The sequence below is a fragment of the Papaver somniferum genome, chromosome 7 (genome assembly GCF_003573695.1).
Source record: "Papaver somniferum cultivar HN1 chromosome 7, ASM357369v1, whole genome shotgun sequence".
Taxonomy (NCBI): Eukaryota; Viridiplantae; Streptophyta; class Magnoliopsida; order Ranunculales; family Papaveraceae; genus Papaver; species Papaver somniferum.
This window is the reverse complement of record NC_039364.1, coordinates 218,800,199-218,871,091: the sequence shown is the minus strand read 5'-3', so window position 1 is coordinate 218,871,091 and position 70,893 is coordinate 218,800,199. Positions and strand designations below refer to the sequence as shown.

The 70,893-nt window shown below is 40.0% G+C and overlaps 7 protein-coding genes and 1 long non-coding RNA gene across 10 annotated transcripts; 3 read left to right on the top strand and 5 right to left on the bottom strand.

The window, feature by feature from the left end:
- Positions 1-17,158: 17,158 nt before the first annotated feature.
- LOC113293369 (probable ADP-ribosylation factor GTPase-activating protein AGD15) lies at positions 17,159-20,231 on the bottom strand. 2 transcript variants are annotated; one of them, XM_026542025.1, is made up of 10 exons: positions 20,052-20,231; positions 19,707-19,765; positions 19,529-19,619; positions 19,264-19,318; positions 18,923-19,013; positions 18,679-18,823; positions 18,425-18,578; positions 18,070-18,218; positions 17,761-17,921; positions 17,159-17,589 (listed from the first exon to the last, which is right to left on the bottom strand). In XM_026542025.1, the coding sequence occupies exons 1-9, from the start codon at positions 20,100-20,102 to the stop codon at positions 17,772-17,774; spliced, it is 945 nt and encodes a 314-aa protein (XP_026397810.1). In that variant the 5' UTR covers positions 20,103-20,231; the 3' UTR covers positions 17,159-17,589; positions 17,761-17,771. The 2 variants fall into 2 exon arrangements, with proteins under 2 accessions (XP_026397810.1, XP_026397811.1); XM_026542026.1 differs by having other exon boundaries at positions 17,761-17,918.
- Positions 20,232-21,190: 959 nt separating this feature from the next.
- Positions 21,191-24,468, bottom strand: LOC113299594 (UDP-N-acetylglucosamine transferase subunit ALG13 homolog). Its single transcript, XM_026548649.1, has 4 exons — positions 24,168-24,468; positions 23,281-23,477; positions 22,257-22,356; positions 21,191-21,634 (listed from the first exon to the last, which is right to left on the bottom strand). The coding sequence occupies exons 2-4, from the start codon at positions 23,470-23,472 to the stop codon at positions 21,378-21,380; spliced, it is 549 nt and encodes a 182-aa protein (XP_026404434.1). The 5' UTR covers positions 23,473-23,477; positions 24,168-24,468; the 3' UTR covers positions 21,191-21,377.
- Positions 24,469-24,616: 148 nt separating this feature from the next.
- LOC113299593 (WD repeat-containing protein 36-like) lies at positions 24,617-32,687 on the top strand. The gene is made up of 18 exons (XM_026548648.1): positions 24,617-24,897; positions 24,983-25,010; positions 25,124-25,224; positions 25,446-25,649; positions 25,759-26,002; positions 26,193-26,368; positions 27,009-27,091; positions 27,729-27,801; positions 28,131-28,196; positions 28,514-28,556; positions 29,012-29,151; positions 29,391-29,603; positions 30,035-30,119; positions 30,204-30,498; positions 30,643-30,901; positions 31,141-31,363; positions 31,627-31,841; positions 32,355-32,687. Exons 1-18 carry the CDS (start codon positions 24,772-24,774, stop codon positions 32,502-32,504), a joined length of 2,724 nt encoding a protein of 907 aa, XP_026404433.1. The 5' UTR covers positions 24,617-24,771; the 3' UTR covers positions 32,505-32,687.
- Positions 32,688-34,266: 1,579 nt separating this feature from the next.
- LOC113299592 (pentatricopeptide repeat-containing protein At2g13600-like) lies at positions 34,267-38,707 on the bottom strand. Of its 2 annotated transcripts, XM_026548646.1 has the most exons (3): positions 35,997-38,707; positions 35,155-35,254; positions 34,267-34,927 (listed from the first exon to the last, which is right to left on the bottom strand). In XM_026548646.1, exon 1 carries the CDS (start codon positions 38,635-38,637, stop codon positions 36,253-36,255), a length of 2,385 nt encoding a protein of 794 aa, XP_026404431.1. In that variant the 5' UTR covers positions 38,638-38,707; the 3' UTR covers positions 34,267-34,927; positions 35,155-35,254; positions 35,997-36,252. The 2 variants fall into 2 exon arrangements, with proteins under 2 accessions (XP_026404431.1, XP_026404432.1); XM_026548647.1 differs by lacking the exon at positions 35,155-35,254.
- A 183-nt stretch (positions 38,708-38,890) lies between these two features.
- Positions 38,891-39,310, top strand: LOC113295962. Its single transcript, XM_026544288.1, has one exon. It carries the CDS (start codon positions 38,891-38,893, stop codon positions 39,308-39,310), a length of 420 nt encoding a protein of 139 aa, XP_026400073.1.
- Positions 39,311-56,706: 17,396 nt separating this feature from the next.
- Positions 56,707-57,872, bottom strand: LOC113295961 (double-stranded RNA-binding protein 4-like). The gene is made up of 3 exons (XM_026544287.1): positions 57,755-57,872; positions 57,053-57,294; positions 56,707-56,946 (listed from the first exon to the last, which is right to left on the bottom strand). The coding sequence occupies exons 1-3, from the start codon at positions 57,870-57,872 to the stop codon at positions 56,707-56,709; spliced, it is 600 nt and encodes a 199-aa protein (XP_026400072.1).
- Positions 57,873-60,777: 2,905 nt separating this feature from the next.
- LOC113295960 lies at positions 60,778-61,665 on the top strand. Its single transcript, XM_026544286.1, has one exon. It carries the CDS (start codon positions 60,778-60,780, stop codon positions 61,663-61,665), a length of 888 nt encoding a protein of 295 aa, XP_026400071.1.
- A 7,668-nt stretch (positions 61,666-69,333) lies between these two features.
- LOC113293880 lies at positions 69,334-69,718 on the bottom strand. Its single transcript, XR_003332642.1, has 2 exons — positions 69,678-69,718; positions 69,334-69,564 (listed from the first exon to the last, which is right to left on the bottom strand). It is a non-coding gene; the product is annotated as an uncharacterized LOC113293880 (long non-coding RNA).
- Between the last annotated feature and the right edge of the window lie 1,175 nt (positions 69,719-70,893).

Here is a 70,893-nt window from a genome sequence, read left to right as displayed (position 1 = left end):
AAAAAAAATATGCTCGCAATATCATATGTGCAAGTCCAAGGTATTTCCTTATGCCTGGACAAGACTTGAAATCCAGTGATGCATGCAATGATGCATTGGCATTAACTTCCATGGATTTACACCCTTCACAGAACAAGGGCGTAAGTTGGAAAGGTGTTGGAGGCTGCGTCATGGCGCATCTGTGAGTTATGGCATGCGCCCTGACGCTCTAGTGTTGATTTTCGGTCCCTCACAATTGTAGTTTAAAACTTTAATCATCACCACCAAATCAGTCTTTGACACAAATTTGGGTAAGGTCTATGGCCTAGGGTCGAAAGAGGTTTTTTTTTTCTTCCAATCATGTACAAGAAAACCCGATTCTATTGTCTTTTCTGTAAGACTTTAGCCCACGACCCTGATGAACGACCCTGATGACTACAAGAGAAGGAAAAATGTTGAGAATAATACGGTCGGTAAAGGTGAAAGAAGAGTTAAAATCTTACAATGTCAACTGCTTCGGTCGCAGTTGTTGACATAATAACCGTAAAGAGATAAAATTTGTAACTAGATGTGCTCCAATAATGCTCAATCATCTGGGTATTAATTAGATAACGTAACACCACCTTAAATTACTCATAATATTGTTTAAATACCACCAGTAGAACGAGGAAGCAAGATGATGATGCCTAAAACTACACTACTAAGAAAATAGGGATAATACTCAGACACAAGGCACGGTGCATGTGGAATCCCATGTGAGTCGGACCACCTTACAAGGCTAAATACTCTTGGGTGATTGATAGCGAAGTAGTATCGTGAGAGAATGGTGAAAAGCACTAGTGTAATTTTGTAGTGGTAAGTAAAGTGTTCGTTTCTCGGACTTGTTGAAATTCGATTTTAGACTTAATATAATATGTACAAGGAAAATTGTCACAGTATCGAGAGGTACTGAGATTCAGAATTCCACCAAATTCCATTCATGTGACTCAATTAATAACTCCAATCAATTATAGCTCAAATATTAAAAATATGGACTCTTATTCTTTGCCAAAAATAGATTTTTAAAACTTTAGATGTAAATCACAAGCATGGTGTATCAAAAGCTCTTACGTCTAAGCATACACCATCAAACGAAATCACAACTAATTAGTGAAAATCATGAATCAATTAAAATAAGTGCAAAAAGTCATAAAGAATTATTAAAATTACCACATTCGTGAAATAGGGTTTCCTCCGTCATCCCAGTGTTGGGGTTTATCTCCTCATATTAATCATGATCTCAAAATACATGTATAAAGCTCAAAAGTTGATTAAAAGGGAGTAAAACAATTGAACGGAAAAATCGCAACAGAAATAACTGTTGCAAAGGCGTTGTTCACTGTTACAAGAAGAACGATATATATGAAGTGCTGTTGAGACTGCAGCTGCGACCCCCAAAACTTTGTCGAAAACACTGTTGAAGAACGACTGTCTTCGGACGTCCGTTCTTCGTGTTCTTCAGCAGCAGCAGCAGCAGAAACAGAGTTTGATCGAACTCTGATTTCTTCTTCTCTGGCCCTCCTCAGGTTCCCAAACTCTCGACACCTCTTATATGAACTCCCAGTAACTTATATATAGCCAACAGAGCGATTTAATCTCCCCAAAACTTCTCGAAATCTCTTCTTTTCTTTTCTTGGCAGTTACGGCAATAATCTCTTCCCAAAATTGTTTCACGCGTTTCTGAGCTTTCCAACTTATCTCAAACTCTTCCTTATATGATATGTATCTTTGGAAATAGTTTTAGGTCTTTAGTCTCTCTACAACTTCTAAAAATAATCTCAATAGGGTCCGTGTAAAAACACTTTCCCTGTTTAGATCCAACTCGGTTTCTAGCCCAATTCGATCCAAACAAACGACTATACCAGGCTTGTTTAGTTGAATCACGTCCAGCCCAATCAATTCTGGCGATTGAATCTCACTAAAACACCTTCGAAATCCAACCCAAAGTTTGGTTCTTTGCTGGATATTTTTCCCGCCAAAATTTCATTCGAATTTGAGAAGAAAGTGACCTCCCCTATCCTGTGCTGGTCTCCCTTTAGCAGATGCCTGGAAATGGGTCACCCCTTAGTAATTAGGTTACCCCTTATCCAAAGTGAGAGTCCGTATAGTAATTTTCTCCCACGAGCGCAAAAACCACTTTTTTAGCCAATTTCGCCGCAAAAGCTTATTTCTCCAAAAATACCTACAGGGACATAAAAAGCCATAATAAATTTAAAAACGAGCACTAATAATATATACAATTGAGATTATATGAGACACAAAAATGTTCCTATCAAATACCCCCAAACTTATTATTTGCTAGTCCTCGAGCAAATCAAATAGAAAATAAAATCCTAACTCACTGTCGCAGGCATCGTCGATTGCATTTAGCGTATGCAATAAGCCTTTAAACCCCTAGGTGTCCCTAGTGGTCGAGTTATAGTCTCGGGAGGGCTTACAAGAGATATACCCAAAAAACATTTACTCCAGACCCTAGCTATCTACGCAGAACCTTGGAAGGCACTAAAGAATCTCCTTGGTTGGCATACTTATTGACTACAGGAAGAAGTACCCTGATGCGAAATTCCAATTGTTGTACAGGAGTTTGCACTCAAGCATACTAAAATTTATATAAAGTGACAGAGCTCTACTCAGATAGTCGCACTATGGACATCAATATCCGGAGTCAAAACTAATCACATGGATAGATCAAGAAGATGGATATAGAGAAAAACATAGATGGTTTTGATGTTTACTAAGTGAACGGCGTTTCCCATATCTGTTTGAGGCCTCCGCCAAAATGAACCTATCCTAATGGATTGAGGTACTAGTCTGACTAATATCAACACACTAGCATATACAAAGGAACCAGTGGTCGATAACCTAACTCTAGGTCAACACAACTGGCATATACAAGGGCACCAGTGGTCGACTTTATTGAATTTATTCCTTTTGGTCAAATGGTCTGGTCTAAATTTTTTTTTTCATGGCATCTCAATCACTCTAATTCATCCTAGCATTGGTAACAACTTGAATCGTGATCCCCACCTAATCACTTAGAGTAACATAGTTTAAAAACAAAATAAAATAAAAATAGAAGTGAAAAGGACTCAACGAGATATGGTGAAACTATCATGTTATTTCTAACACCTGAGCTCTGTGCTTTTATGAATAGACTCTTTAGATGTTTCCATCTAATCAGATTGGTTCCTCAACTCCTACGATCAAAATGCTTCCATCCACTTAGATTAGTTAGTGCAATCCTCAATAGGCATAAATTTCTAAGCTCTGGAGTTTATTCATTCATATTGCAACTAAAAAGTTTCTCCCATACCCCCAAACTTAAATCTAACATTGTCCTCAATGTTCTAAAGATAAAATTAAAAGCATGAACAAGGACAAATTGTTACCATTTGAAGCAAAAGAGATAAGGAAAGATATTACCGTGTCGCATGAATATTGGGTTACCTCCCAAGAAGTGCTAAGTTTAACGTCTTCAGCCAGACTAATAGATGATTAGTCACCTCATGGAATCATAAACTAATAGCCGAAATTTATGTGGGTCATCAAAACCAAATAGAGCTATCACAAATAAAAGGAATCTGCAACCTGTCAAGAAAATAAGCAAATAAAGCACATCCTTGTCTAGTTTCCTGTTTAAGACAACTACATCTAGCCGTGGTTCAGGTTCAGGTTCTATAACTGGGTCCAAATAAAATATTTTCATGGGTTGGAATTCCTCAAACCTAAGATCCGGTTCAGGTATTAGAGTATGGAAAAACTCAAGTACAAACTTAGAAGCACATAATAATAACCTGAATAATTGAGGATCCTTAAAATCAATCAGTTTTGACTCACACAATCGACCACGATGAAACTGGTGGTCAATCTTAAGAAAATGTATCAACCCTAATATCTTAAAGTAATTAGGTTTAGTCTCAAAACTAAATAATTGACACATCTGAAATTTATACGTCCCCACAATTGGTTGAAAAATATTTGGTGGGAAAACAAAGTCGATCTTGGTATCATAGCCTGGTCTAACCTCATCAACCAGAGGATGGGTTTCTAACAACTGAACTTCCTTATGGACATCACTAGGTTCATAAAAACGTGTATGAAGATAATCTTGCAAAATGGTTGAGGCACATATGTCAAGTCCTAAGTGAGGGACCTTTGTAAGAGTTAAAGCACATGGAAAATGATAATCACCCCCAAACTTAGATTTTTGGGTATCTCTAGATAGACTAGCTACAATTTCCTCAATTTTTAGATCGTTGGAATCCTGAAAATAGTCAATTGCTTCTTCTAGGTTATACTCAAGTGACGCATCCTCACTCATATTTAATAGTTGTACCAGTTCATTTTCTTCATCTAAGACCATTGTTTCTAAATCGCTAAACTCTAAAACGGTATTCTCAGAATAAACTCGTTCCTCTAAACCATTATCGACTTCGTAATCAAAAGGAAATACTACATCATCTAAAGAAGTGGTATCTCTAATCAAATCCTCGTCCTTTTGAATAGGTGAATAATCATTAAAATTATCGGGATTTGAACCAGAAATAACACTATCATCATAAAGTTCATTTGGAGTAACAAATTCCTGATCACTATGCCTACATATTTCAAATTCTTCATCAACACTATCTACATCATAATCATCATAATAACATGAAAATGGTTGAACCTCATCTAAACAAGTAGTGTTACCAATTTTATCCTCGTCATCTTGATTATGCAAATAACTATCCTCATTTTCAAGGGTATTATTGGAATCACTGTATTGGAAATTAAGATTATTTCGAGCAATTCTTTCGTTCGTCTCAGCTATCAACTTGAAGGATTCCTCTATAGAAGGTTTTATTTCGTCATAAACTAAGTTATTCATCTCAGCTAACTTACGTGTCGACTCCTTCTAATTTCCTGAGGGACTCTTCTAAAGGAGAAATATAAGAACTTTGCTCGTATGACCGGTGCGTGTGTGGATAGTAATTGGGCTCATCAAGGTATGAGCCATAACCTTGAAAAGGATGATGTTCCCAACCACTATTCACATTATGGTCAAAGTAGTAACGTCCATTTTGAAACTCAGTCGGATATTCGTTGTATTGGCTCTTGTAATACCAGTTAGACATTCTATTGCAGGGGTGTGAGTTGTCACACAAAATAAAACCCACTGACAGGGGATTCGTGGGTGGATAAAGTCTTACCTCCCGTACCAGACGGGCGATGAACCGTTGAAGTCGACTCAGGCCACCGACTCCGATGTCAGTGTACGAACCCGAGGGCCGAGACAGTATCGTAACTGTCGTCCTTCCCTGCAAACAGTTTATATTTAATCTTAACCCTTCCGTAGGGTTTTTAAAAAATAATGTCCAGTCCAAAAATAAAGTCCAAAAAGTGTCCAAAAATAAAAAGATAAATTACAAAAACTAAAACCCTATTTACAGTTTCTAAAAATAAAACAAAATAACTATATACAAAATATTCTTCTTCACTCCTTTCGGATTCCTCTTCTTTCCTTCTTTGGCGATGCTTTCCTTTTATAGTACTTTTTTCTTACCTTGTAGCTTCACTCCAATCTGAAAAGAATCGAAAAATACCAAAGGAGTAAAAGAGAACAAAAATTCTAAAAGAAATAAAATAAATCTAAAACCTAAAACCTAATACAAATCCGCGTCGGCGACGCCAAAAATTGATGTAATTTTGTAGTGGTAAGTAAAGTGTTCGTTTCTCGGACTTGTTGAAATTCGATTTTAGACTTAATATAATATGTACAAGGAAAGCTGTCACAATATCGAGAGGTACTGAGATTCTGAATTCCACCAAATTCCATTCATGTGACTCAATTAATAACTCCAATCAATTATAGCTCAAATATTAAAAATATGGACTCTTATTCTTTGCCAAAAATAGATTTTTAAAACTTTAGATGTAAATCACAAGCATGGTGTATCAAAAGCTCTTACGTCTAAGCGTACACCATCAAACGAAATCACAACTAATTAGTGAAAATCATGAATCAATTAAAATAAGTGCAAAAAGTCATAAAGAATTATTAAAATTACCACATGCGTGAAATAGGGTTTCCTCCGTCATCCCAGTGTTGGGGTTTAGCTCCTCATATTAATCATGATCTCAAAATACATGTATAAAGCTCAAAAGTTGATTAAAAGGGAGTAAAACAATTGAACAGAAAAATCGCAACAGAAATAACTGTTGCAAAGGCGTTGTTCACTGTTACAAGAAGAACGATATATATGAAGTGTTGTTGAGACTGCAGCTGCGGCCCCCAAAATTTTGTCGTAAACACTGTTGAAGAACGACTGTCTTCGGACGTCCGTTATTCGTGTTCTTCAGCAGCAGCAGCAGCAGAAACACAGTTTGATCGAACTCTGGTTTCTTCTTCTCTGACCCTCCTCAGGTTCCCAAACTCTCGACACCCCTTCTATGAACTCCCAGCAACTTATATATAGCCAACAGAGCGATTTAATCTCCCCAAAACTTCTCGAAATCTCTTCTTTTCTTTTCTTGGCAGTTACGGCCATAATCTCTTCCCAAAATTGTTTCACGCGTTTCTGAGCTTTCCAACTTATCTCAAACTCTTCCTTACATAGATATGTATATTTGGAAAAAGTTTTAGGTCTTTAGTCTCTCTAGAACTTCTAAAAATAATCTCAATAGGGTCCGTGTAAAAACACTTTCCCTGTTTAGCTCCAACTCGGTTTCTAGCCCAATTCGATCCAAACAAACGACTATACCAGGCTTGTTTAGTTGAATCACGTGGCGATTGAATCTCACTAAAACACCTTCGAAATCCAACCCAAAGTTTGGTTCTTTGCTGGATATTTTTCCCGCCAAAATTTCATTCGAATTTGAGAAGAAAGTGACCTCCCCCTATCCTGTGTTGGTCTCCCTTTAGCAGATGCCTAGAAATGGGTCACCCCTTAGTGATTAGGTTGCCCCTTATCCAAAGTGAGAGTCCGTATAGTAATTTTCTCCCACGAGCGCAAAAACCACTTTTTTAGCCAATTTCGCCGCAAAAGCTTATTTCTCCAAAAATACCTACAGGGACATAAAAAGCCATAATAAATATAAAATCGAGCACTAATAATATATACAATTGAGATTATATAAGACACAAAATGTGCCTATCAAGAACCCATATCAGGGAGGGAAATAGAACATGAAACCGTAAGCTCCCAAGCAGTGTGAGGATCCTGAGATCTAACTGCATGTTCCTTGTGTAAATTTTGAGCAACAATAGGTAAGTAGAATTCCTGTAGTTGGCCTTTAAATGTTGTGGGTATACATTCAACATTGGATGATAAAAATGACACAAGAAATATGGAAAATAAATATGAAAATATTGTTTGTACTGATATTCTGAAAAGTGTTTTTTGGTGACTTATCCAAAGAGATAAGATGAGGTTTATATGTAAAAATCCATAAGCAAACAAATTTCCATTGATATGTTAGCCATGACTGCCACCGTTTATGCTAACATGAATACAAATAAACAATATAATGATCATTGATGCTAATATATTTAGGATGCTAGCATGAATACAGATAAACAATATAATGATTATCCAAGCGTTTCCGACGCCAGCGAGATTGGAGAATATGGTGGTATAGGATCCTCGAAAAAGAACATCTCTTATTTTGTATGGTTCCAAGAAGGAAAATGCTCAGCCAGAACATGAATCTTATTTGAAAGCTCCAAGACCAAGTTTTAGTGGAATTAACGTTAACAGAAAATGTATTTAAATAGGTTGTTGGGTGCTTCTGATGGATTACTATGACCGGTCAGGCTAGTGAAGCTCCAAGATGACGCGATACAGCATAGTCGGCCTAGTTAATGTTCAGCCAGGATGGCGCTACATTGCATAGACCATGGAGCGCTAAGATAGCAGGACCCTGCAGGGCCAGTAAAGCGCCAAGATGGCGTTATGCTGTAAATTCAGTGGCCAAGTGATGAAGCTTATTGGCCGACACAATAAAACTTAATTGAGAAAGACAAGACAGTCCAAGTTGACAAATACAACATGAGATGTTGGCATTGATGCATATCCTTGGAATTGAGCTGGCTTGTACTCAAGGATGATGCAAGAGTGAAGAATAGGCCAAGAGTTGGCCTATGCATTAGTCCAAGGCTGGCCAAAGCTTGGTCAGTGCAAACAATCTAGTGATGCACGAGTCTGCATCATTATTGTCGAGCAATTGGCTAAGTAAAGCAAGAATGACGCATATGAGCATATGGCACATATTAGCATCAGTTGGAAAGCATGTTGGAATGAATTTGGCTTAACTAAAGCGTCCTAACAAGTTCAGATCAAGGCCACATCAGTGGTACGCAAAAGTGGCGTAAAAGTGGTGCATTATGGCTCAAGTGTTGGTTATTGGCTTTGCGAGCATGTCAATGAATTGAGACAAGTTGGAACGGTTATAAAGTGTGTTTATAACCATATTAGAGTGTCCACAACCGTTTGGGACAGGTGTGGCATAAAGTGGCACAAATTAGAAGAGGCTCGTCAGTTATGCACACTTTAGGCGGTTATGAAACTATCCCTTGGACACTTGGCTGTCCAAGGCTTGTGCAAACGGTGGCACACAAGTTTTGGCCTGATCCTAATAGTATAAGTAATCTAGGAATCAATAATGTTGGTGTTGTTCGTTTACAGAGAAGAACCACTGTTTATAAAGAGAGTTAGGCATTCACCAAGAGGGTGAATGCCCTGTTTTGGTCCATGTGATGGACTGTGTAATGTAATCTTCCTTAATGCAATAAAATGAATTTGTTGCGTTATATGTTTGTGTGCTCGTGTTGTTGATTTGTGTGAGTATGTCAATTGGTTTGATGCATGGAAAACCTCTTATACTTATGGGGCATAAAGAGTTAGAGAGAAATGAAGATGGAGACTTTCGTTGCATATTGCCTTAAGAGCGAAGGCAGATGCATACTTTGATGCAAGTGTGTAAGGCTGAGTACTTGTGAGTGAAGTTGATTCACTGAACCACAGAGTATTACTGGTCATGTTCCAGGAAAAATTTTAGGCCGTTAAATAGACATGTGACACTTACTCTAATTAGCTACAATGTATAATATAATAATATCAAGATCGGCTAATTAGCTAATCTAATACCTATAACCAATGCTATAACTTGTTAATGGCGCCTTAATAAAAATGTATATTTAGAAGAAGCATTCCAGGATTTCATGATAAGACAAATGCATTGCCCAATTAGAAAATAAAATGAATCGCTAGTGCTTGTTTGTTTCTTTGAATTATACACTGTTCTGTTTCACAAAAACAATAATATATATTAGTTGTTGTTCTTAAATATTGTTGGTTAGGTAATCAGAGGTTGCTAGGAAACTGAACATATCTTTTTTTAGCTATAGCAGGCGTTGATAATAGGAACCCCTAATAATTTAAAAGTTCATTCATTTTATTTTATACTACTAATTAAAAAAACCAAAAATAAACTTGTAAAGATATTAAAAAGTGAAGACAAGTTATAAATATCGGCCTATAGATATTTCATCTCACAGTATTTAGTGGGTGATTTAAAGAACGAACAAAACAAATTTTAAAATACTAGGATGTGAACTTGATCCATTTATGTCAAACAAATCTTATTTCGAATTTTCCCCGAAACATATAGCGTATATATTTTTGGTTGAAAGCAACAATGAAATTTCCATCCCCTGCCGACGAGGTACCGTGATTATCTTAACAATGGCGATAATTTGTTTTAGTAATAGTTAGTAAAAGTCACTCAAAAAATTGACTGTTGGGGAGATAAACTTTGCTTAATAATTATTTTGATAGGAGACTTTGCTTAATTTGCATTAACAGTAGTAATCCATCATGGCCAAAGTTGAGTTTTACCAAAACATTGGTCAGCTCAAAAATGAATAGTTGTTGCATGCTGATGACAAGTTACCTGTTTTCACTTGGCAATAATTTACAACCATCAGATTCATTAGGAAAGCAAACATTTTACGTAAAAAACAACCTGCAAGACCAGTAGAATTTGTTGATATTCTCCTTTCCTGGATTCTTGCTTTCTTAGGCAAGAAAACATATACCAACTCCGGCTCATTCTCTAGTTATGAGTGGAACATAAAAAAACTAAGCATTGGAATGGAAGATAAAAAGAAGAGTAAAAGGGCCAAACAACGACAAGAAATCCAATTAGAGGGTTAGGTTCAGCTTCTGTATATAATACCCAATATCTAATCAAATAGTTTGTTGAATTTTCTAATAACTAACAACCAACCCTAATTATAACTTATGGGATAGAGATGGGATATAATGAGGCCAAGCTCCAAACTAATTTAATCCCCATCTCCATGTGATATGTTGGACGTGAAGCAAGAAATTTGGAGTTTGATATTCCATATATTGCATACCTACTTACCCATCTCAGTTTGATAATCAAGCATGATTCAGTCCGATTATATACTCTCTCTATCGGGATTTTGTTTTACAAGTTCTAATACGAACGAAAAATTAATAGCACGCAAGATAGTAAAATCAGTCGAAACTATTTGATATAAACTAACCAGACAAATGCCATGTTAGATTGACACTTTTTAAAAGAATGTGCACAAAATTAAACTCCCCGACTTTTTTTGTTTTTTAGCCGATACTCTCAGGAAGTATTTACTAAAGTTCAATAAGCAACTAGAAATAACACTTTTAAGCAAGAATTCTAAGCCAAGTGACTAGATTTAGATTAAGATGTTTGGCTAAGGCCTACAAGAAAGCGAAGAAGTCGTATAACCAACATAACGATAAACGATCAAACCGGACAGTCATAGACACCAAAACCAGTGGGTCTAACGTACTAAAGTGCACGGGTCGGTTGTGGTCCAATGTAGCTTTAGTATATTAACCCTAACCCACACTTATGGCTCCATAATCTATTTTCAAATTGGGATTGAATGGCTGTTGAGAAGTCTTTATCTCATGAAACTGAAATATAGCAGCTACGTCCATTGCCTTCTTAGTTAGAGGCAGATGGGTCAAACCAAACCGACTAAATCAAAATATTAAAGCCATTTCATTTGATTCTTCAAACTTCTTTCAACCACAAATAAAATAGATAGTAGTATTAGTTATCCATAAACAAAACAGTTTAAAGAGAAAAAAAAAAATGCATATAGATGAAAGAAATACAGCTAATGTTGGCTATAGTGGGTTCCTTCTCTTGTCTTTATAAAAAGTTGTTTAATTTTGAAAAATGTCCCCATTTTTCTCTTCTTATTAGTATTTCTTTAATCAGATAGTCAAAAGAAAAGATATTAAGATAAGCCCCAGAGGACAAAAGGAGATAATGAGATGGGAGATAAAGGGAGGATGGATGGAAAGATTATACAAAATTATTATTACTAAGAAGATTAGTGATTTTAAATCTCCTTGTTATATGGAGAATCAGGTTGCTTTGTTGAAGGATGTTTGTACTTAGCTCCTTTCTTAATTATTAAGTTTTCATTCTTGTGATTTTAATATGCTATGCCATCAATCATATGAATAAATATGTTTGCAGATGAACATATGCTTGATGGCACTGTAGAAAGCAAGAATATTAGGCTGCTAATACTGATGCGTTTTTGTGATGCATATAGAGTATTGCATATTGCATTTAGGCTGTGTAGGCAACGGTTTAAACGTTATGGCGATAATGGTCAAATGCTAACAACCAACGAACATCCATAAGAGGAATGTAGAGTCTTATAAAAGGACATATTATCAAAATATTACACTTAAATTTATTGTCATTTAGATTTTGCGGAGAAAATGACGCAAATCATGTATGACCTAGTGACCTCGTCTATCTAACAATGTCCATGAATTCTCCCTCCATAAATAATTCTGCTTCTGGTCACCGAACAGGCCATGAGTGGTAGCTTGGAATAGTTTTGGTTGGAAAGTTGACTTGGATGTGACCCACTTAACCACTTGACTTGATAATGTTTATTTACATAACATAATTAGCATTGAACCTCAAGTATAATGGTGATCAGCTTGATCAATACATGAAGATTGAGTCCTGATTAATACTGTAAAGTGTACACAAACAGCACACATTAATTGATTGGATTGGGGCATGATATAACCGTATTACCATCCTTTACAAACAGCATCTGACACTAACCTAACTAACTGTACCACTAGTCTCAACTGGTACACCTTATTGGAAAACGACGTGATGTACCTATTAAATTCGGGCCCAAAAACAGTACTTACAGTAATAACAAATGGTTAAAACGAAAATGCATTTCTTTCGGAGAAATACTTGTAATTATCTAGACAAGAAGATCATAGGAATATCAATCTCAAAAACATATATACGTATTTCTTAGTTGTCTTGTAGTTGAGATCTTGTCTACTGTTTTTATTATTTTGTTTAAGATTCCCTAATTTTAAGATTAGAACATGCGGGAGATGTTGATACTGTTCTAAGATGAGCACTTAGATTTTCAAGTATGCTGCCTTGAACAGTACAAATATTAAGATTTTTCTTTTTTAATTTTGATTTACGTGATGAGCCAATAAAAACAAGAAAACTATTGTTGAGACATCACATTCTAATATAGGGGTTTCACCTAATAGGACAAATACGGGTCATCCATAAGTAATTTTAAAAACCCATTATCTAAACAATTTTACAATGACTAAACAACCCCCTTACGTGGTTAGTACTAATAATCTAATTAACTAATAATTAGATTGATAATATTTTTTATATAATCTAAAGACTTAAAAGGCCTAGACAAATAAAACTCTCACGTTGAATGGTGAGGAAACCCACACTTTCTATTGGCCAAAATATGTCTTTTTTGAGTTTTGTGAAACGAGTATTCTGGTGAGGACACTTGGCAACGTATGATTGGTTTAGGAAAAATAGGAAAAGAAAAAGAAAAGAAAAAGGGAAAACAAATTCGGTTTGGAATCCAAGCCATGAAAATTTGGAATTCCTACATAATGTAACAACTCAGTCGGGCTAAAATTTGGAAGTAAAAAACGTATCCATGTTAGGAAACTAAATCTAACTGAAGAGGAAAACCTAATAATGTATATAAAGACTAATAAAACACCATCAAGTACTACAACATATCAAAACTACGATCAGAGCGCAGGTGTTTTACAAACTCCGGCAGTTTATATAGGGGCAATGACAATAATGACAATAGCCGTAATAGTTGTATGGTTTCTTCAAATGTCAGGGACAATCGCAAAACATATATTGCCAGTTGGCAACCTAGACAGAATGTTGATTACACCTGTGCAAAATTCTCCAATGGCTTATTCAGCCAGGGATATACTAATCAAATATCCACAAACTCTTTTTCCTTTTCTGTACGGCACTCTTTTTTCTCAGACTTCTAGAATTCTTAAAAAGAAAAGGCACGATACCTGGAAATAGGGTGTGCGACGGACGGACGGTTGCGGATTAGGAATCACCCGCAATCAAACCGTCAAAGTTGCGGATTTGGAAAATTGAACCGTGACCGGCCCAATCACCCGCGAATTTCACATCCGCGAATCAGCGGGTAATGTAGACTGGATGCGGTTTAACCGCGGATTTAGTCACAAGGAAAATAAAATAAAAATAAAAGTAAACAAACAAAATCGATAAGAGAATTTTTGGACATGCTATGCTAGGCATTACATCAAACAACTTGGGTGCATAATAATGAAAAACAAAATAACTAGTTTGGAGTAGAATCAGTATTTAGGGACTAATAAGCCGAAAGGAGAATTCCATAATGTAGTTATGAACACCATTCAAAAAAATCAGATGGACTGAAACTAACCTGAAATTCAGCGAAGGGGAACTTCAGTTCGTTTCATTTCAAAGCAAACTCCATTAGGTTAAATAGTAGAATACATGGCACCAGCTGGAGGCTCATAAGCTTTGTTTTGCGGGCTTTATTTAACTGGACTTTATCTTCTTTTTTTTATAAGCTACGGTGCGGGTGAATCCGCGGATTTACAAAACCAACCGCAATCAAACCGCTAAACCTTGCGGATTTGAAAACTCACCCGTGTCCGGCCCAAAGACCCTTGAGGATTAGTTTTCATCCGCAATTTTGCGGACGGTTGCTGATGAAATCCGCGGTTCCGGATTTTATGCACACCCCTACTTGGAGATTAGACAACCGACTATAATTTAAAAAGGAGATCTTGAATTAAGGCGTGTTTGTAAGCCGAGGCTGCGAGCCCATACATGTTTTACTTCTATCCAGGGCTCAAGCCCATAATTTGTGTTGGTACATCTACGAAAATCCACGATGAAATTTTAAACTTTTAAATCTAGATTTGTGCTCGTGTTACGTATCGGGTATATTTTTTCTTTTAACTTGGTGTATGCAGGGCTTTATCCCGTCCCGTGGCGATGTATTTTTGATTTGACTCAAAAGGAAAGCCTAACTTACCGTGTTTGGAATTTTATAGAAGTCGAAAATAAATTTGGAAATCGAGTACCTATCATATTAGGACTCTCTTTTCCAAATTAATATATAAAGGGAAAAAACTCCACACATATTCTCTGCGAAAATATAAAAAAAAATATTAATAAAGTATGCATATATTCTCCACATATTTAATTTATTTGTCTCGCCACATCAAATTAAAAATACATCGTCACGGGCGGGGCGAAGCCTCACGCACACCAAATCAAAAATGTACCGTCACGGGGCCGGGCGCAGCCCCGCGCACAACAAATCAAAAATACATCGCCATGGGCGGGACGAAGCCGCACACACCAAATCAAAAATGCATCGCCGCGGGGAGAGACGAAGACCCGCGCATACCAAATTTTAAAAAAAAATGCCCGGTGACAAATAAAGCTCTCACGTTGAACGGTGAGGAAACCCTCACTTCCTATTGGCCGAAATAATTTTTTTTTTGAGTTTTGTGAAACAGACGTTTTGGTGTGGTCACTTGGCAATGTACGATCGGTTTAAAAAGAATAGGAAAAAGATTAAAAAAAAGGAAACGAAATTCAATTTGGAATTTATGACGTGACATATTTAGGAGATGACACCTGACAACTTTTGATTGGTTTCAAAATTATAAACTCAAAATGAAAACCTAACTTTCCGTGTTAGGAATTTTTTGGAAGTCCAAATCAAATTTGGAAATCGAATACTTACCATATTATCCTTTTTTCTAAATTAATATATAAAGGGTGAAAAATCCACATATTTCACATATATTTTTTGTGAAAATAATAAAAAAAGTAATTAAATATGCACATATTCTCCACATATTTAATGTATTTGTCCGTCACACCAAATAAAAAATGCATCGCCATGGAACGGGACGAAGCCCCGCGCACACCAAGTCAAAAATGCACTGTCACGGGGCGGAAAAAAGCCCCGCGCGCACAAAATCAAAAATGCATCGTCATGGGGAAGGACGAAACCCCACACACACCAAATCAAAATACATCGCCACGGGACGAAACGAGGCATCGCGCATACCAAATTAAAAAAAAAATGTGCACGGGCACAAATCTAGTTAGTGATAAAAAATCATATCAAGTGATTTTGGTGGGAAGAAAAAGTTGAAAAAATGAGAAACTTTGGAGATTTTTTTCTAACTAAAACTCTAGATTTTAAATCACCCAAGCAATGTTCTTTTTATTTCTCAAAATTGATGAAAGTAAGTAAAAAAAATTGAAATTTTTAGTTTTTCAGAGCGGTTTACGGTTGGGTTTTTCCTTCGTAGCTAACCGTAAGACAAATTTACGGTTAGGTGATGATGAACTCTTAGTCGTAACTAGGTAAAATTAGGAAAATCTAATTTTAAACCAGTTACGGCTGGGTATTTTTGGTCGAAACCCAACTGTAAATCAGTTACGACTGGTTTTTTTTTGTCGAACCCAATTATAAAACAGTTACGGTTGGGTTTTTTGTGATCGAACCTAACTGTAAATCAGTTACTGCTAGGGTTTTTTTTTGGTCGAACCCAACTGTAAACACAATTACGATTGTTTTTTTTTTTTTTTTTTTTTGAGGAAAACCCAACCGTAACTGGTTCTGAAACCTAACTTTTCTACTGTTTCAATCAATCTAACCATTTCAGATGCAGTTGGTTTGTTGACTACCATCACTTCTATCAATATGCTTCTTCCACATCTTTAATAGAGAATTCAATCGACGATTATAAGTTTTTCGAACCGTCGATTGATCGAAGATGGTGAAATGATTTTGATTGAAAAAAAGGAAGGAATGATTTATGGTTGATGAAGGAGAGGAAGTTATGAAGAAGAAGAAGAAGAGGAGGAGGAGCAGATCTTTGAATGAAAAGTTGAAGGTTATTTTAGACATTTGGTATTGAATTAAGAATACCTAGAACCAATTTTTGGGTCACTAAAAATCCAAATGAAGCCCCTTTTCATTGATTTTGTACTAGCAACAAGCTTTGCTTTTTTGCAAAAATAATTACAAGTTTTGATTCATCCCTCTTCTCACTTGGCCACATGAAGGTTGTTATCACGAGTTTAGGTCTTATCAATTCCAATTGCATCTCCCAAATACGGTGATGGTCACTTGAGATCTTTCTGTCCTTTTCATTTTTTCCCTATAACCCGGCTTTTTAGGGCTAAATGTTAAAGCCTTCGTGTTCGTGATAGTCGTCGTATCAAAATCATTGGGTCCATATATATTGGGTTCGTGAGAATTTCTAGTATCGTTGGAACCATCATATCATAGGTTCTATGTCTCTGTATAGGCAACCTATAAATACGTTGAGTGTGAGTGTGGGGACGTCTATCTGGAATCATAAAGTTGCTGGCAGCAAAATTGCGGGCCTAAGGAGTGTGGCCTTCAGTGGGTGATGCGCATTAACTTCCATCGCACACGCTCACCGTGGGTGATCCAGAAAGGATTACAGTCTGGCTAATGTTGATAGAGTGGGATGTGAAGGGCATTTTGTCTCGAAAGCGTGTTGTAACAGTATCGTGATATGGAACTGGTGAAAGGTATATAACCTATTGGACACCCATGTTGATTTTCAAGGGACTGTTTCATAATTGTGGACGATTGCGATTTGAAATTAACCACGAAAAACGAGTTTAGTATCCGTTGCTGAAGGCACTGAGTTTAGTCAAGCATGGGAGTTTAAAGAGTTACAAGTACGTAGGGTAATTCTTATTGTAGTAAACTTGCTTCACCATCAGTGTCAGAGGATTAACATGGACATTAGCATTATTGATTTAAGAAGTTCTATAACTTTAGGCACAAACATTTTAGTAACTCAAATTTCAACTGAGGGACATTCACGAAAACCTTAAACTAGACGACATAAGAGTTGCAACACAGCTGATAATTATGTTACTGCGATGATTAGATTTCCATTTTGCTTCTTGTTCAATAAGCATAAAATTTCAGGCCGCCCCCTGACAGGAAAAAATAATTGCATCTTGGTGATAGTGGGTCTGATAATGCAAGTGATATAGGTCGCTCGAGTATAGATGCAGTAGACACAGGATGTTGTCTTTCTCTCCAAGTGTTGTTGTCTAGTTGTTATAAACACTGCCAGATTGATGGAAATAATATACGCGGATCTACAAGTACAGAACAGAGATAAGCCATCAAAAGAAACAACATTTAGACTTCTCTACGAATTGATTCAATATATATATATATATATATATATAAGCTTGTAATAGGAGAAAAATGCGAGAAAGCATACAAGCATAATTTGGCAAACACTCATACAGGGTATAAGCAAGCACCTGATTATATATCAAAAAAAATTCCCACTGGGAGTTGGTTTCTTTCCTCCAGTAACCTGTAAATCATCAACACTTATATTTGTCCGAAGACGCACACAAGAATCACTGGAACTCCGGCCATGTGTCTGTATAGATGTTGGTGGAGAAGGGTAGTGTTGCTGCTGGTCAAAATGACATGAAAAACATGTAAGAGTGTAGTCTCAAAAAGCAAGAATGTAGCCCTTCAAACCAAAAGTAGCACTTAGGAAACGCTCAATTCTGTAAGAAATTTATATGGTACAAAAATTTCAATGTGGAGCAGAATTTTACCTGTCTGATGATTTTATTACTGTCTATCTCCCTCATTGTTCCATATTGTGGCGTTGGTAGTGATGTTGAAAGTAGTAACTCCCCGAATGTGACTTCTCCCGATGAACGTCTTGGTCTGGGTATATCTCTTGGATTTGTTACTTCTGCGGCTACATATTGTCGTGATACAGTTCAGAATAGAGCAAGAATAGTACTACACTTACATTTGGAATTCAGAAACAACTCATTAACCAATTCAAGGACTGCAAAATATTGAAATTATGCAAGTAGATACTCAAAATCTTGGTGCTGTTTGCACGGACAGATTGATTATTCATGTTGCACATGTCTATTATACAGATATATTCATGCTTACATTCAAATGTTGCCCAGGAATTATCCCACGGAGGTGCGGTGGATGTGATCTTTCTTGCGCCCTCTTCATATCCTCCATGTTTAAAGTCTGGTACTTGTGATGTCGCCCTTGGTGGAGGTATTAGAATCCCCTTTGTCTTCATATCTAAAGATCCCTGCATAGTAGTCATGGCAAACCCTCTCAGTACAAAAATAGAAAACTTGAATTCTTGATAAAGCCAGCACTGATTAATTGTGATAAAGAGTCATCATTACCGTATGAGATCTTGTTACTGAATAAGTCGTTTGTGGCATTTGAGAGTTGTTGCTGGATTTTCTAGTATCGTTTGGTCCCTGGTTGAAATCTGGTCTATGGCTCGGTTGTGTTGCTTTCCTTGAGACCCATCTTTTCTCGTCATACCTATTTGAAGGGCATACCGTGACAGTTTTAGTACATCATTCATAGTTTAAAACTTAATCTTTATTTGAAGGTAGGAAATCAATTTTTCTGTTTACATACTTAGCTCGAATGAAGTGTTCAATATTACTCCTATCATATGATGGTGGTAGTTCTGCTTCCCAATAACTGTTCGACTTTTCGTTACCCATCTCTACAAACATTGATTGGCAACATATTAACAACCACAAGGTCACAACATTATAAGTGTAGCCTAAACAGTTCTAAGGAAGCATATGCCATTTTTCATGAGGCTTATATAAATTGAAGAAGAAACACAAGAAGTACATATTCATCATTCAGAGAGCTCATGGTATTGTACCAAAAGCCAACCTGATACAAATTTGTTAGGACACCAACACACCGTACCACCAATACGCGTGCATGGTAGAGAATGTTCTTACCTTGCATAAACGAAATTTGATCCGGTATCCATGTATCCAAGGTTGCAGACCGGACCTATTGTAAAAAATAGTAAATCTTACTGATCAGAAACTAAAGAATACAATCTAACTGATGAATGCAGTAACTTCTCTAGCTGGCTGTTAATTCCACTTCTGAAATTCTAAGGTTCCTAGCAAGTATAAGCAAAGATAGTGCTTCAAGTAAACATGAATACTCAAAAGACCAAGGCAACGTGACAATGGTTATCGGTAAACAACTGTATACCTTAGATATATGCACTCCAAGACTTCTATGTACACCTGAACATTGTATGCAAATAAAGATTCCTAGATTCACACTTGCCCATCGCGGAGCCCTGAAACATGATTAAGTCAGAAACTAAGCATCCAGGCAACAACATGTAAATTTTTTTTCTAGAAACAGTCAGAAAAAAGGTACACACCTTCCTTTACAATCCGCACACTCCTTATTCTCTGGAAGCCGTAAAAGACTCTCCAATATCTGCACAATACAGAATCCACAACCATGGTACATGATTAGCATAAGAATTGTGTAATGTGATGAGTCCTTGACTCCTTGAAATTTGCATGCTGTTCTAAGCCAGGAACTCGAATAAATTTAAGCAATTGATCAAAATCTGCATCTAAAATTGCATGAAGCAACCAAATTTCAAACACCCAAAAGAAGCAAATTGTATATAAACTAATCCATAAGAACAAGAGCTAATTGCAAAACCAAAAATCTACAAAACGGCATTAGTTTTGGTAATGGGGATTAATTAGTTTACCTTTGTATGTTTAGCATTGAGCTCCTTGCTAATGGCAGCTTTCCCATTCATGTTTCTCACCTTTCTGATTCCTTCAAAATCACAGAATTCAATCAAACCAGAAACAAAGAACTTAGGAATTTTAGAGAGAGAAGGAAAGCTTAAAATTTGTGTGTTCAGGCGTTGTTTATGGAAGAAGAAGAAAGAAAACCGTTAGCAGCTGGAGATCTTAAAACAAGGTTTGTCGGACATGGGTAAATATAGGCTGTGCATGTAGGGTGTGTTTTAGCGATAGAAAGAGTGGTGTATAGTAGGGTCCCCAGCATTGATGTTTTGGCGGGTAAACAAACTTCGCCAGAATCCTGGAGAATTGAGATGTGCCATATACTGTAGACGATTCCAATTGTCCAATGATCCTAATTTTCACAAATGTCCTCAGCTTGATGTATATGCAGAGATCAAATTTGTGCACACTACTTCACAAGGTTACAATGTATCAAGTGCACAATAAAACGGGTTGTTTTTGTTTTTGGACAATACAATTTCACCATTGTCATTCTTTAGCTGCAGAGTGCGCACCGTCGTGCACATATTGATCAGGTTACTTCCGAATACTGATGTTCTCAACTTTAAGTAAAGAAAAAACTAAAAGAATAATAGTACTAGTCTTTATTTTGATGAAAAATAATTAGAAACAGTACCCCAGAAATTTGTATAATAATGCTAGTTTTCCTCTAAAGTTTAAATATATTATCATAGTTGATACATTGGTCCTTGGTAGGGTCGATGAGTGCATCTTCCAGCCCTAAAAACATTCTGTGATACAAGATGATGATGATGAGGGAAACTAAGAGGGAGACAGTGCATTGTGATGCCCATTGATATTGATGATGTATTCAGTTGGCAGTGTTTCAAGACAACATGAATCCCGACCCACACACACCTACTCTGCAACTTCATTATGTTGGAATTTGTAAGGTACACAAGATGTATGTCTAAACAGGTTTTGTAATATCCTCCTCACTTTCTCTTTTAATGGCCATGACCAGGTCATCGCGCTTGGTGTTCTGACCACAAAAATGCAGGAAAATGATAGAGAGCACGATGCTCGCCACTTGCTTATTTACTCATAGGGAATTTTGTACTCATTAGAGCATCCAAAAACATATCCAAGTTATATTTGGCTTTCAACTATAGCATTCAGGCAACTACCTCAGTGAGACAAATCAGACAGAATTCAGAATCTTAAGCGTATAAAACATTTACATGAATGTGCCAATATAAATCCTGAACATGTCTGCATTAACAGTATGTGTGGTTTTAAAAAGTTGTTAACACAGCCTCAGACTAGTCATCTGGGAAGCCTAAAAACCTATTGATAATTTTGGCAACTGGAGTGGCATCTCCAGGCATGTAAGGTATCAGGGTTTCCAACTCCATGCTTCTAATGGTCTGATTGAGCGTTTGAGGACGACCATAAAATAGATGCTTTCTCTCTGCTAATTCTTCGGCTAATTCGCATTGGTGATTGTCCATCAAATCCTCATTTACCACTACAATTAGGGGTTTACCCAACTTCAAGGTTTCAAATATGCTTCCTGAACCTGCATCATAATTAGAATTCATTTTCGTGAATAGCAACATGTCTCAAACTATAGTCGAAGTATAGCAGCTGATAACTTGTTCAAATTGTTTGGACCTAATTTCAGATAAACACGGACTCCAGTTTAGTACTCAGTATATAGAAGAATGCTTTCTTTTTGTTCCTTTTTTGCTTAATTTATGTATGCATTTAGCTTATCTTTATGCTATGAAATTTTGTAAATCATAGAGTTTTTCTTATCAATAATACGTGTGATTAAGCAAAAAACAATACCAATTTTGTAAATCATAGAGTTCTGAAACAAGTAGTCAAAATCAAAATTTCCATACTTCTAAAAACTATAAAGAAACTGATGGAAATTAAAAGTAATTGCAGGGGGTCCAATGTGGATCCTAGTTTGCCCAAGTTTTACAAGTACATTGAACTAATCTTTCGAATTAAATTGTTCACTACCAAATCAACAGTTAGGGGTCTATGAAATAGCCGTAAGTGCCATTGATTAGCCAACCGAGACAGATAGTCATAGAAACAAATTGCACAGTATAATAGAGATACAGTGGCATATAGGTGGTACTTTGGCAGTCGCATGTTTGAAGAAAAGATACAGCTGAATATGATCTCACCTGCATGACTGATCACAAGAGATGCTGACTTAAGGTAGTCTGCAATGCTTGATGAAAAAGTGAAGTAATCCACGACGAGGCAACCCTCTTCTCCCATTGACTGGATACATCACAACAGCAAAAAGAAATGAGATGTTAGCTAATGGTATTGGTTGGCGTATCATGGGTTAGTGCATGGTAAGCATGTAGATTTGACTCACAGAAAGGTTGATTAAACAAGAATGAAACATTTACCAGGAAACTTGAATAACGATTCAGAGTTTTACCAACCTATCACTTTTGGTTACCCAAACTCATGACTGACCAAGCAATACCAATTGAACAAGAGTTGGAGAGAGATGCGAGACAGAGAGCTAGGATGTAACTAAATTCAGAAAATGCAATAAAGGACAAGGATCTAGCTCTAGAAAGTAGAAAGAGTTGTCTGGAAACCAAACCAACATTCAAAATGAGTTACACCAACTGCGGGAAAATGCACCAACGTTCGAGATATCTTTTCAACAGTTGGGGCAAAAAAGAATCGACAGTTCCAAGTCTACTACAGACCTACATTGTACTCCAGTCCTTGAAACACCGCCAAACGAGTCAGGTCTACTAGAGTAATTTCACATGCACTGCCTCAAACAGAGAAAAGGTGCAGCGTAATATGGCAATGGCAATGTGAATGTTACAACATGAATGAGAGTAGGAATATGTAATAACGGAATTAGGAACAGAAAATGAGAAGTATAAAAGTTAGTTTGAACACCCAAGTTGTTCAAAACAAAAGTTGAAAACGACGTAGACTAGTTTTGGTGTAGCTTATGACTTAAGAGAACTTGTTCAAACAGAATTTCTAACAAGATTAGAACAAATAATCCAACCCACTAGTGAAAATTGATCATTAACAAGTAAAATTGAACTATTCAGAGAAGAATATACACATGGCAAGACAATAGTGAGCTTTCATTTATTATAGCTAGAAAGAACAGGAAGAAGTAACACGAATAGAGCATAGAAATTAAAGTAAAACATATATATGTACCTTTGCGGGAATATAGGATCCTCTACCCATTTGAATGGTAAGATGAGTATAACCTTTCCTTGACAGCTCTTCCTTCACTTCTAGAGTATCAACAGCTTTAACAAGAGCATCAAAACAAGTTGTGCCAACCGTTACAAAAACTGTTTTCTTTGTTTTCAGACCACTATCATCATTCTCTACTCTTTCTTCCATTTACCCTGGAGTTTTCCAAATCTCAATTATTTAGTATTGCCACCCATCACGCCATCACACAAACATAAATTCAAAACCATATGATTTTAAAAGCATATAACTTCATTGATCAGTTCACAATTGCATAAACTATCAATCTTACAGACCCATTTGTTTGGTGTACCTATAAAATGGGGTTTCAACCTGTTAAGCTAATGTTGTACATTCAAAGCATTTCAAATTTATATGTTATACAAATGAAACTTTGATAGCTAGAATTATACGTCTGTAGATAACTCACAAATATCACATGTAACTTCAGTAAAACACATATATCCTATTCCATAATTTATTGATAAAAATATTAGCAGGCTACTCCTTGGTAGAGTAGCAGAATCATTCATCTCAACCTATCAATTGAGTATATGTCTTAAGCACAAGGAATCACAACTGTAAGGTGAGGGGTACCACCATTGAACTATGCATTAACAAAACAAAATGCATTAAAAATGGCAAATATGGACCATCAATATGAAGACCCATTAACCAAAGACCTTAAATAAACAAAATCAACTGATTAAAACCTCTTTAAAATCCAAAACGAAAATGAAATCTAAGGCATGTGACCATTAGTTCATTGAGACATTTTATCAAACAGCAGCAGAGCAATGCTGTTTCCTTTTAGTAATGTAGTAAATCTGAGAAATAAAAAATACCTTGAAGAATGAGTAGAGAGAGATTGAAGCAGCTGTGCTTTTTGAGTTAGCGTGATATTCGAAATTTTCGAATGAATTTAGCAAAATCCGAAATGTACAAAAGCTTATAGTTCTTTCTGAAATATCAATCTGCTAATTCTGAATCCAATCGATCTAGCTGCTATTTCGAGGTGATCTGTTTTTTTAGTTGTATTTGATTGAAATTGATCATCAATTTGATTGAGAATCTCAAACTTTCTCTGATTTTAGATGAATTTGACTACGGTGATCTTCTCATCTCAAGAATCCACCGAAAAAAAAGGAGAAAGAAGAGAAAAATGTTTGTTGAAGGCAAAAGAGTCCCCATAAAATAAAATAAAATTAAAGGGCAACCCTTATCGTATACGGCAGTGTCAATATCAATTTAAACTAACCTAATGTTGTTGTCAAAAACCCTGGTCAGACAATTCTTTCGTTTTCTCTTTCTTCTTCGTCTCTTCAAGTGAAAGGGGTTTATAGGGTTTACGGTGGCTAAGCTCTCAAGCTTCACTTTCCCCATTAAAATCCTTTTCTTCAACCTCCGTACCCTATACTTGTATTGTTAGTTGTAATTTTGGATTAAAAAATGGGAATTTTTGAACCTTTCAGAGCTATTGGTTATATCACAAGTAATGTTCCGTATTCAGTTCAGAGATTGGGTACTGAAACTTTTGTTACTGTTAGTGTTGGTAAAGCTTGGCAGATTTACGATGTAAGTTATTCTTATCAATCTCTAGTTTTGGTTTTAATTTTTAAGTTCAAAGTTTTAATTTGTTGTTATTGATTTTCGTCTGCAGTGTGCTAAGCTGACTTTGGTTCTTGTTGGTAAGTCTTAAACACTTTGAAGTCTTGACCTGTGATTTTCTTTGTGGGGAAATGATAGTTGCTGCATTTTTTTGGTTGTTTATTACTCAATCTAGAGTTTGTTTGTTTTGAAGGGCCTCAATTACCAAGGAAGATTCGTGCTCTTGCATCGTATCGTGATTTTACATTTGCTGCGTATGGGAATGACATTGCGGTTTATAAGCGTGCTCATCAGGTTGTTTATGAATTTGAGTTTTTTGTTTTTTAAATGTCATTTTATTCTAATCTAACTTAACATGGAGCAGTCTTTGAAAAATTATATGCCCCAAATTGGCATGTTCTTTTTCAACAAGGACTGATGTCTAGCATGTATAGAAGAATCATCTGTTTATTTATTTTTTTGGTTATAAATTTTGTTGTTCTAGTGATTGACAACGGTGATGGTAATGCTTACAGGTAGCAACTTGGAGTAGACATGGCGAGAAGGTCAACTATTTGTTATTGTTTGGAGACCACATCTTAAGTGTTGATATTAAAGGGAATCTGTTCATGTGGGCATTCAAAGGGATTGAGGAAAATCTTGCTCCAGTTGGACACATTTTGTTGGACCAGAAATTCACCCCTAGCTGCATAATGCATCCAGATACGTACTTAAACAAGGTAATGTGAGAAGAGTTTGTACTTAAAATTCGAAAGTTATGTTCAGGATATTCGCTTTTGCTTTATTTTCATTCATTTACAAGTCCAATTGAATATTTGTGAAATGCAGGTGATAATAGGAAGCCAAGAAGGTTCATTACAGCTTTGGAATGTCAGCTCAAAGAAGAAACTATATGAGTTCAAGGGATGGAATTCATCCATCTGTTGTTGTGTTTCATCACCCGCCTTGGATGTTGTTGCAGTAGGTTGTGCGGATGGCAACGTTCATGTCCATAATCTTAAGTATGATGAGGAGTTAATTACATTTACACATTCTACACGAGGTGCTGTGACCGCCTTGTCTTTCAGAACAGGTAAAGACCTATGTATCGTATACTGAATTTTGCTTGGGTGGCGTTCTAGGGATGTTGTCTCTGCTCTGCGCTAATTATGTATAGAAATATGTACATAAGATGTATTTCTACCATTCATGATGATTGTATCTTTGTCTTCAAATCAAGACATTTTTTTTTCTTATACCTTACTCGTTTTTTTCCCTTTAAGATGGACAGCCTCTTCTAGCATCAGGAGGTTCATCAGGTGTTATAAGCATATGGAATCTTGAGAAAAGAAAGCTGCAGTCAGTTATAAGAGATGCTCATGACAGTTCAATTGTATCGCTGCATTTCTTTGCTAATGAGCCGGTGCTTATGAGTTCTTCGATAGATAACTCCATAAAGGTGAGATCATTTTCTTAGTATTGATTTTTGCGATGAATATATCTATAATATTTGGGTGCCTAATTGGTTTATTAGCATCCACAATCACGGAGTGTAAAACTTATCCTAGACTGCTAAAAATAGCAACTCAAAATAACAATTATGGGTGTTAACCACAGTGGACAAATGTTATCTTTATAATGGGAAGTTAAATAAGGCTAAAGAGAAGTTTAAAACATCGTTAATTGATATAGGCAGTGTTTCAAACTACGTAATATTAGTTGGTGACGGATGAAACAGCGGGCCCATTGTAAAAGTCTGTTTGATCAGCTATTTCACAATGGTACTATACCATTTGCAGAATTGGTGTATTTAGCATTTTGCCATTTCCATTGCCTTTTCTGTTTGGGGAAATACAATCGAAAGCTGAAATGCAATTGTTCCAGATACATGATATAGTTTTTTTGACCCATCATCTGTGGACCGTGATGTTATAAATGTATGCTTGAGGCTTATATCTTCCTTTAGTGCACCTGAAGCTTTGGACTTTCTGTAGGCTCGTTGAATAGTGATGGTTACTAAGCCTTTTGTGTCGGGCAATTTCATTGTTAAAGTTCCTTTATAACAAAAATTGTGCATATGATTTTTTTTCTCTGTACAGATGTGGATCTTTGATACAACTGATGGGGATCCTCGCCTTTTACGCTTTCGAAGTGGCCATAGCGCACCTCCACGCTGTGTAAGGTGAGTTTGTTTTTGCTGAGGATTGTCCTGTCTTCTTGTTACTGTCAGCTTCATTATAATAAAAAGAACAGGAGCAACATATATTGCGGAAGAAGTAAAAATGACATTACGAGTGGGGTCACTTTTTGTATATTGCAGACCACGCTTCGTTATCGAAGTGGATACGAATCTGAATGTCTTTCACTTAACTACAAAAGTATTGGCCATTACAATAATTATAGTGCCAGAATCGGTTCATACTGTCATGGAATATAGTGTATGCTTAAAATAGTGTGCATAATGTAGGAATGTTCTATCAACATGATTATATGATTCATATTAATTTTGTTACTGTTATTTTTTGTTAGTAAACAATCCTGTTGGTTGTAGTTACTCGTAATATGTTCATTGGCTTGTGCAAACCTATATAATAAGATAGGACGAACCAATGTGTTTGTCTTTGACGGTTGATATTAACCAAGTGAGAATGAGTTTTGACAGTTTTGCCTATGCCACATAACACAGGGTACACTTACTCCTATTCACTTGTAGGGCAGGTTTTTCCTCTAGAAGTTATATTGGGCCAAACATGTGCAGTTCAGCATTTTCTTTCCTGACGCAACTTCTGTTTATTTTACTCATCTTTTATTCATTACAGGTTTTACGCAAATGGAAGACACATTCTATCTGCTGGTCAGGATCGTGCCTTTCGTCTTTTCTCTGTTATTCAGGTAGTCTGCATTCTACTGCTAGCTATTCTTTTAAAATTTCTCTTTCTATATCTTATTTAGCATCTTTTGCAACTTCCAACTTTATGTTATATATATCGTTGTCGTGATGCGTGGCAGAGAGACAATCATGCACCAACTAAAACTTTTATTTAGTTCAGAATAGAGAAGAGAGTGTCCAGTTAAAAAGTTTTTTTCTTGGAACTATGTACCTTTTGCATCTTTTTTTCTTCGATTTTCTGTCAGTTCTTAATTGGTATATTTTGCTACACTGCTACCACTTGATTCGAATTTTGACATAATCTTTGTTGATTGCGAACTTTTATTACCAGGATCAACAAAGTAGAGAGCTTTCTCAGCGTCATGTATCTAAAAGAGCCAAGAAATTGAGGGTGAAGGTATATTCAGAGCTATGCTTTTGTCTTCTGATGTTTCTCCATGTATTAGATAATCGAGTATATATGAATCTATACAAGTGTTCCATTTTGTGTAACATAATGAAGGTACCTCAATTATCAATGTATTCTTTAAAAGCACCACATTTACTAGATGGTGAATGCTTCCATACCCCATTGCCAAGTCTGTTCTGGTTTGCCACATCAACTTGATGTGATAGGTCCTAATTTTTGGGTTTTCTTTTTTTCTCTATGATATCCAAAGTCCTGTCACTTTTAATATGCATCTAGTAGTAACTTGGTATTCTTATATATTTCAGGAAGAAGAGATAAAATTGAAGCCTGTAATTTGTTTTGATTTTGGTAAGTTCTTCCCCAAAAACTTCTGTTTTTATGCTTATATTGATTCCATACTTGAGCTTTGTACAACTTAATCTACCATGCTTGTTATCTCATCCCGTGCACCTGATAATTTTTCTTTGAATGCATGCTTAGACTAAAATGGTTCTCCATTGGATTATAGCTTTCCTTAATCACTAAAATGGTTCTCCATTGGATTATAGCTTTTCTTAATCACTTGATTTGCAACGATTATTTTTTCTTTTCTTTTTTATAATGTATACACTGAAGTAATGAACAGTTTCTATTTGTGTTTGATGTACTATAAGTAAGACAACTGTAATTTCCAGAAATGCAAATGTTGAGTTCAGTTAGTGATATAGAAAACAATGGAAGTTAGACAAGAATATATTTAGAGTCCTTTATGATTTGTTTGATAGATTTCTGATCCACCACATTCCCAATGTCAACCATTTTAGCTGAAATTCGCGAACGTGATTGGTGCAATGTTGTTACTTGTCATATGGATACTTCACGGGCATATGTATGGAGGCTTCAGAACTTTGTCATTGGCGAGCATATCCTGACACCATCAACGAGCGAGCGAACACCTATTAAGGTATTTATTGAGCCAATTCATAAAATTTCATTTACTGGTCCGTTTAACTGCTATAGCCCAAAAGTTACTAGGAAACCAACACTAAGTTCTAAGAGTATCAAGTCCTCAGGTTCATGTTTCGGTGCAAACACAGCTCGATGATTTAAGAGTCCAACTGCATATTCATCCTGGAAATTCATAATTTCAACATGTTTACTGTTTTTTTATTTTTTTTGTTGTTGTTTTCTTTTTTTTTGCAGGCTTGCACAATCAGTGCTTGTGGAAATTTTGCTTTCCTTGGGACAGAGGGTGGATGGATTGAGCGTTTTAATCTCCAATCAGGACAGAGCAGAGGTAGTTATGGTGACATGTCTGAAAGCAGAAACTATGCTCATGACGGTGAAGTGGTCGGGGTTGCTTGTGATGCTACAAACTCTCTTATGATAAGTGCGGGATATCATGGAGATATAAAGGTATTATTTGAAATTTTCTACTACCATTATATAAAGCATCACGTATTGTTTTATTTTTGCTGCTTAAGTATTCGAAAACCAAAGCCACCTGTCCTAGATCATAAAGAAAGTGATAACATTTAACTGTCCGAGTTGCATATAGTATTGGCGAATGAATTGGATCTACCATATTAGTTAAGTTACCATGTCCAGAAGACAAGCCAATCAGACTACAAGGACTGCCGCAGCATATGTTTTTCATTAAAACAAAGATTTCAAATTTTTAGGGTCCTTAAAAAAACAGTGCATCTATAGGTGACGATTATCATCCAATCAAATCATCAATGAAAACTGTTCTGGTTTACAGCTTCTGTACAACTTCGATAAAGAAGCTTGCATCACCTTAGTGTGACACATTTCTGTTGTGCTGTCTTTTTATTGCGTCTTTGCAGGTCTGGGATTTCAAGGGGCGTCATCTGAAATCTAGGTGGGATGTGGGTTCCTCTGTAGTTAAGATTGGTTATCACAGAGCAAATGGTAATCTTTCACTTTTCCAACGTTTCCCTTCATGTTTGACATTATCTCGGGAAAGATCTTGCTAAAGCGGTGTTGATATTTCAGGTCTCTTAGCTACTGTGTCAGATGATATGGTTATCCGTGTGTTTGATGTTGTGGCCTTAAGAATGGTTCGAAAATTTGAAGGTCATACAGATCGTGTTACAGACATGTGTTTCAGCGAAGATGGTAAATGGTTATTATCATCTAGTATGGATGGCACTCTTAGAGTCTGGGATGTTATCTTGGCAAGACAGATAGATGCAATCCACGTTGATGTATCCATAACTGCATTGTCTCTTTCACCCAACATGGATGTCTTAGCGACTTCTCATGTTGAGCAGAACGGGGTCTACTTGTGGTGAGTTTCCTCTCGATTTTTTTTGCAAGATATTCATTCTTATTAATGCAATTCGTGTGATCCACACGGACCTGATACAAGGCTGATTTCGGGTGAAGTTGGATCTAGTTATTTTTAATTCAAATTGCATTTCGTGTCAATCAGGGTCAATCAGGCAATGTTCTCGGGTTCCTCTAATGTGGATTCATATGCGAGTGGTAAAAAGGCTGTGAGTGTCAAACTGCCAGCTGTCTCTTCAAATGGAGATGCCGATAATGATTCTGATAACGCTACTGGGAACCAGTCACAAAACAAAGATACTGTTGGTACCCCACGTCTAGATTACCAAATACCCGATCTTGTTACCTTATCATTGTTGCCGAAGAGCCAGTGGCAAAGCTTGATCAATTTGGACATTATAAAGGTTTGCGTTGCTTTTTTCTTCCAATGGCCACCTTATATCTTTGTTTTGAAAATAAAATATATGAAAGAGATATTGTTCTTATCTAGCTTTCTCGGTTTCTGGCACTTGGACGCCACGTTACTGTTAGTGATTATTGGTGCAAACTCACTAGATTTGCAAATATTCAAAATGTTGTGCCACATTAGGCTCATCATTTCTTCTTTAGACAGAAGTGTTTATATTTTCAAACCACTTTTCAGATGCGTAATAAACCAATTGAGCCACCTAAAAAGCCAGAGAAAGCACCTTTCTTCTTGCCTACGGTTCCAACTCTATCAGGAGACATAGTGTTCAAGCCCAGTGATTCGACTTTGGAGGAGAAGAAGGAAAATCGTGACGCACTGGGGAACCACACGAGAGATCACAATTTACCAGCTTCCAAGTTTCTGCAACTTCTTCAAACCTCTGCCGACACAAAAAGTTGTAAGTTCTTTTTTGCTGCTTGTTACTTTTTAGGTTTTGACAAACAATTGATGACATTTGCGCCTGAGTAATATCAGCAATGTTGTTACTTTGAATGACTAGTTTCGATGGGGCATGCTCTATGTTTTGGTTTGTTCTTAGATCCCTAAATATTCGCTGATGGAAGATTTGTTTCACTTATATGTACAAGTGCTACCATCAAAGACTCTTCCTTGTGATTCTTCCAGAGTCATAGTCTCACCTCAATATGCTCTTTGTTGCAGTTGCAGTATTCACAAAATACATCAAGGATTTATCTCCCTCAGCTCTTGATATGGAGCTCCGGATGCTTCAGATCGTAGACGATGATGATGAACAGGAGCCTGAGAAGAGACCGGAGATGCATTTCATTGAGCTGCTATTGGATTACTTCAATCATGAGACTTCCTGCAGAAACGACTACGAGTTCATCCAAGCAGTGATCAGACTGTTTCTGAAGGTATCAGTTTGTTTTTCTTGTTGTTAATGGTCACATTACTTATAAATATATTTTTTTTTGAAAGATCTGCTTTATTGGAGATAATTAGCAGTTCAGATTATAAGATCTCTAGGTGCCCTCCAGTTTAAGAGGTGAGGTAGTATCGCGCACCATGAAATTGGAAAAATGCCACAAAAAAATAAAAATAAAAATAAAAAATCAATTGAATCTAAACCTTTGATTCATGTTTGGTTACACCAAAATCAATTGAATTTTTGCTTCTTGATCGATTTGGAGCAGGATTCCAGTAGATATTATCCTTGTAGAGTGGGCTTTATTTTGCATTTCTGAACCGGGAATGCAGAATCATATAGTAGTAGCTTTTTGAGTGATTGTGCATTACTGTACAGAATCATTTTACCATTCTATCATCGATATTTTGCATATCAAGTGGCAGCATCCTATGATTGTTTATCTGAGAATTTTATTTTTGTGAATGAATCTTATTTCCAATTCACCCTTTGTCTGTAACAGATTCATGGCGAGACAGTTCGATGCCACACACAACTACAGGCCAAGGCGAAGGAACTTCTAGAAGTTCATAGTCCAACATGGCAGAGAATAGACAAAATGTTTCAAAGTACAAGATGCATGGTTTCATTTTTCAGCAACGCTCAATTTTGAATGTCCACATTCGTGCGCGTTTTTGTTAAAATTTTGAGTTTGTGTATTATAAGCACTTTGGGTGCGTTTGTGGTAACTGCTTGTTCTGGTGGCAGCATTGATATGTTGTTTTTGTAAACTCTAAAGCCTTTAGGGCCACTTGAATATGATTTCTACTTTCTAGGGTCTTTCTTTTTCTAATTCTTTTTTTTTTCTCGACTCCATCCTTAAGCACTCTTTTTTCTTCAAATTATATCTAAGAAAAGAGTGCATGCAAAAAAATCAAGAATGGTAGTCCTTGCACAGTAGCAAGAACAACTGTATTATTAGTATAGCATTATCCTTATTGAACAGAATCCTATCATTGGTAAAGTACTAAAGAACCCATAAGTGTTCTCCTAAGCCTTGCATTCTTCTCATTCCACAAGTTCAACTGAAGGCATATAGTGTAATTCTTCCTTTCCTTAACACGCTGGTTTGAACTTTGAGCTGTACTCCCAGAGGTAGTAGAAGTATCTAAAACCTGGTCTGGAAGTTGAGGAAATCCATAGATAAGGGGAGTATTTACATTTTGATGGAAGGACCTTAAACTATAAGGGGAGTATTTACATGGCTCTTGATGTGGGACTAAGGTCCTCACCTTATCTAGGACAGTCTGAACATACAGACCTTTATTAACACACAGATTCCGGCTAAATAAGATGAAATGAGGGAGTATATTTTCCTACAAAATTCAGCTCAGTAACTAAGTTCACGGGAAATCTGCAGAGAAGATCTTTATTGTATTTGAGCTGAATGATTTATTGTATTTCACTTGTTGACCTAAGAATGAGCAATATTGCTGCAAAGTAGTAGACACTGAATTTATAGTAGTATCATCCATTAAATCAAAGAGCATAACATCGTCAGCAATATTTCTACTGATACGATTTAATCAATTGATTTGATGAAAAGAAGATTGATATTACAGAGAGACCTGGTGAGTTTATATACTCGACTCTCACAGACTTTCACCGACTTTCTTACACTTCTCACGTGCTCTTGGCACATACACACACTCAAATTTCTCACATTCACCAGCTCACAACTCTGTCTAGTAGCCTAGTTGGTGCAGACAAAAACATATGAGGAGGAGCATAAGGTGCAGCAGCAGTAATTGATGCAGATAGAAGTAGTAGCTGCAGGTGAACCATAATGCTGATAGTAGTATTAGTGCAGTTGGTTGTTACTGTCGCAATACTATAGAGGATAGCTCATACCAGGTGATTGTGAAGATTAGCAGGCTCAATGAAAATAGCTCAGCAGCAAATAGGCAAACCAGAAATAGTGGAGCAAGGAGGAGTGATTGTTGTCTATACCAAACCATCAACAGTGGGCACCATGTTTATACAGATGAACCATAAGCAATATTGTAGACCAACAGCAACACACAAGAACTGTTAGAAGAATAACTTGTAGTTGATATAGACTGTAGCACTTGTAGTTGATATAGGGAGAGGCAAATGAATAGGCTGAACTGAACACAACTCTCAGCAAGCACTAATTGCACACACAACTAATTTCTCTTCTCCCTGCAGAACTCCACATCAAATGAACAACAATCTGCCTTCAAACACTCACAGCAAGCACTAAGAGCACTTCTTGAAGTAATAACATGAAGGTATAATTAGAAGTAATAATATGAAGCACACACCAGCACCAACACTTTCCTGACAAGCTCATACTCAGCACATAGATTTAGCAGTTTGATATCAGAAGTAATATACATCATTCTCACTGAAGTCCACTTCAGATTCAAGAACTTAATCCTTTTGTTGCCAACTAACACAATGACGTAACTAAGATAGAGATGAAGAACAGTAAAAGATAAACCATTAAAGATCCCACCTATTCAATCTATAAGCAATTTTGAATAAACAAAACACCAGAGCAAATATCAGAATGTATACTTACTAGGGTCTTGCGGTGGCTATCCGGTGGTGATTTTTTTATAGCATGCATCACACTTGTTATCACATTTTATAGCAAGATCTATATCACCAGGGTCCAGAAAGGTATAGTCATCAAAGCATTTATCAAAACAAGCGATTTCTGATTTACGATATGCTGAAATTTGTCCTAAAAACATTCCCACTATCAACAACACTACATCATCCTAAGTTGCAATTTTTGCAAGTAACTACATCATCCTAAGTTGCAATTTATAGACAATCATCTATGGCTTACCAAACACGATATAAAGCATACAGATACGACTAAACATGGTAAAAGATTCTCCATCTAATAAAGCATTTGATTTCAAACTAAATTACTAATTGTCTTTAAAAGAAAAATATTGAACTCATCACTCGATCATCTTATTCTAGAAATTAACGATTTCTTTAATAGAAAAAGTATTTCTTCACTCTTTTGATCTCCACCTCCTGCCTTCAATTTATCTTAGCCTACAAAATCAAAGTTAGATATTATAAGCTATATATATTGCAGTACCATTATAAATCATGTTCTAGACATCCAAGGAAGAGTTGCATAGAGAAATGTTAATAGGATGACTTCAATAAGAGACTTGTGAGCATCTAAACAATCATAAATAAATCAATCAATTTTGAACAAACAAAACACCAGAGCAAAAATATCAACACAATTTTCGTAGAAGAGATTGTATACTTACAAGGCTCTTGCGGTGGCTGTTCGCTGGTGATTTTTCACATAAAGCATCACACTTATCAATACATACTAAACCAAGATCTACATCACCAGGGTTTGGAAAGCTACAGTCAAAATAGCATTTATTAAAGCAAGCGATTTCTGCCCTATAAACATTCCAACTATCAACAACACTATTCCTATCATTCTCCTGATACTCTTCTTATCACCTCCTTCCATTGTTTTAAAAAAATTAACGTTTTCTGATATCTTTAGAACGTTGTTTTTTTCTCCTCCTTGAAACTTTGATATGAAAGGAATCTACCTACAAAATGCTAATTTATATAGACTCGACATCAAAGGTATCCCTAATTAAGAATACTGCCTAATTATGGAGAGAAATTTAAAGACATAATTGGTCAGATTTTGTGGATGATTTTAGAATCCTCTACCGTCCCTGATAATCCTCCTATTTTCGGACAAAAATCCCTTTCCTTGAATGCGTTCTGGAGTAATTAATTAGGAACGCCGTCAGTACAACATGCCGATGTCAGTACAGTGGTAAAATCAACCTAACTTGTCAGCATCAATTTCTTTACTGACAAAAAAGAAAATACTATGTTAAAAAGTTAGTGTAACAACAACCAAACACAAAATGACCACATTGGCTCTGACGGAACGGATCAAATCATATAACAAATGAACCGGATTCGTCCATAAATGACCTGGTCAATGGTAGTAACATTAGATATATGAAGGAGCAATACACTGGCTGTAAATGTCATTACCCTTGGATGAACCATTAAAATCTTGTGGTCAGATGCTAAATTCAGATAAAATGACTGAATGAAGAATTAGATGTCTTACCAGAAACTAATGGTACCCTGTACAGCATGCGCACAATCTAGCGTTGGTCAATTATATGATTGGATATTTGTCGGCTTCTGAAGCGTGGTGATTTTAGTTCTGCATCAGAGGAGCACGTACGGTTGGAATTCGAGCTCTTGGGCAACCTTCCAGTAAGCAGCATTTCAAGGGAGACTTTAACCCCTGCGTTCATATCATTCTATTCTTAGTTTATTCTGTTTTAAATATCTGCTACAAATTGAATGACCATTTCCCCCTATAACTCCATCCAACTATAGCCTCGTTTTTTGAGAATTTCACTTTCATTCATCGCCAGTCGCACTTTTGCAGCGTCTTCCCAACTACCTTCGTCTGAATAAATCTTCGACAACAGAGTGTAAGCTGCATCATTTTCAGGAACCAGCTCAAGCAACTGCTTGGATGCCCATTCTCCCAACTCTCTTTTCCCATGAGTCCTACATCCACTCAGGAAGGATCTCCAAACTGCAGGCCAAGGTGCAAAGGGCATAGTTTCGAGCACGCATTTTGCTTTCTCAAGGTACCCATTTCGTGAAAACAAATCAACTAAGCAACCGTAATTCCCTGCAGATGGAACCATCCCATAAACTGAGCTTATCGTGTCAAAGAAGTTTTGACCTTGCTCAACAAGACCTAGATGACTGCACATTGAAATAACTGAAACAAAAGTGGAGTGACTTGGCTGTAAATTAGACTGTTTCATTTCCTCCAAAACCGCAATAGCTTCTGTGACTAAACCATGACGTGCATAAGCCATGATCATCGTATTAAAAAGTATACAATCAGCATATCTCACTGACTGATTAAAAACTATCCTTGAACTTTCAATGTCCCCACACTTAGCGTAGGAATCTATAACTGCACTGGCAACACACAGATTCATACCAAACCCAATTTTGATTACTATTGAATGAACAGATTTAGTTTGTGTGTGTGCTGCAACATCTGCACACCCATTTAGAATACTGCCCAAAATAAACTCATCTGGTTTCTGACCATCTTTTATCAGGCCTTTCAGAAGATCTAGGGATTGATTAATGCGACCCCCACGAACTAATGAGTAAATCATAGTCCCCCACAATGCCAAGTCCAATCTCTCGATTCCCCTGAAAATTACAAAGCAATCCTCCACCAACCCAAATCTCCCATAAGTGTTGATTAACGAAGAACAAACAAAATTCTGAGAACAAAAACCAGATTTTATTATAACGCCATGAATTTGCCTACCAACTCCTATGTGTTCAACTTCTGTACAAGTTCCTAGAATACTGCATATGGTACACTCATCCACTTTCATTCCTGACTTCCATAAATTAGCGAAAAGCTCTAAAGCTTCCATGGTACAACCATTCAAGTTAAAACCCATGATCATCTCATTCCATGAAGTTATGCTTTGACAGGGGATACCAATAAATATATATTTTGCAATATCAGGTTTCCCACATTTAGAGAACAAGTTGATAAGCGAATTTGCAACGATGGGTTCATTAGTGAATCCAAGGTGATAAGCAAGACAATACAACTGAAACCCCAGAGACAGATCAACTAACGATCCACATAACCTAAATAGAATTGAAAACGTAATACGATTTGGATATAATCCTGCTCTTAGCATTCTAGTGAACAAGTCTACTACCATGGCATCTCCTTCATGAGCAAACTCAGAAAGCACGGTATTCCATGATGCAACATCTTTCTCATGCATCTGACTGAAAACTTTCAAAGCAGACACCTTTTCGCCAACTTTGAAATACATATCAACTAGAGAATTCATCACTGAAGAACTCAGTTTTACTTCACTCTGAATGACCATGGCATGAATCTGTCTTCCAAAATTCAAATTGCCCAAACTTGAGCAACCCTTTATAGCACTGATGAATGTAAGTTGATCCATAGCCATTTTTTTCTTATTCATTAAACATAATAGTTGCAGAGCTTCATAGCTATAACCATTTAGAGCATACCCTTCAATCATAGTATTCCAGCAACCAACATTATAATCTTTTATACATTCAAAAACCCGCTCAGCCGTTCCGACATATCCACATTTCGCGTACATATACAGAAGTGAACTAATTACAAAATGATTATCCAAGCTACCATTTTTCAAAGCCAAACAATGAACAGATGAACCAAATTTTATATCCTCTAAGCTAGTACACCCTCTCAATACACTTCCAAAAGCAAACTCATTCGGACGAAACCCATTTTCGATCATCTCCGTAAAAATCTCTAACCCCAGTGCACTTTCTCCATTTTGAATACAACCCGAGGTAATCGAAGTCCATGAAACAAGATTTCTATCAGTCATTTCATCAAACACCTGTAATCCATTACCCAAAACCCCACACTTCGTGTACATAATAATTAAATTATTTTGAGAAAACATGTTCTCTGAAAACCCCAGTTTAATAACTCGAGCATGAATTTTATTCCCAAGAGTAACTGATTTTGAACTTGAAGAGATTTTGAGAGCATTTGCAATGGCAATTGGGTCTTGAAGATTGTGAATAGATAGGGTGTGTAAATGATTCTTGATTCGAGGCCAAAGAAATTTTGAAGACTCTGCAGGATAAGATGTGAAGAATTTTAGGTTTTTAAGAGCAAGCTGTGATCTTTTCATGGCAATAAAGAAGTGGTTACATTTGGCTTAAATTTCGAATCCTATATTTCGCGCGGAAAACAGAAGAATATTTTTTCTTCTTTTTCTTTCTTTTGACGGGCCAGGGTATCCAGGCCTCTTATAGCACCTGCTGCCACCAGGAAAACTCAAAACCCCGCGACCTCCCGTGCCAAACCATTTCGACACCTTCCGAACATAATTGGTATTCTGGTGTCGCATCTTCTTCCGTTCAATTATCTTCTCCATCTTCTCGATGAAGCGTGCTGCAAAAGCGACAGCATCGAAGGCGAAAGTTGCACCTGATTTCGAGGTACTGGATAGAGGGCGAAAATTAGCTGTATGGGTTATTAGGAGGACTGGATCACCAGGTGATCATGAATCAAGTGAGGAGGAAGAACCAGAGGATCGTCTGTTAGGATTAGGGGCAGAATTTACACCCCAAGCTAGACTTGCACCTTCCACTGATCTCGCGGAGAAAAGTTTGCACGACAGGTTGGAAGCTACTGGGAAAAAGCGAGTTGCTGCCAGGAAATTAGATGAAGAATTGAAGGCTACAAGTGAAGATGAAGATGAAGATGGGGAAGAGATGGAGAGCAGAACCAATGCTTTTACCAAATGGAAAGTGGCACCTGTTTTTCCGAGTTTGCATGGCAAGAAGAAACGAAAGAGATGAGGTCTAACCAACCACGGAACCAGGATTTTGCGTCGGGGTGGGCTATTTTTTTATTTTTTTTGCACACATCTAAATTGTAATCATAGAAATGCCATAAAAACATATGAAACGAGAACAACGCACTCTGCTTTTCGTTTCCTGTATATTAAGCTCAATTATAGTGAGGTATTTTAACTTGGGCCGACAAATATGTGTAGTTTATGGTAATATTATTATACAAAATGACGGCCGTAGGCCGTTCGAATTTTTTTTTATATGTGGGTATATCGTTGCATGAATTTCACATAACATGTTGAAATTAACGTCTATACATTTCAAGATCATGTTCTTGTTATCATTAATAAAAATACAAAAAAAAAATAAGTTTTTTCCAGCAGAATTTGATATTTGAGCTAATTTTCCTAGTTTAATTGGGCCCCAAAAAACAATTAGGGGCCTCACCCATTTTATTTGCACTCAGGGATGTATTAAAATTTTGTGAAAATACTATTTTACCCTCTATTAAAAATAAATCATAAAAACCTATTAACCCTTAATCCTAAACCCTAATTCATTTCTAGTTCTAAACTAAAAAATCACTCCCTCCCCTCTCAACTCTTCTCTTCTCCTCCATTAATGACTCCAAGGAAAAAAAAATTCACCCGAAAAATTTCAATTACAGTAAAAGGGTCGTCAATGCGACAAGCCTAAACCCTACCGATTTTTCATATGCATGTAGAGACCATAAAAAATCGTTAGGGTATATGATGATCAAGATAACGACCATATTTCTGGTTTTCATGTTTTTTACCCTAGATTAGAGTCGTTAACATAATATAGAAACCTATGACGATCCTCTATGAATGACCATTTTTTAAACGTCGACGACTCCAAGTGAAAAATAAACAGCCTCTCTGTCCCGAAAATTTTCAGAGTCGTCTTGGTATAAACACACAAAATAACGATTCTTTTATGTCCCATGCTAAGAGTCGTCAGGGTATATCATATTACCCTGACGATTTTTCATAACCTGGAAAAGTTGCAGGTTTGAGTAGTCATTTTTGGTGTCAATACATTGACGACTTTCTAGAGTCGTTGGGGTATACATCCCTCGACATTGATGACTCTTTCTCTGTGTTGTGACATACAGCCAATCCATGGGAGAATTTAAGATAATCTTACCATCAACACAATCATCTTTGTTGCTTGAACCTTTCCCATTAAGGGGTGACTCAATTTGAGTTTTAATGACCTTTTTGTCCTCTAATGGGAGGCCCCTAATTGTTTTTTGGGGACCCAATTAAACTAGGCTAATTTTTAGCCTCCGCATTGGGCCAAATTTTAGTATATATTTGAAAACAACACTAGCCGAATAATTTTTTACACGTTTGGGATAAGGTTAAATCCCGTAGCTGATAGGTTAAATTCCGTTGCTGATTTAAAGTTTCTAACCTAAAACAAAGACGAAGCCTGATTCTATATATCAAAAGGAACCAAGGACGTTACAAACTCTAAAAATTAGAAGAAGGAAACAACTAATTAACTAAAGTCTAAACATCACAAAGAAATTTAAGCTAGTTGGTCATCTGAATGCGTCAACTGGTGGGCTATTAATAATGAACTTCTACCTGGGATAATTAGTATTCTTTTGAGATTTAGGCTATCCCAGTTAGGCTTTTACATATTTTGGGGTGGGCTGTAGCCTACCTAAGCCACCCCCTCCTCTGTCCCTGGGTCTAACATCTTGCAGGTGAAAATGTTTAGGTTGTTCGTAGACGAAAACACTGTTGATTATTTTTGAACGATTTTTTGGGACCATGATTTTTTTTGGGATCATGGTTTTATTTTGGGTAAAGACATTAAAAGTAAATCTAGGTCATCCCTTATCTAGATATTTATATTAATACCTAAATTACCCTCCTAATTAATTTTGGATGATGATTAGCTAGTGTTAATAATAGTTAGTGTAATGAATTAGTGAGATGATTAAGTTAAAGATAATTAATGATATTAAAAAATCAGATGAGTTTTTTTTTTAAAGAAGTAGAATTATTGAGAGAGTAAAGTTAGAGAAGATGAAGAAGGAAAACATGAAAAACGATGGATTTTACCAACCATAACCGGAGGAAGGGTATTTGGGTACCCAGGTATGCTTCAAACTTAGATAATGTTGGTTGAATTGCTCCAAACTTTCAAAAAATGAAATTTTTTATGTAAATTCTGGCCAGTTCGGTTAACCATATGTCAACAACATGTAACCGAACACATCTGAAAGTGTAGTTCGGTTACCATATGTCAAGAACATGTAACCGAACACACCTGAAAGTGTAGTTCGGTTACGTTTTCCAAACACGCAGGTTACCGAACTCGCTCGTTAATGGAGGTTTTGGTCGTACAGTGCAATGTTCGGTTACCTAAGATAAAATGGTAGGTAACCGAACTTTGAACTTGACAATTTATTTGAGTACATCTTGTGTGTTCGGTTAGTTCACAAACTTCAACGCAACCCAAGTTCCCAACCGAACTTCAGGTTAAAAGTAACCTAGTGTTAGAAGTTCGGTTGGTTCGCAAACTTCAACATATTTTGCGAATCAACCGAACTGGGCTTATAGGTAGAGTTGGGTTACAAAGAAAACTTAATAATTTTGCGAACAAACCGAACTTATAGACTTGTATTGTTCTAATACAAGGAGTTCGGTTAAAAGTATTTTTTTCCGAATCAACCGAACTTTGAGTTCGGTTAAGAAAAAAATAATTTGTGATAACCGAACTTTTTACTGAAAAAAAAAAACTCCATTAAACCTCTCTGCAACTTCCATTTTCAACTCATTTTGATGATTAGTTCTCATTTATTCAACCAAAAACGAATGACAAGTAATGGGTTTGTGAGAATATCTTTGTTAATGTTTTAAATTAAGCTATATATATAGTGGTGGTGGTGGTAATCGGAGGTGGTGGTGGTAATCGGTGGTTGTTGGTGGTGATAATTGGAGGTGGTGGTGGTAATCGGCGGTGGTGGTGGTAATCGGTTGGTGGTGGTGGTGGTGAGAGGAGGTGGTGGTTATATATATAGAGAGAGAGGTGGTTATTGTGTTGGTTTTAAATTAAATTAGGTTAAGGGTAGGTTAGTCATTTCAATGTTCTAGGACACCCCTTATAACTATAGGGAAGGTGGCATAATAAGACCGTGGTCCCCCAAAAAAACCATGGTCCCTAAAAATCATTCTTTCTTATTTTTGGTTAAGCCACGGTTATTTTCTCTTGTAATTTTTTTTTTTCTGATGATTCCCAATTTCGAATTATGTATGAAACTAAAGAAGTTTCTGAAAATGTGAAAACTGTGAAAATGCCAGTAATTCTTGGAGAAAGGCAAACTATATTCAATAGTTAAAACAGCACAGAGGAGTTCTCTAGTTCACTGAAAAGCTGAAAAACTGATTTGAACTCCAAATTGCTTGAATCTCACAAATGTGTTCCTTTTACACGAGTTTAGGTATCCGATAATTTTGTCCAGTTTATGCACGGGAATATATACCTATAGAATCGATAGCCTTGCGAGCTGCCAACCGTTCTGCATCTTTCTTGTTGCTGGCAGGAGGACCAGTGTAAGTTTTACCGTTATATACTAATGAAGAGATGAAGATAGGAAGGGGCTCTAGTTGGGTCGTCGTATAAATAGGTTTCGACAGATTCATCTTGACTGCATACTCATTGAGAATGGACTTGCAACGTACTGTGTCTGTGTACACATATATCTCACTATCAGACACGTGTATATAAAAAGATACGTGGAAAGCATGCAGGCCAAAACATCATAACATGATGCGCTACGAAACACCAAATAAACCCCGAGGAGTTACTTTATCTCATCCCCAAAAGAGAAGCTAAGATCAACGGTGGAGAGAAAGTTAGCTGACACGAACGTGACAGGGGCAGAAGACACTTGTCTGACACGAGCAGACCCCTCAACTACCCACATTAAACACTCTGAGCAGTGTACGTGTCGATCAACCTGTGGAACGAGCGAGGATGCCTCTGCGGGATCAAGGGGCAAACGCATACCTCTGCGTGATAGACGCAAGGACACAAGAAGATAAGGTTTCAACGGTCTTCAGAGATGGGTCCCACATTCTAACCTTATAAATACCCCGTCTCCACCAAGAGGAAGGGGGATCGGAAAAATCAGGAAGAGAAGGAGAGAGAGAGAGAGATTGCAAGTGTAAGTTAATCATTTAGAAGAGAGAAACATGTAAACCCAAAAGTCATTCGACTATTCGTGTAACCGTGAAGAATATAGTAAAACAACAAACCCCGTGGACGTAGGCCTTAGTGCTGAACCACGTAAACCTTGGTCTTGTTTACATTTCAGCACTCTATATTTATTTAGCCCCATGGATCTTTACTTATACGTTTTGCTTTCTTTGCTTGTACTTATATCCCGTGCGCAAACGCCTCGCATGAAGTTGTTAGATGAGGCTATGATAAACCCGAAGGTTTTGAGCCAATGAATCAACACTAGGATATCATCATCACAAATCTCTTTAGATGATGATGATTGATTGTGAGCATTCGGATCCCTTCGTGGTTTGTGTGTTCACAATTTGGCGCTAGAAACAGGGACTTCGTCCCGGTAAAAGATTTATCTTGTCCTGTGATTTCATTTTAAATTGGCATATGATTGCTCTGATTTATCAGCTCGGGCCGTATAGATCATTTGTTAACTGTATTGTATTCAAAAACCCACCTTTTATCTTCGATAAGATTTATTGTTCTAATCCGCGGATTTACGATTTTCTTTAGATCTCGTGCGAACCCGTTTCTCTGGGGGGTTTTTCGTAGTTTTTATACTAAGGATCTCCTTTAATAAAACTTTAACCCGTATATTGTAACTTGCGTGTATTAATCCTCTCCTGGAAGAATGTATTTCGCCAACTAACCCGCTTCACGCGGATATTCCCGTTTTTTGTTTGAAATGCCTTATGCAGAAAGAACGTATTGTGAGTAAAGAAGGCGAGTTTCGGCGAGATTTCATTGTCAACAAAAGGACACGTGATGGAAAAGACGCAGGAAGCAGGAAAATCCAAAGCTTTGTCAAAAGAAACACCCAGGACAACCCCGGTCATCACCCGAAGCAAGCAGAAAGGAGATAAAGCTAAAATGACCAGTCAAAGGCAAGATACTGAGGAAATCACTTCACCTATGAACGCTAATTCAGTTGCAGCGGCGGCTCTCAGAGCAGCAGCGGCTGCGGTAGTCCCGAAGGCTGCAGAGGCTAGCAATACTTGCGCCATGAATCAACTTAATCAACCAAGAGAAAGGGTGGATGAATCCAGAACATTCCAACCCGTGCACCTTCTAACTTTTGGAATGCCACCAACAAATGATCAAAATCAAACCATACCGGCGGCTCTAGCACCGCAGAGGGGCACTCACCCCAATTTGGAAATGCCAGCAACCGAAGCTGAACCCCTGCCACCTTTAGTGCAGACCGTGGAGGAGGGCGGTACCATGGCTGTAGTAGCACGCGCTGGGACTCCCAATCAGGGGTCCAACCAATCACACCGACTGATGGCTGAGCTTGAGGAACTGAAGAAGAGCCAGCAGGTTTACGCAGATGCTGTAGCCCTGTTGGCCAGAGAAAATCAAGATTTAAAGGAGCGGATTGCTCTAAGCACGAAGACCAGCCAACAAATTGATGAAGCAAACTCCAAGGCACCAGAGCCAAACCGAAACTGTAGAGTCGTCATAGCGGCTAATGAAGACGCGACAAGGGGAAGTAGCGTATCCAACCCGGATTATGACGATGGAGAGTCAGACGGTAACGAGCAGAAGAATTTAGGGCACCACCGCGCAATGGAAGAACTACGAGATGAGATGATGGCCGAGATCAGGCAATTAAAAAATAAACAAGGCGGGGGGAGGTTAGAAGAGGTCATGAGAGAAGCTAACTCCACGCCCTTAACTCATCGCTTGGCCAACGCCCCTATTCCACTGGAATGCCCTGTCCCAACGTTCGAATGCTATGATGGATCCAGCGACCCTGCTGCACATATTCGGTACTACAACCGTGTCTTAGCTAGATGGGTCAGAACGGCGCTGTACTCTGCAGATACTTCCCGTCAAGCCTGAAGGGATCGGCGTTATCATGGTTCGATAATCTGCCATCAAACTCCATCCACTCATACGACCAACTCGCAGAGAAATTCTTAAGAACGTACATGTACAACAAGACTGTAAACACCGGAATGCATAAGCTCTTTTCACTAGCGATTGGCTACAAGGAAACCACGAGGGAGTACACTAACAGATGGCATAAGATCTTCCAAGCCATAGGGAGCGTGGACCCAGTGGTAAGCATCAATTTCTACAAATGGGGCTTAGACCGAATGAGTCCCCTATTTGTTGAAATTCATGGGAGCGTGCCTAAGACAGAGGGAGATCTTCGAATAATTATCGAAAAGCACGCTCGACTTGAAGAAATTCAACGGGAAAACCCGAGGGCATATCCGCAGAGGTCTCACCGCACCAATTCAGCGGAACAAACCAATGGGGCCAAAAGAAGTTGCTCAGGGGAGAGACCTCTCGAAGATAGGAAGGAACGAAGGGATGAACGAAGAGCAGGTGACCGAAAATTCGAAGATCAAGTTTACACGAAACTCAACGCTAGCTATGCTCGTATCCTACGAGAGATCAAAGGGAGGGAAAACTTGGAGTGGCCATGGTCTAAGGGAAAGCAGCCCCCGAGATCCGAGAAGTCTAAAGATTACTGTGAATATCACTGTTTCAACGGACACCAGACCGAAAAGTGCAAGAACCTTAAAATAATGATCCAAAAATTAATTGATGCGGGAGAGCTCAAACATTACGTACGAAAGGATGTTACCGAGGACAGATCCAAGCGAACCAAACCAGTCCAACTTCCGGAAGGAAACCGAACAATCAACACCATCTCGTGTTCTGAAGCCACAGGACCCTCACTTACAGCGCAGATAGGAAAGAGGTTACGGAAGCAATTCGAAGACCGCTGCGAATTATATAAGGTCGATGGGATAGTGGTGGACGAACACGAATAATGGATGGAATCTCCTATCATCTTCGATGCCGAGGATATCGAAGAAGATATGGAAGACCATAACGATCCCTTGGTCCTAACACTACCAGTAGCTGGATGTAACCTCAAAAAGATCCTCATAGACGGGGGAAGCTCCGTAAACGTCCTATTTTACGATGCATTCAAACGGATGAAGCTCCATGATGAACAGTTAATGACCTCTTATCACACCATCTACGGATTCAATGGAGCAGCCACGAATCCCTTGGGAGACATCGTGTTGCAGGTTAACGCAGGGCCCATGAAACTGGAAACCCGATTCAGTGTGGTGGACACCCCTTCCCCCTACAATGCTATTATTGGACGAAAATGGATACATAAGCTCAAAGGAGTTGCGGCAACATACCACCAATATCTCAGATTTCCAACACCTGAGGGAGTAATGGAAATCAAGGGAGATCGGATCACTACGCGAGAGTGCCAGGCCACTCAGGATCATATCAACAACGAGCAAGAAGAGCAGCGAAAAATCCGAAGAGTAAAAAATCAAGAAACCGCGAAAGAGAAGGCCATAAACCTGTTCCTCAAGGAAACTACAGTGAAGGGCTTGACGAAAGATGATAATGTCCTAAGCATAGAAACAAGTACTTCAACAACCAGCGAAGAACGGAAACACGCTAAATAGCAATTAAAGAACGTCACAGTCCTCGGAAACCCGAAGCCTGTGTTCACACCAGTAGAGCCCGTAAAGGAAATCAACATAGGAACAGAAGAAAACCCGAAGATGATCAAAATCGGGACCATAATGGACGAAGGAAGGGAACATTCCTTAACCAAATTACTTAAGGAATATGCGGATGTGTTCGCCTGGAAGCTAGGAGATATGCCGGGGATTGACCCAAAAGTAATCCAACATGAACTACGCATCAAACCGGGCACGCCCCCGTTCAGGCAGAAAATACGAAAAGTAGCTCCAGAGTATCATGAGGCAGTAGAAACAGAACTTCGGAAACTACTAGACGCAGGATTTATCAAGGAAGTCAAGTATCCTACCTGGATCTCCAACATGGTCATTGTTCCTAAGAAAAATGGAGGGGTTAGAATATGCATCGACTCTACTAATCTCAACAAGGCATGTCCAAAGGACAGCTATCCCCTGCCGAGCATAGACCAGCTGGTAGAAGCAGTAGAAGGATATGAAGAACTGTCATTCATGGATGGAAATTCTGGCTACAACCAAGTAGCCCTGGCAGAAGAAGATCAGCCACACACAACGTTCTACACCCCACATGGCCTTTATTGCTATACTAGAATGCCTTTCGGACTTCGAAACGCAGGGGCAACATACCAAAGGATGGTCGATGCTATCTTCAAGCCATGGATTGGAGGAACCCTAAAAGTCTACGTTGACGACATGCTCGTCAAAAGCAAGCTGCGTAAAGATCACCACCAGGACCTGAGGAATATCTTCGAAGCAATGAGACAGCATCACATGAAAGTGAATCCGGAGAAATGTACTTTCGGTGTCACCTCGGGGAAGTTCCTCGGGTATCTGGTAACAAAAAGGGGCATCGAGGTAGACCCAGCAAAGATTCAATCCATATTAGAGATGCCGTCCCCAAAGAATTTAAAGGAAGTGCAGAAGCTCAATGGATCTATAGCAGCGTTGGGCAGATTTATTGCACGGTCTTCGGACAAATGCAAACATTTCTTCAATATTCTCAAAAAAGGGAGCAGGTTCGAATGGAACGCTGAATGCGAGGAAGCATTCCAAAAAATCAAAGAACACCTAGACTCAATCCCGATCCTGCAGAAGCCAGACCCTGACGAGGTTTTGGCACTGTACATAGCAACAACAGAGGACGCAGTCAGCGCGGTATTAGTCAAAACCAATACAAAGATAGAACAACCTATCTATTACGCCAGCAAGACCCTCAATTCTGCGGAAAGAAATTATACTAAGATTGAACAACTCATCCTCGCACTGGTATGGGCTACCCAAAAACTGAGAACCTACTTCCTAACTCACCTCGTCAGGGTCCCATGCAAAGCACCATTGGAAGCAGTCCTCAAAAGCACGGGAAAAGTGGGCCGAATAGCCAAATGGAACACCCATCTGGACCAATTCAACATCATTCATGAAATTCAACATTCTCGGAAGTCCCAAGTTCTGGAGGATTTCTTAGCAGACCCCCCCTAGACAACGACGAAGAGATTAAGGGAATACCAGAAGCCGAGGAAGAAAACAAGGATCCAATGGATATCCTCGAACTTGCGAGTCAAAGACAATGGGAAGTCTTCGTCGACGGATCTAAAAATAAGGAAGGAGCAGGAATAGGCATTGTCATTATCACCCCAACTGGAGAAAGGATTATACAGGCACTTAGATTGGAATTCAAAGAGCATACCAACAACATTGTTGAATACGAAGCTGTCGTACACGCCCTCCGTATAATAATAGAGATGGGGGTAACCGATGTAAGGCTGACAAGTGATTCGCAGCTTGTCATACGGAAAATAGGGCTCGAGTATAATGTGTACGATGACACCCTCTCAGCTTACATGGCCTTGGTCCAAACATTGGCATCACAAATCCCGAACATTAAGTTCCGGCACTTATGCAGAAGGGACCTCAGGCACGCGGATGCGCTAGCATATATATCATCCATGCTGAGGGATAAAAATGTCGAAGCTATTAAAATAGCAAGGGTATACGAGCCTTCGATTGCATCTCAATTCTCCTTCGCTACCAATCAAGATACAGTGGAAGAAAATATCGAAGACCGGGTAGGAGAAGACATCCATAATGACTTTGACGAAGAGGATATCCTGTCAAGAGCAAATCAAGACGAAGACTTCAGCAACGAAGATGACTGGAGAGTGACAATCCATGCCTTTCTCGAAAAAGGAAGCTTACCTGCGGATCAGAAACAAGCTAGGAAGATACTCTCCAAAGTGGGAAGATATGATCTTCGGGATGGGGTCCTGTATAATAAATCCTTCCTTGGACCATTACTACGTTGCTTGTCCCGGAAAGAGGGGCATCGAATTCTAAATGATATCCATTATGGTGACGCGGGGAATCATAGCGGCATGAGATCACTAGCTGACAAAGCAAAAACGCAAGGATATTACTGGACGACAATGATACAGGATGCCGAGAGGATGTCCCGACGATGTGAAGAATGTCAGCGCTTCGCAAAAAAGATCCACGCGTCGGCGACAATGTTAAACTCCGTCGATAGCCCGTGGCCATTTGCAAAATGGGGCGTAGACATCGTCGGGCCTTTCATCGAAGGATCAGGGAAAAGAGGATTTTTGATAGTAGCCACGGACTACTTCAGTAAATGGGTGGAGGCTAAGGCCTTGGCCAGGATCAGAGACGCGGATGTGTTTACTTTCATATTCCAGAACATCATTTGCAGATTTGGTATACCCGCTGAAATTGTATCTGATAATGGCAAGCAATTACAGGGGAAAAATATAGACATGCTCTTCGATACTTTCAAAATAAGAAAGAACAAGTCCACCCCCATATACCCTCAAAGCAACGGACAAGCGTAAGCTACCAACAAGACCCTCGCCCTTATACTCAAAAAACAATTAGACGAGCATAAGGGAAGATGGTGCGAACAACTGCACAATGTGTTATGGGAATACAGGACAACACGAAGATCCGCCACCGGGGAATCCCCGTTTCTTCTAACTTATGGAGCTGAAGCAGTCATACCTACGAAAATCCTCATGCCAACCACGAAGACCGAAGCTTGGGAGAAAAACCTCACAACAGATATGATGTTAGAAAGGTTGGACGACTTGGAAGGAAGAAGGGAAGTAGCATTACAAAAGATGGAAAATTATCAACGAAGACTAGCAAGGGAGTACAACAAAAAGGTAAAGCTGCGGAATTTTGTAGAGGGGCAGTATGTGTTGAGAACAATCCCACGGTATCAGCAAGAAAAGAAATGGGGAAAATTAGTACCTACATGGGGAGGACCTTTTATAATACACGACGTTGCGGGTAACGGTTCCTACTACCTTCTTAATCTAAAAGGCGAGGTCCTCCGGCATCCTTGGAATGCTAAGTGGCTCAAACCATACTTCCCATAGGAGCAACGCAGACTTGAATCTGCTTGGAGTGTACCAGAAGAAGAAGGGAGCCTGACCGCTCCACATGTTTCTATCTCTGGAAGAGGAATTGCAGGCCTCAACTTATCAATCAAACAAGCTTTCAAATTATCAAGTCAGCGGAATCTATCGACAATATTGGGGAAAGTAGTTAATCTACAATCTCTCAGGGCTCCCCCATCAGTGTCCATAAGTGTAAGACCAGGGGGAAGGCACCCAGCAGAAAGAGATACCCAAACAATCTTAAGGAAACGGGTCGACGGAATGGGTGTGTAAATATTTTAATCCCATATCCTAGAACGTTGCCCCGGCCCCCACCGTCTGGGAATCCTCTGACCCAGGATTCGCCAGCGGGGTGACAGGTCTCAAGACGATCACGAAGGTACCTTCCTTCAGTATCGCACCCAAACACTTAAAAACTTTTGTTTTGTTTTTCACAAATGCTTAAAATAAAAACAAACCAACATTGCAGGTATATCAAGAAAAGGATCCATTTCATAAAGGATGATTACAAAAATAAAAAGGCCAATTCAAGGATACACATCAAAAAATATTCCTTTTACATGATATCAGCAAAAAATATTCTTGTTACATGATTACAAAAAAGGAAGGATAATGATGTCGCGGCCCCTACAAAATGTTGCGGTCTCTGCCTAGATTACTGCCCCATCGGCAGGATTATCCCGAAGACTTGAAGGGACGCTCCCACCAGAAGAGGGTCCCGAGGAGCCAGGCAAGGCAGAAGGAACGGGACGACGAGGATAGTTCTTCACGAGACCATGCTCGTTCTTTAGGCCAAGTTCTATCCTCTCCAGCATCTTGTTCGTCTCCTCAGCCAATTGACAACGAGCCTTGTGCTTAATAACTGTTGTCCGCTGTTGGGCTTGGGATAATAACGAAGATAGCCGATTCACTTCTCTAGAAGCAGCACCAACGGCCTCCTCGCGGGTTGCTGCTAAATTCTTGAAATGATTGGTCTGTTCTTCCTGCTGCGCTAAGGAAGATTGAGCCTTTTCAAGTTTTTCATTTGTGACGCGAAGGTGTCCCTCGAGCTCTGAAAAAGACAACACCACGGAGTTAGCGCAGGAAAAAAACACGGTCACACTCGATGAAATAGGATTATACCTTCGACACAAGCCGAAGCCTCTTCATACTCATTAACAACCGCATATCGCGCTTCATCAAGATGGTCATATTCCGCGGATAATTTCTTATAGTCTAGTTGAAGGTTGGTGAGAGTAAATTGACAGGCATCTAATTCTACCTGCTTCATCGAGTCCATGTGACGAAGGTGGTCGACCTCTTTATTTATCTCTGAGACCCCTTTGCTAAGTCTGTACATACACACTTCAAGATTCCTCTCAGACTTAGCCTGACGAGCTACGTCGGCACGGGACGCGGCAAGAGCATTGCTGAGAGCGCAGACTTCGGCACGGGCATCATCTCTTTCTCTGACAAGGCAGAGCATATTATACTTAACCCCTGAAAGAGGAATGGATCGAGCCTTCTGTAATTCTTCTTCCAGCAGCTGAATCCTAGACTCCAGCAAGGAAGTACGCTCACGGGCTTCCCGCAGACTATCACGTGTCCACAGCAGTGTGCCATTAAATAAAGCACGATCATGGTTGTACAGATTTTGCATGTCGACCATCTGAACATGCCTCGCGCGCCATACCTCAGCCCGAGCATCCCATTTCTTGGCTTCATTCTTAATTTTCTCAACCAGATCTCTAATACGAGATTTTTGTCGAGCTCTTTCGTTTCGAAGCCATATCAGCTCGGGGACGCCACCCACTGGAGATAGGGTGGGGAGACTCAGACAGAACAACTAAGAAATAGAAGAATGACGACATACTGCGAGGGAAAAAGAACCAAACCTGTGAAAGTTGAAATTTGGCTGCGAGTTTGCTCTAACTCAGCGCGAACAGCAACAAGCTCGGAACGAAGACCGGCCTCTGCTTCACCCAGCTTCTCTTTCTCCTTGAGGCTTTTCTTCATTTCTTCTATTTCCACCTCAGCCGCAGATAATTCCTTTTCTCTATGACGAAGCTTATCCTCGAGCTTCAGAGATTTCGCTTTGAAGAACTGATACAGCACGTGGTTACAATGCTCACTCCTCATCGTCTACACATCAAGATGTCAAACATTATTTCACCGGAGAGTCTTCGATCATCACGAAAAAGTATGTACGAAAATTTACCTCCAAGACACGCTGCTGCGGAAAGCCATATTGATACCCGTCGGCGATGGCCATCATATCTGCAACGGAAGTAGGAGGCTCCGGCACAAGGGTAGCTTCGGGAACACTCAAATTTTTTCCCCAGGCTTCAGACACCCGCGCCTTAGAAGACATCTCCATCATGCGACGGGTATACGCAGTAGATTCCTTTTCCCCAGCAACAACAGGGGCGGGATGAGAGACAAATAGAAGATTCTTTTCCTTGAACCAATCCATGATGGCGTCCTCACCCTCAGACGTCGGCGACTGTGGAAGATTATCAGCAGGCGCATCAATGACCGATTTCCCCTTCTCTGACACGGCCCCCTCAGCACAAATGTCGACATGCTCCTCCGCGCCTACATGCGCAGCATGCTCCTCCGCGCCACCATCTTCAACAGTAGCGTCTCCATTACCATCACCACCAAGCACATCCCAATTATCATTGGGGGAAAGTAAAGAGAAGTCCTCGGGAAAATCGAGGGCATCGTCAAAAAACTCCCACGTGGAGTACATCCGATCAAAAGAAAATTCTTGAGAGGCGGGAAGCGTATCCGCGACATCACCAGCAGGGACAGAAATGTCCCCAATAACAACGTCATCAGCCACCACGGCTTTGTTCCTTCCTTCATCACCAACATGACCAACGAAGACCTCTTCTTCGACATTGATAGGGGAAGTACCAGTACGTTCCTCCCCATCTGTAATCTCCTCATCCTCAGCAAACTCTTCGTTCACTGGACTAGTAACTTCTTCTTGGGCCTCAGCCTCGCCCATCACAATAGTAGAAGACTGCTTCGGCTTAATCTTTTTCTTCTTCAACACCTGAAAACCAACACCACAAAAAGAATTATTTTTCCCGACAGATGAATTTCTAAAAGAGGAGAAGCGCAGCTAGAATCCGCGTACCTGAGCAGTTGAGGTATTCTTCGGTGGAAGTATAGCACCAGAACCTTCCTCCTCGTCTCCCTCTACGACGTCAAGGGCATAAGGAAAATTCATACCCGCAAAGTTCAAACGTCAGGGACAGAAATCTCCATAACGAGCAGGAGGAGACTCGCGTGGCTTGCTACTCTCGGTAGTCCGCCAACCGCGGGGACCAGGAATCCAACCGTAAGCCCACGGACCAACTATTTCGATAACGGTGGCGTGCCACTCGTAGTCATGATCGCGCTTGATCCTCTCGCGCGCTGGGAAGAGTTTCCGATGACTAGACCCCTCTGTGCCAGGAACATACTTCAGCTTGGCATCGCTGACCTCATTTAACAGACGAATCTCGCCCCGAGGAGCAGCGAGATTCCGAAGGCTGACACTCCACGGTTTGCGGTTCCTACTATTGACGTAATCACCGAAGGAGTTATTGAAATTCTCAGGAGTATACCATTCCTTTTCCACGGGATTGGGGACGTAGCAAGTCATCGACGTCTCCCCCTTACTCCGCAGATAGCACTCCTTCAGGGCGCGGAGATAATTCCCCGATAGTTGGGATACGGAACGGCTGTGAGTATTGGTGGAAGAGCCTTCACGACTAGCGAGCACGTCATAGTAGAAGGAATCACCTGATTTGTACAACGGCAGCATAAGACCAGCTTCGAACGCTCCAACCGTCGTTAACAAATGAAATTCATCGAACTCATACTTTGAGATAAGCTCATAAGTAATATCATCCTCAGGGGCATAGAAACGAACCCCGAAGGATTGAAGCTCATGCTTTTCCTTGAATATTTCGAGATCAATATGCTTGAAGGTTACTTTTTTCTTACTAACCGAGACACTGCGTATCAAGGGGGCAGCCTCATCCTCCTCGGCGGGGCCAGATGAACTAATGAACGCTTCGGAAGCTTTTCTCTTCACAGGAGGATTCTTTGAAGATTCAGCCCTCGGAACTACACCCTTCGCATTCTTCCCTTTAAAAGTTGGAGGGGACCGCAGATGATGCTCGGGCACTAACGAACGTAGAGGAGGAACATCAAAAGCAACATCACGAGGCGGAGCCTGTGTACTCCTAATATCATCACGAGGATGAGACGCTGCGCGATCGAAGACTCTTCAGGAACCAGAAGGATTTGTAGGAGGAATCTCTTCCCTAGAAGACGAGGCCTTCGCTCCAGAAGAAACTCGACTCCGACGAACATCATCTTGAGACTCTCTACGCGGAGGAGATGAAGATAAGAAGGGGCTCTAGTTGGGTCGTCGTATAAATAGGTTTCGACAGATTCATCTTGACTGCATACTCATTGAGAATGGACTTGCAACGTACTGTGTCTGTGTACACATATATCTCACTATCAGACACGTGTATATAAAAAGATACGTGGAAAGCATGCAGGCCAAAACATCATAACATGATGCGCTACGAAACACCAAATAAACCCCGAGGAGTTACTTTATCTCATCCCCAAAAGAGAAGCTAAGATCAACGGTGGAGAGAAAGTTAGCTGACACGAACGTGACAGGGGCAGAAGACACTTGTCTGACACGAGCAGACCCCTCAACTACCCACATTAAACACTCTGAGCAGTGTACGTGTCGATCAACCTGTGGAACGAGCGAGGATGCCTCTGCGGGATCAAGGGGCAAACGCATACCTCTTCGTGATAGACGCAAGGACACAAGAAGATAAGGTTTCAACGGTCTTCAGAGATGGGTCCCACATTCTAACCTTATAAATACCCCGTCTCCACCAAGAGGAAGGGGGATCGGAAAAATCAGGAAGAGAAGGAGAGAGAGAGAGAGAGATTGCAAGTGTAAGTTAATCATTTAGAAGAGAGAAACATGTAAACCCAAAAGTCATTCGACTATTCGTGTAACCGTGAAGAATATAGTAAAACAACAAACCCCGTGGACGTAGGCCTTAGTGCTGAACCACGTAAACCTTGGTCTTGTTTACATTTGAGCACTCTATATTTATTTAGCCCCATGGATCTTTACTTATACGTTTTGCTTTCTTTGCTTGTACTTATATCCCGTGCGCAAACGCCTCGCATGGAGTTGTTAGATGAGGCTATGATAAACCCGAAGGTTTTGAGCCAATGAATCAACACTAGGATATCATCATCACAGATCTCTTTAGATGATGATGATTGATTGTGAGCATTCGGATCCCTTCGTGGTTTGTGTGTTCACAGGGTCCTGAGATAAGTAAAACAAAGTAAATCAGATAGAATTCTAGAATGGACTTGCAATATGCTTAAAAATCTTATGCAAAAAAAAACTCAAATGACGTGAGACACTTTTGTCGACATGCACACCATCCCCACTTGTGGTAATGACGCCTCCGCGGGAGATGGCACAGTGACCAACTGACGCCTCGGCTGGAGATGGCACTTTTTAAAGTTGCTTACTTGGATGAAACATGTGCAGAAAAGCAAACAACTAAATAACCCAGGCATCAAGATTTTGTATACTCGAGTTAACCCAACTTCAACGAGAAGCATAAAAGATAATCTGAGTTGGGGATGAACCAACAACTCGAGGTTTTATAATTTTTACTCACCAATAGCATCGGCCGTCGGGGGAGAATGGTTCAAGTCCCTGAATCAGGAGTACCTGTTAAGATACATCAAACATTATATTGGATCTTCAAAAGTATGTCTTCATGTATGCAATGCTGAGGCGCTGAGGTCACCGCACCATGGTCAGTATTTTGGCAAAGCTCAGAAAACCACACATCAATGCTTACCTCAATTGAGTTCACCTCTAACACTCTTACCTCAATTGAGGTTGTACCAAAAATAAGTTTGTAGGACTAAAAAAATGGACCTGTTATCCTACGCCCGGACTATGCAAATCAACTCCCAACTTAGAATGGGCAAGTCACGACATCTATGGGCATCTTAGAGATATATATTCATCAACACCTAATTGGTTTTGCTCGATGTGGTGCTACAAAGTCTAAATACATTAGGTCTGATCATGATGGCAAGCAAAATAAGGTATAGAACCAAGAATGAGGTAGTAGCTTGATATGTTCGGGGTATATAACCACAAACTCAGGAAACAGAACGAAAGAATATGGAACTATCCAAGCAAGCTAATAGATTTTGTATAAGAAGCATGCATACCGAGTATAGAATTGATAACTGCCAACTGTTCTGCATCTTTCTTGTATTTGGAAAGATGACCAATGTAAGTTTTGCCATCAAATACTACAGAAGAGATGAAGGTAAGAAGCTCCAGTCGGGTGGTTGTATATGTAGGTAATGGTAGTTTCATCTTGGCTGCATATTCATCGAGGATGGATTTGCAATATACTGAGTCCTGGAAGGCACAAACAAAGGAAAATTTACTTATACATCTTATGCAAAACACAACTCCAAAGAAATCAGACACCACCAATGTAACAAAAGACAGAAATATAGCACACCTTGTTGATTATGGCGATACATTCTTCTTTTATCTTCTCGGCAATAGACTCCAAGGCCAATTTCGAAGCATCCTGCTCTGCATCTTCTGGATTCCCAAATGTGTTAACTGACCTATAAGCTTCTCCGTCCAAATAGACGGTACATCTGAATCCTCCATGAATAGTCTCATAAACAGGTAACGCTACAGCTGATTGCTGTGCATATGTAATCAAACAATTCTTATAATCTGGAAGCCCTGAACCTGCACATATAATATTAAGAAATGTACAATATCAAAATGAACCAATATCTATAAAAAAATTCTACATATCTGTAATCTTGGCAAAATCAGTGCAAAATTACTGTCATGCTTCTCCGGCGATTCACAATTTCACATGCAATGCAAACAGAGATTCTAACACCTAAAAATTCCTTGAAACCTTGTAAAATTTACATGAAATTCTTACCGCTAGAGCTGGACTGGTATTGTTCCGTTGCTTAAGATCTGGCTTGCATGCAGAGATTTACTTCACTTGACTGATCACTAACAAATGAAAAGCAAGAAACTTGGTCCTGGTAAATGTAGGTGTAAATAATCCACAGGGCTAGGTGGCAAGATCCTAAGCTATGACACACCGAAGAGGAAAGAGCCGCAAAGCACATGATAGAACCAAATAGCGCAAAGAACGAGGTGTCACGTGGGTCGGACGTGATGGCCCTACAGTTGCTGGATGGGACGTGACCCTTATCCTCTGACAAGTCGGACGGATGATCAGAAAGCACTCGGTCAGACAAAGGGAGCTGGTCAAACAATGGGACGATAAGAAAGAAGGGTGACATCGTGTCAACCAGACGATCAGGATTCGGCCTCAGGTGAAGAACTATCAAAGACCAAGACTCTATCGGCCATACCGGAAAGATGGGCGAGCGCCAACACAGGCCCTATAAGGAACATCTAAACTGATGTAATGTGACCAACACTGTAATTCTGTTGTGTTTCGACCTTGGCCTATAAATACAAGGGTTGGTCGAGAGTGAGAGGCAGGTTGAAAGAGAGAGAAACAAGACACTACATTTGAGAGTTTGAGAGTTACGCCATTTGAGAAGGAGATAACACCTTCTAATCAAAGAAAAGAAATAATAACATTCATCCTTTCACCCCGTGGACGTAGGTAATCATACCGAACCACGTATATCTTTGTGTCTATGTTTGTTGAGCATCTTTACTTAGTTTTAATTCATCTTCTATACCATTGGATGTAGTGTGTGGTTTTATGCCACTACATTCTGGCGCCGATTAAGGGGAACGTCTAAGTTCTCCGGATACTTTGGCTGCGTGCGCCAACACAGACGATCCAAAAGCTCCTAAGAACACCTTGTGTGTTAGTTGATGATATGGGATGAACTCTGTTTGGTGAGGTATGTTTATGTTTGTTTAGTTTTGAAGTTTGTTTATATGGTTGAGTTTTCATTGTTGAAGTCGTGTCGTTAGCAAGTATTTTCAGTTGGGTCAATTCCGAGCAGTCGGGTTGATAGGGAATCCTTCAAGAGCTCCCAAATAACGTTGTTAGCGTTCGGTCGAGGCCAGGGAAGGATCCTGATAACAGATCGACTAGCCATGCTCGGAGGCGAGTCTGTTTTCATGTTTCAATCTTCGTTTTCGTATTAGTTTTCGAACTTATCTCCGTATTTCAATCTTAGTTTTCGTCATACGAGTTCAACAACAGAATACCTCTAAAACTCCCAAATAACATCTTCGATGTGTGGTTGAAGTTGCTCGAGGTTCCATGTTTGCTTGTGAAAATGCCAAAACAATAGCACGGCGAGATTATCAGTCGCCGGCGAAAGAACCCAAGGAGTTCAGAGAAGACATCCCTGTGTAGTTCCAAGGAAGTTCATAAGATTTGATCCAAATTTTAATGTGGTGTGCTGACCTCATAAAAAGTATGAATTTGGATATTTTACTCGCAAAGAATTAGGAGTTAATGATTTGGAGTCTAGGGAATGTAGGACAAATTGTAGTTAATGCAGAGTCGTGGTACTGAAAGCGACGTCGTGCAACCTTGAAAGCGACGTAGCATGATACCCGTCTGAAAGAAACACTTAGAGTCAAAACAGGGTAGATTGGCGAGGTCAGCATGATAGAGTAGAGGGAATCGTACTTTTGAAACTTAGTTTTGGTGTCAGTCACCTTTTTCCTTTAAAACCGTACGTACAAGAGAAACTTTTCAAAAACAGGTCAAAGTAAGGTGTTGTCTGTTTCTGCGGACGTAGGTAGGAACGACTCTCGGACTTATAGCATACTGTGTCCGATGGCTAGCACGTCAGGGATGGGGAGAACTCTGAGGAACCGCACGATCACCGACAGTAGCATGCAAGGAGGAGTAACGGGGCCGAGGCAGGGAAGTGATGGGCATCCACCACCTGAGGAATCACGAGAAGCTGTAAGGGGTATGCCGACTGTGGATGAGGAAATCGATCTGGGACGAGACGATGACTCCTCGCCTCTGGAGCGAATCGTTTCAACTCAGAGGAGGGATGATCAAATAGATGGACTCAACGCATCAGACACAGAAGATGATAAGGAGGCGCTAATCCTGCATTCCCAGAGACGAAACACCAGGCGACAAGTTGAGTATCAAGAAGCACTCGTACGAGAGAAAGAACGACTTAGGCGAGTACAGTTAGGACGAGAAACAACTATCGGAGTCGATCCAGCGGCATCGACCCAGATACCCCCTACAGTACCACCTCCCCTACCAATGATGACGGCGCCACCCCCTGCTCATTTAGGCCACCCAAATTGTCACTCTAGCCATGAGAGTACGGATCCAACGCTACTCGCAATTCTAGAAAGTCAAAGAAGGCAAGAGGCGTCTTTAAGGGATCTTCAGCAGAGGAACCGAGCTTTAGAGTTTGAGAACTATCAACTACGGAACTTGAGGTCGAGGTCGAGAGGGTCTTCCAGCCGAGGGACATCGGGTCACCAAGGCCGAACCGGACGAGTACCACCAATTACAGGACCGGGCAATTGCGGCCGAGGACAACCCCCGAAACCACCTATCCGAGGGTACGGTCCACCCGAGGATTCATCAACAGAAGACGAAGGGAGCGAAAGGAATCATCAACAGAGAGACACAAGGGCCGACAATGCAACCGAAGCCAAGCTAAGGGAGTTAGAAGAAAAGATAAGGAAGCTGTCAGGAAGCGGCGAAGAAGATAATCTAGCCGAGGTCATAAGCGAGGCCGAGAGGACCCCTTTCACCCAAGAGCTAGAACTAAGGGCCTTCCCACCCAAGTGCACGCTCCCCACATTTCCATCTAGGTTCGACGGTACGGGAGACGCAATCGAGCATTTGAAGATGTACATTATGTCCCTAATCCAATGGAAGAACCATGAGGTGGTAATGTGTAAATTCTTCCCGGCAAGCCTGGAGGGCGAGGCAAGGAAGTGTTTCTACAATCTCCCACCAGGAACAGTCGACAGTTATGAGACTCTAGTCGAAGCCTTCCTCGAAACTTACATGACAACAGCAGACCTCGGCCCAGGGTCAACAGGTTATTCACCTTGGCCCGACGGTTTAGAGAACCACTCAGGTCGTTGACCGATCGATGGAGAAATTTGTGCACAGAAATTGTGAAAGTACCAGTCGACCAACAGATATTCGGGTTGGAAAACGCATTAGGGAGGTCGGATCCCATCTGGATAGCCAGGTTTACTGAAAAACCACAGACATTGAATGAAATGAGGAAAATGCAAGAGCATTTCATCGCCCTAGAAGAAATTCAAGAGGAATCAAGGGATAGGGGAGTGCAAGAGGCTAGCGCAACACCCAAGTCGACATCGGACGACGTTCAAAGACGGCCTGGGAAGAGACTGAGCCCACCTACACGAGGAAATGGGAATAAGGAATGGGTAGCCAAAGGAAAGAGGCCGAGGCACGAGGCGAGAACATACACTTATTTGAATGCTCCACTAGAAGAAATCTTCAAAGAGATCGAAAAAAGGAATGACATCATATACCCAGCATCAAGAGCGATACAGTTCGAGGAGACCAAGGATCACCCGAAGTGTTGCCATTATCATCAGTATCGAGGCCACTCTACAAATAACTGCCGAGAAGTAAAAGACATCGTGCAACACCTTATTCGAGATGGTTACCTGAGACAATTCATCCGACACCCAGCACAGGAAACCGCTATGCCAGATGCACCTGTTCATCAGGTCCGAATCGACAGATCCACTCAGTTTGTCAACACGATTTCGCATTCAGCCACTCAAGAGTACAATCTGAACCCTGGTATCATGTCTAGAATCCACAAAAGGGACCATAACGGGAAAGAAATTTTCAGTGTAGCAAAGACTTTGCCGATGGAACCTTGGATGGTGCAACCTATCATTTTCTCGGCTCAGGATGTCCCAATGAACGGCCAGGCTCACAGTGATCCCTTGGTCATCACTTTGCTGATTGAGGAATGGGGGGTAAGAAGGATACTGGTAGATAGTGGGAGCTCAGTCGAAGTACTCTTCTACGATACGTTCAAGAGGATGAAGCTATCAGATGATATACTCGTCCCATCAACATATTGTATCTACGGCTTTAATGGGACCGTAACCATCCCAAAGGGCTAAGTAACCCTAAGGGTATCGGACGGAGGTGGTTACCTAGACACATCGACTACATTCTGTGTGGTCGATGTCGCCTCGCCCTATGAAGCTATTATCGGGAGACCGTGGATCGCGGGAATCAAAGGAGTGGCATCGGCTTATCATCAGAGGCGACGATTCCCAACGTACAAGGGGATAGCTGAGGTCGTAGGAGATTCACAGGCAGCCCGAAAGTGCATGCAGGTCGATGCCCAAATAAATGAAGAGCGGCGAGCACAACAAAGGAGAGAGAAGAACAAGTCTAAAGAAGCCAAAGCGGCAGAGGACTTGGAAAAAGTTATTTCGCAGACGGTCATGGCATAAGAAACACAAGGAAGCGAACCTTCGTAGCAATTAAAGGAGACGACACCGATGAAGGAACCAAAACCAAACTTCTCGGCCGTAGAACCTACTCGGGAGATTAATTTGGGAACTGTAGAAGAACCAAGGATAGTGATGATCGGGTCGTTACTATCAGATGAGCATATAAACCATCTCGTGGCGGTGCTAAAAGAGAACATGGACGCGTTCGCATGGAGTATGCACGATATGGAGGGCATAGACCCGGAGGTATGCTGTCACCATTTAAAGATCGACCCAATCTTCAAACCGGTCCGACAAAAGATGAGGCGAGTCGCGCCAGAATTACAGACGGCCGTCGAGAATGAGCTAAAGAAGTTACAAGAATCGGGAATAATTAGGAAATCGCACTACCCACAGTGAATATCTAACATGGTCGTAGTATCAAAAAGAAATAGAGGATTCAGAATCTGCATCGACTTCAGCGACCTGAACAAAGCTTGTCCGAAGGAAAGTTTCCCTCTCCCAAGTATCGATCAACTGGTGGAATCTATAGTGGGCTACGAGGCACTAACGTTGATGGACGGATACGTGGGGTATAACCAGATCCCGCTGGCTCCCGAGGATCAAGAACACGCCTCCTTCTTCACACCAAGGGGCCTATACTGCTACACCAAGATGTCGTTTGGGCTGAAGAATGCAGGCGCCACATATCAGGGTTGGTGGGCGACATGTTTGAAGACCAGATCCACAACACCATCGAGGTCTATGACGACGATATGCTAGTAAAAAGTTGCCTAGCCAAGAATTTCATCCGAGACCTGCGGGAAATTTTCCGGACGATGAGAGAATATAAAATGAAAGTTAACCTGACCAAGTGCGATTTTTGGGTCACATCGGGCAAAATTTTGGGATATATCATCACCCCAAAGGGGATAGAAGCAGATTCCGAGAAAGTCAGAGCCATCCTCGAGATGCCGTCACCAGCCACAATAAAAGATGTACAAAAGCTGAACGGAAGTATAGCAGCATTGGGGCGATTCATATCTCGGTCGTCCGACAAATGCAAGGATTTCTTTAGCACTCTTAAAAAGGGAGAGAAATTCAAATGGATGGACGCCTGTGAGGAGGCGTTTCAGAATATTAAGCTACATCTTGCAAGTCTTCCAGTATTACAAAGACCCGAGCCATCGGAGGTCCTCACATTATACCTCGGAGCAACTTCATATGCTATCAGTGCAGTCTTAGTTCGAAATAAAGGGAGCGAGGAAAAGCCTGTTTACTTCATCAGCAAAACATTAAGTCCGGCCGAGAAAAATTATACAAGGATGGAACAGATGATTCTAGCGCTAGCTTTCGCCACCCTGAAGCTAAGGAAGTATTTCCAAGCCCATCGGATCTGCGTGCTCACAAAATCACCTATTGAGGCGGTACTGGACAATGCAGGCCGATCTGGAAGGATCTCCAAATGGGGGGCGCAAATTAAACAGTTCAATATTTTTTACGAAATGAGGACAGCAGTGAAGGCACGAGTAGTGGCAGATTTCTTGGCAGATTTTCCACTAAGCGACGAAGATGAGGTCGAGGACATACCCGGAATGGAAGAAGATCGAGAAGACACGACCGACTTACTCGAAGCAAGTAGCCCATCACGTTGGGAAGTATTCGTCAATGGAGCGTCGAACAAAGATGGATCGGGACTTGGTATAGTCTTTACCATACCAAAGGGACGAAAAATGGTCCATTCATTTAGATTGGAATTTAAGGCGACAAACAACGTCACCGACTACGAAGCTGCGATTCACGCCCTGAGATTAATCGTCGAGATGGGCCTACAAGATGTATGACTAACTAGCGACTCGCAGTTGGTGATCCGACAAATCACAGGCAAATATGCCATCCACGACCCGATTTTGCAGAAGTACTGGGAGCTCGCCCAATTCTATATCGACCAGATCCCCAACATCAAATTTCGCCACATATGCAGAAAAGATATCGACACTCGGAAGCATTGGCATATATTGCATCCCAGCTCACAGACCCAAGTGTGAAGGGTCTTCGTGTTATGAGACTCCTCGCCCCATCTATACTAGAGACACCCGAGGTGCACGTCGACGTGGCTATCAACACGGCCTAAAGATATCCGGACGGAGATTGGAGAAAGCCGATTCATTCGTACTTGGAGACAGTCGAGTTACCCAAGGGGCGACCCGATATCAACAAAGTGAAAAGCAAATCGGCCTCTTACGAGCTAAGAGACGGAATCCTATACAAGAAATCATACCTGGGACCACTCTTAAGATGCTTAAATAAGGAAGAAGGCCAGACAATCTTGAATGAACTACACTATGGAGCAGCCGGAAATCACAGCTCGGGACGAAGTCTGTCAGCGAGAGCGAAAACGATGGGATACTTCTGGCCGTATATGAACGATGATGCAAAACAAATGGCGCAAGCTTGTGAAGAATGCCAGCCGTTTGGTAAGAAGATACATGCACCGTCAGTAACTCTAAACTCGGTAGTAAGCCCCTGGCCCTTCGCAAAGTGGGGGATCGATATCGTGGGACTATTACATGTGGGATCGGGGCAGATAAAGTACTTAATAGTAGCGACGGATTACTTCACTAAATGGGTGGAGGCGGCACCACTGAGACATATCCGTGACAAGGACGTCTTCAGGTTCATTTTGGAGCATATCATATGTCGTTTCGGAGTACCGGCGGCCATCGTCTCGGATAATGGAAAACATCTCCAGGGAGAAAACATCGACCTACTATTTAACACATACAACATCAGAAAAAGCAAGGCTACCCCCATATACCATCAAAGTAATGGGCAGGCCTAGATCACAAACAAAACTATCGCCGACAATATGAAGCAAAAATTAGATGAAGAATACGGTGATTAGTGCGAAGAACTCTACAATGTTTTATGGGCCTATCGAACCACTCGAAGGGAAGCTACAGGGCTATCACCTTTCATGCTGACCTATGGAACCGACGCGATACTACCAACTGAAGCAATGATACCCACCACAAGAACTGAAGCCTGGAGGCGAAACATATCAGTAGATCTAATATTGGCCAAGCTCGATGACTTGGAGGAAACAAGGGAGATGCCGTTGCAAAAAATGGAGAATTACCAAAGGAGACTACAACGAGAATACAACAAACGAGTTCGACCAAGAGAGTTTCAACCGGGGCAGTTAGTGTTGAAATATCTAGCCGATTGGGAACGTGACAAAAAGGGCGGTAAACTAGCGGCAAGGTGGAGAGGACCATACACAATCGTGTCTAAAGCTGGCGAGGGAGCTTATCGATTACTCAAACCAGACGGCAAACCCGAGTTAAAACAGTGGAACGCTCAACATCTGAAACTCTATTACCCATGAGGGGTTCGAGGGAAATAGGTAAACATACTTGTCATTCATTTCTTTAAAACCGCGAGGGGTAGGAAATATGACATGAGCGACCAATGGTCATTCGTACTCGGGGAAAAGCCAGTGAGGAAGTGTCGAGGTGACTTACACTCGAATGGTCATTCGTACTCGGGGCAAAGCCAGTGTGGAAGTGCCGAGGTGACTTACAGTCGACTGGCTATTCGATACTCGGGGCAGTGGCAGTGTGCAAGTGCCGAGGTAGCCTAAGGGTACTGGTGGTTGGAAGCCAGATACCAAAGATTGTTAAGATCCGATTTCTTCTCATCTAGGTAACCTACTTACATCTGAAAGGTTACCCCCATCGCAGGTGGTCGTGACCACTTGCCCGAGTTGGTTGGTCGATAACCACTCGGGATTATCAGGCCTAGAACTAGGACGACTAAAACCCTTCCACTGAATCTAAAAGATAGTGATGAGATACCTCGTATGGGACATGGCATCGGGCCCGATGACCCTCCTTGTTGAGTGTGTTCGACAGAAAAGGCACTAATACTAATGCATGTGACATCAAATGCAGATACGGAGCACAAACAACAAGATAACAACCATAAAATTAAACAGCGTCAACACAATGATAAAGGCGGAAAATGTCAAGGAAAAGAAAAAAGAAAAACAAGGTTGGGGACGCAGCACCCCATTCAAAGAAGTTGTTCAAAGAAGCATGGGTCAAGTGTTCAAGAGAATTACAACCCGCGACAAAGGGCAAATTAGTGGCGCAGCACTACAAAAGACATGATCAACTCCTGGGTGGGACAGCACCGGCTCCCCCTTTCTCTGAGCAACCTCGCGGCGCTTTTGCGCGATGTACTCGTTCACACCGGCCTTGATCGCCTCAGCAAGATCGCTATGATGAGCATTTCTCTCGTCCACAATCTGCTGAGAAAGCTGCTCGGACCTCTCCTCGGCGGCATGGAGCTTAACCTTCACCTCACCTTCGGCCTTCTTCCACTGCTCCACCTCCTGCCCGAGATTTTGCACATGTCGCTCCAGATCCTTGACACGACCCTGCTCGGCTGCAACAAAACATTATAAGCATATTAAACACGGAACGTAGCAGAATACGGAGTAAAAACAACAAACTAACTAGGTCTTAAGGTCGCCCCAACATGCACTCCAGAGACCTGACAGAATTGGCAATACAGATTCTAACGACTCCACGGACTTGGCCAACTCGTCCTCGGCCTTAGAAAGATTCAAGGTTAACTCATTATAGTATTGTTCATTGAACTCATTCGAAGGGAAATATTTCTTGTGATCACTCCACTCGGCCCTCTGACGGTTATAGGACACTTGTAGCATCGATAACTGGGCTTGGGTCCACTCTAGGTCACTGGACAGCTTATCGAAACCCTTGGTCCTTTCAAGAAGATCTCGGTTGGACTGCTCGGCCACAACTTTTTCCCTCAAAATCCGTCGTCGATCTTCATGAAGATCTCGATTTTGAAGCCTAAGGGAACCATTTTGACTCTCCAGATTATCGGCTAGTAACGTTTTATCACCAGCAAGTCTTTGAAAGATGCCCAAGCGGGCCCGTAAGTTATCTATCTCTTCAGGGACATACTCAAACAGGCGATATCTGTCCTATTCCTCTTGAAGTTGCTGGATCTCGGCCTCCTGTCGGTCTATCTTCCCATCCTTATTGGAAATTCGTTGTCGAGGATTCTCCACAAGATCTTTCTCGATATCCCACTTTCTCTTCATAAGCATATACTCCGAAGAAGCGTCTAGATCTATACTAGATATTTCGGCTAGAAGAATAATAATTGACTCAGGACATTGGTACGAAAAACTCAATCAACACAACTATTGCAAACAATATACCTTGCGCATGGCGAGTTTGATCTCCAGATCACGAGATCGTTCCTTCTCCTGCTGAAGAGCAGCCTCCAACTTCCTAATCTCCTGTCGACGAAGAGCAGCCTCCAACCTCGACCAATTCAACGCCTACAAATTCCATCCCAAGACGAGATTAGTGGGGCCCGATAACATCCAAAGGAAAAGTGCAAACAAATAACTTACCAAATTATCAAAGACCGGCGCGATATCACGATACAGGGGTACGTCAGCAATCATCTTCTCATCAGTATAGGAGCCGAACTCCTCATAGTGCAATGCGCCAAGTGAATCATAAATAGTACCCGATATGGTAAAGGACGTCTGAACATGGACGAAGCTGCGACAATACCTCATAGTAGAAAGGGCTGGCAGGGTTGTATAGAGGAAAGCGAAGGCCAAGTTCTAACTGCCCACGAGTGACGATGACCGCCCCGGACGACTGCTCATGCTTATCGACATCGGTCTTCTTTAACACACCCGTTTGGTCCGAGACTAGGGTCACTTCATAGTTTTGAAGACTGAATTCTTCCTTCAACTGTTCAATAAACTCATCATCGGATAAGTCTTTGAAGACTCTCTTATCATCCCTACATGAAAAAGAGGGAGAATCATCAGGAAACAGGGAATTTATAGCACGATAATCGTGATGGGAAGGACTCTCAAGCCAAAATAAGGAATCAAGAGACACAACATCGCTCTCGGAGAAGGTATCACTCACGCACCTCTTTTCAGTCATTGACGAAGAAGAAGTAGCCATGGCAGAGAGCAAACGGAGAAATATGAACTCTGATGAAGAGAGAAGTAAAAAGAGGAACCAACCACGACTGTCGCAAACCTCACCAACGGAAACAGCAAATATGAAAACTGAGAAGATAAGAAGGTCACCGGAGTTAATGGCGTCAGCAAGGAAGGAAGGTGGAGAAGAAGAAAGAACAACGGTTGGTTTCTCTGAAAATGGCAAATAGAGGAAAGAGAACATAAAGGGAGATATTTATAGGATGAAGTGTCTTGACCGACAGCAGCGGTCACAAGTCATAAATGGATGTTTAGTGGGGAACTGCATGGAGGAATTCTCGGCATGCTCAAGGACGTGGGAAGATGGAACGATTTTCTTTCCCTCGTGCCAAGCACACCAGCGAAAGAAGAGGCATAAATGTAGGTGTAAATAATCCACAGGGCTAGGTGGAAAGATCCTAAGATATGATACACCGAAGAGGAAAGAGCGGCGAAGCACAGGATAGAACCAAATAGCGCAAAAAGCGAGGTGTCACGTGGGTCGGACGTGATGGCCCTACAGTTGCCGGATGGGACGTGACCCTTATCCTCTGACAAGTCGGACGGACGATCAGAAAGCACTCGATCAGACAAAGGGAGCTGGTCAAACAATGGGACGATAAGAAAGAAGGGCGACATCGTGTCAACCAGACGATCAGGACTCGGTCTCAGGTGAAGAACTATCAAAGACCAAGACTCTATCGGCCATACCGGAAAGATGGGCGAGCGCCAACACAGGCCCGATAGGGAACATCTAAACTGATATAATGTGACCAACACTGTAATTCTGTTGTGTTTCGACCTTGGCCTATAAATACAAGGGCTGGTCGAGAGAGAGAGGCAGGTTGAAAGAGAGAGAAACAAGACACTACATTTGAGAGTTTGAGAGTTACGCCATTTGAGAAGGAGAGAACACCTTGTAATTAAAGAAAAGAAATAATAGCATTCATCCTTTCACCCCGTGGACGTAGATAATCATACCGAATCACGTATATCTTTGTGTCTATGTTTGTTGAGCATCTTTACTTAGTTTTAATTCATCTTATATACCATTGGATGTAGTGTGTGGTTTTATGCCACTACAATAAAGAAGATAGAATGTACTGGAAACTAAATGGGAAGCGACAAATAGGGCTGTCAATGGAAGAATATCTGTCGGATATCTGGATATCCGATATCCGACAGGTTAAGAACTATCGGATATTCGATATCCGAGAATATCCTATAGGATATCAAAATCAGATATCGATATCCGATAGGTTAAGCTATCGGATAACGGATATTTATCCGATAATATCCGTTAGTAACAAAAAAATCTGTAAAGGTGAAATTATTCTCATACTGTCATACATAAAACTTGGAAACAGTACTCATAAGATGGCATCTGAATTGTCTTCATCTGAATGTAAGTCTCTTACTCACACACATACATGAAAAGAAGCACAAGCAAATGCTAAAGAAAGTAAAAACTTAACAGATATTCAAACAGGGTCTCTCTTGTCTTCATTCGTCTTCGGTTTCCAAAATTTCCATATCTGCATTATAACAATTAACAAGTCAACATTCAGATAGAATAAGATACACAACAATTGTCTAAGTAGTAATAATAGGAACTATGCACTGAGTTTAAGAAGAAAAAAATGTTTACCTTCATCACAAATGAAATCTGGCAACCAATCGCTTAAGCATAAAAATGCTTCAACAACCTCTGGATCTAATGAAGCTCTGTGTGTTGTAAGCACTCTACCACCTGCACTGAACATTGATTCGGATGCCACACTGGTGACTGGGATAGCCAAGACATCTCTTGCCATCTTTGCAAGAGTTGGGTACTTAGGTGCATTTAGCTTCCACCAACTCAAGATTTCAAATAAATACCCATCTTTTGGTGAGCCTTTGCTAAGCATTGGTTCATTCTGTGAGAACGTCTCCTGTGTGTGGTGATGGCACTACAATATAAGCTAATGTTTTCTTAACCAAATTCCATTCATCATCTATGTAGTGGCATGTCACACAACAATACCCATCTTTAGTATGCTTAGCAGTCCACATATCAGTTGTAAGACTACATCTAGAAGTCAACTTATCCAATACTAACTGTAATTCTTGTTTTTGTTCATGAAAAAACTTCATCAAATCACTTCTAGTTGTGTTTCTACTCATGATCTTAGCAGCAGGGTTCAAAGACTTGCAATACATTCTAAAGTAAAAATGTTGAGCCATGTTCAGAGGGTAATCATGCTTAGCAATCATTTTAATCATGTATTCCCTAGAAATAGCAGGATCATACTTCCAATTAGCTAGTTTTAAAGCTTTGTTACCTGCTGTTTTCAGTGAAGTAGCAATCTGTTGTTGTCCAGCCTTGTTATGTGGTCTGTCTCGGCAAATCTTTAGATGATTAGACAACCTTGTAGTACCACTGAGACTACCAGCATCAACTATCTTCTTGCAATGATGGCATGTACCTAGTACAACAGCTTCCCTCGCATTCTTTTTACTGTTGTATCTTACTTTACAGTCCCTTTCAAATTCATCCCACACTGGTGACCTTGTTGATCTAAGCTTTTTCTTCAGAGCAGTTATCAGTGGATCCTCACCAGCTTCTCTATCTTCATCACCTGAGCCACCTGTATGAGAGCTTGGCATGTTGATGTTATCATCAGTTGGGTTTTCTTCTGGTTCTGTTGAGCCAATTTCTGAAGCTTGAACACTTTGTGATTGTGAACCATCCCTAGAAATGATAGCATTTGATGTAGTTTGAGGCAAAGGGGTTGACTTTGAGGTTGCAACTGTCTTTCCCTTGGCTGGTTTTTTAAACATTTTTGCAATTTCATGTATTGAAATGTAGATGCCCATAGGGTGAG

Excerpts from the sequence above, each read along its gene's own strand:
- LOC113293369 (XM_026542025.1), bottom strand. The coding sequence starts at position 20,102 with ATGAATGGGAAAGCTGCCATTAGCAAGGAGCTCAATGCTAAACATACA. Across the intron at positions 18,824-18,922 it reads GAACACTTCATTCGAGCTAA|GTATGACGAGAAAAGATGGG; the intron begins GTATGTAAACAG and ends CCCTTCAAATAG. Across the intron at positions 18,219-18,424 it reads TTCCTGGGCAACATTTGAAT|CCGCAGAAGTAACAAATCCA; the intron begins GTAAGCATGAAT and ends GACAATATGTAG.
- LOC113299594 (XM_026548649.1), bottom strand. The coding sequence starts at position 23,472 with ATGGAAGAAAGAGTAGAGAATGATGATAGTGGTCTGAAAACAAAGAAA. Across the intron at positions 22,357-23,280 it reads GATCCTATATTCCCGCAAAG|TCAATGGGAGAAGAGGGTTG; the intron begins GTACATATATAT and ends TGATGTATCCAG. Across the intron at positions 21,635-22,256 it reads TCTTGTGATCAGTCATGCAG|GTTCAGGAAGCATATTTGAA; the intron begins GTGAGATCATAT and ends ATTATGATGCAG.
- LOC113299593 (XM_026548648.1), top strand. The coding sequence starts at position 24,772 with ATGGGAATTTTTGAACCTTTCAGAGCTATTGGTTATATCACAAGTAAT. Across the intron at positions 25,011-25,123 it reads GCTGACTTTGGTTCTTGTTG|GGCCTCAATTACCAAGGAAG; the intron begins GTAAGTCTTAAA and ends TTTGTTTTGAAG. Across the intron at positions 27,092-27,728 it reads GCACCTCCACGCTGTGTAAG|GTTTTACGCAAATGGAAGAC; the intron begins GTGAGTTTGTTT and ends TATTCATTACAG.
- LOC113299592 (XM_026548646.1), bottom strand. The coding sequence starts at position 38,637 with ATGAAAAGATCACAGCTTGCTCTTAAAAACCTAAAATTCTTCACATCT.
- LOC113295962 (XM_026544288.1), top strand. The coding sequence starts at position 38,891 with ATGAAGCGTGCTGCAAAAGCGACAGCATCGAAGGCGAAAGTTGCACCT.
- LOC113295961 (XM_026544287.1), bottom strand. The coding sequence starts at position 57,872 with ATGTCACCCTTCTTTCTTATCGTCCCATTGTTTGACCAGCTCCCTTTG. Across the intron at positions 57,295-57,754 it reads TCACGTCCCATCCAGCAACT|GTTCAGGGCTTCCAGATTAT; the intron begins GTAGGGCCATCA and ends TTATATGTGCAG. Across the intron at positions 56,947-57,052 it reads GTATCGCCATAATCAACAAG|GACTCAGTATATTGCAAATC; the intron begins GTGTGCTATATT and ends TGTGCCTTCCAG.
- LOC113295960 (XM_026544286.1), top strand. The coding sequence starts at position 60,778 with ATGAGGAAAATGCAAGAGCATTTCATCGCCCTAGAAGAAATTCAAGAG.